The following is a 59,664-nucleotide window of genomic DNA, read 5'->3' as shown; positions in this document are numbered from 1 at the left end:
GCTGTCGGTTGATCCCAATCTCTGTGCATGTCTTTGTTTGTCTTCCTGTCTGTTTTGTCGCCTTTCCCTCCCGTTTTGGCATGTATCCTTTGACAACAAATCCATGTTTAATTTTAATCTCATCACTGTATACCGTAATCAAATGTCCGAAAATTATTCATAATTTTTTCAGATCTTTCTAACTTTCTCACACATACACAAACGAACGAATAATGGATGAACAAAGATTTGTTATTCAAACGAACGTTCAGTTGGTCAAATCAAAGACTCAAGATAAATTCTTTTTGATGGATTTGGTGTCTATGACTCTGGCATAAGAAAAATGTTTCGAAATCATAAAGTTTTGCTTAAGCTTCCCTGATAACCGGAAACATGTATGTTAAATCGAAAATACACTTTGATCCCCTCTATAGTTCGCTCGCTAGGAAGCAAAAGTTAATTAGTCCGCACGACGTAATTATCAATCGTCGTTGAAAAGCAATATTTCATACCACACGCAAGAATTTTCCCAGTGCAGTAATGTCACATATAAACGACGATGCAATGTCAAATAAGTCATATTCGCATAGAACTATTATAAATGTTTTACTTTTAAGATACCTACAGCCATGGCAAAATGAACAATGTCCCTGAATGTCGTGAGAACAGGCGTCACAACTGAGAATACAATATTCCTGACAAATAAAATGTACATGTAATATAAGTATAGCTCTGAATTTCTGAACAAAAATAAGATCGTTTCTGTCAAACTGTCTTCTCTAGATTCATGACAAAATAAACAGCAAACTATTTAACCCATATTGTACAACTTTAATTACATTCTTCTCCACAGATTACAGCTTCTTCAGTTGAATCCAGAATCGAAGCGACAGTGCACTGCTGTACCAGTGTCTTTTTTACCAATGTCTTCTTTGCCTAAACAAGATACCATCTGCCAGTCGATGAATGATATTCCCTGTTTACCTCAGTTCCGTCTGCATACCAGACAAGTTTGCCAAGGTAATTCCATCTCCCATTCTTCAGCTAAGTCTTGCTACTTCTTAGGCCTAGAGGTCAACTGCCAGTTGTTGTCTCGAAACCTATCACCTTTTATCGGCACTGTAACGCGGATAAATACATAATGCGATTTTAATTATCATTCTCAAGTTTGATAAGATATAACTATCGGGAGATAGCCCCGGGTTATCAGACCGCAGGGATAAGGCAAGTTAGTTTTCGAAGCTTCCATAGAAATACTTGTAAAGCGTGAAGAATTACAACTCTTTAATTTGTGTTTAATTTTCAATATTTACGGCATTAGTCATTCTTCATTGCGTTTCTCGACCTATAAGCTTATATTTCTATCCATTTACCTATCACTGTATCCCTCACTGTAAACCTTAGTTGATCTCTGTCTCTGATCATAACTTTGTGTTTGTCTTTTTTCTCATCAGCCTTATTTCTGTCGTCGCATTATGTACATATCCACAGCAAAAAACATATGTTGATCTTTAGTCATACAACATCTGAGCAACTTTAATTGGGCATAAAGATCAATGTAACAAGTATGTATATCAATTTTTTTCTGTTATATTAGATTTAGCAATTGCCATGACGACGAACGAACAAAAATAAGATATACATGTCACAAAATTCATTATGCCATTCCTAACTGATATAAATTAGATACCGTTCAGACACTCTGTGTGATCATCACGCTGAAAAAGCGTAAGCTTATCTTGCATATTTGACCTCATGATTGATGGTGTTCAGGTGTCATTGGGTACTCACAAGATATGTGAAATATCTTTCGCGTTGAAAGAGCAGTTGTCATGAGATACATTCAGGCTGTATGAAAATTGAATATTTGCTGAGAAACGTTAGTGAATCAAGTTTTCAAGTTTTCAACATCAATATGGTCCCTCTTACAGCGGGCAACTGTGCAGCACAATTGCAATAAACAGTCACCGGTCAAACAATATATCCAAGTTTATAATTTTAATTTCCTGTGTGATTGCAGTTTGATTTTATCATCATGATGTCGTTTTTAGTATTTCCGCATGCTTCAAAAGTTAGCATGTTTTGCTATGGCCTATTAAAGGTTATGGTTTAGTGACATTTGTCAACTTGAGCATGTGTACATCTGTATGCCAGATTACATCTGGGTCAACATGAACCAGGTACCTGTAGGATCATCGAGATTAATGACCCATGGCAATGTAATGGAGGGAGCAACCAATTACGAGTTTTGAAAGTGCTCTCTGTTTACCAGTGCGTTCGAATTTCCGTTCGTCGTTTTCATTTTGCAACACATGAATTTTGTCTCTGTCGTACATTTCGCTTTGACAGGACAAATTTTAAGAGACCAAACGCTTATCAAACAGATGTGAGAGTAGGTTTGCGGCTTGAATGTTGTTACAGACATATATTCATGATGATTATGTTGATTGTCTGAAGCATGTTCGAAAACATATGTGTTTCTGATTAAGAGTGTACATATAGGTCTGTATCTTTGTTTATTTTACTTCAATCTCTCTCCTTCGCTTACTCCGTGATTTTTACGTTTCTACATGTTTTCTGTATTTCACTTCCCAATACTGTCGGCATGTGATTTTTCACAGCTTAAGCCAACTCTTGATCATAACACAGCCACGATACCGGAACGACGGGTGATAAAATTAAAGAATATGTGTATGTCAATTTGTTATCTATAAAACAAGATTAATCGTGGCGTTCCCAGCTGACGTGTATTGAACACATATACCGGACATTCGCCGCAATCATTACAGGTTACAGATGAATTCTGGGTGTCTAAATTCGTGGCGAAATTTACTCAGATATCATTAGTTATAATACCAAGGAAGTTAGTCGGAATTTTTCCATCTTGATGTTGCTAAATGTAAATCATAAAATTCCCCTTTTATTTAATTTCGTGTTTACAATTGGTTTAATTTCATTATGTCAGTCACATTATATCCACCCGCATTCAGTATTGGTATATTTGTGCTAAGGTTGTGACATTGCCATGGCTACAGGGAACTTGTCTTATTGAGCAGGTGAACATAAATATAGGATTATTACGTCAAAGCTGACTATTCCACTGCTCTTATACCCTTTCTGTGATACATGATTGAGTTGTGCCATGGCTAAACCAGAAATAAGCTAAGTTTGCCCCTTATCTGTTTATGTCTGTCATTAGATTTTCCGTGCCATCCCTGTGTGACTCGACCATCTATCGCATCCTCGTTGCAACCATTACTCTGTACAGATGTAACTTGATGTGTGAGCTCTGTTGGGTTATCACATGGCCAATGAAATATCACATATCTGTTTGAAATTTGAAAGTTTTACAATCTGATGTAGTACCTCTTACTGCGAGAAATCGCTACGCATAACTTGATTGCAGTGAAAAGTCCAGTGTAGGTCAAACACCTCACACCATTTTTATATTAAATTTGTAATTACATGTGTGATTGTACTTTACATACATTATTATATCGTTATTATTATTCCATATACAAGTGGACCAAAACAAGTGTATATTTCTGGTATGTATCCTTTCTATGGTTACGGATTCATTAGATTTATCATTTTGGGTATGTGTGCATTGGTATCCCAGATCATATCGAGGCCAACATGTGCAACGTACCTGTTGGCGCATCAACATTTATAATGTGAATCAATATGACATAATGGAACAAATGGTTACACTTTTCGAAACTGATCTCTGCTCACCTGTTCATTAATCTTTGTGTGTTCGTCTTTCTTAAACTTTGCCGGGTATAGCATTTGTCTCTATTCTATATGCTGACTTGAAAAGACAAATTATCGAAAAAAAAAGATCAGCAGGTTACCAGATGATTGTAAGATGACCTTTGCGGCTTGAATACCGTCGCCCATGATTATTAATATTTAGCAATTCTCGATTGCAGTTATGACCTCATCCATGTTTGCGAACATCTGTGTTTCTGCAACATTCTGTGCCTGCACACCAGTGCCTTCTTTTAGCCGCGTTCTCTCCTTTGCCTACATACTCAATAGTTATAAATCTTTAACAAGTTTCCACCTTTCACTTCCCCCTGCTGTTTTCATGTCATTCAATTCACAACTTAATCCATCATTTGAAAATAACTTCCCCACAAAGCCTCCCAGTGAAGGACACGTGATAAAATTTAAGAATATGTGTATGAATGTATGTTTGTTTTATTCCTAAAACAAGGTTATTAATTGTGGCATCCCTGGCTCGCATGCATTGAATACATACCAAACATACTTTCCAGTCATTACAGATACCAAATGACTACTAGGTGTCCAAATTTAGGCTGAATTGTAGATATCGTTAGCTTATCACAGGCTGTCTGCGACAGCCGAAGCTAAATTTGAAATGTTCAATCTGGATGCTGTCAATCTTAGAGCAGATAGTTTCGCTTCTTTATGAAGTTGAATGCCTGATTGGCTGTGGTTTGAATTACTCATACCATTCGCATCATTTCCACTCGCATCAATTAGTGTATAGATTTGATAAGGCTGTGTCAGTGCTCTTGCTAAGCAAACTTTGTCTTGTTGAGCATACAGACATTACTCCCCGACTGGGGATCTTATCGAAGCCAACATGTGCAAAGTATTATTTAATCTAATCTCCAGCTACAACCTGTGTCAGTATGATTGAACCGCCGGTTGCACGTACCGAAACTGACCTCCATAGGGCAATATTGACTTACACATGTTGGGATTTATAAACCATGAGATTTTTGTTTGCATCATTCAGTACACGCAGTCCTACTTCTGTCTGTCTGTCTGTCTGTCTCTGTTTGTGTCTCTCTGCACTATATCATTCCCTTCACTGTCTTTAAATCTATAGCTTGTCAAATAAATCCATCGTTTTATTATAAATTCACCACAATACCTGAACGATTTCCCCTCATATGCGCCGGGCCATCTTTTTATGTATTTACTAATGATCGGAACCGAGTCAATTTCTAAAATCATCATAGCAGAAATTCCAAGTGGGGAGTTAGATTTAGTCCGGCTGGTGATGATAATTCCATTGTGACTTTATTCTTTAATATGCAATTAACGATAAAGTAGGTGCCTCGGGAGTGAGAGACATAATTTTTGCTCACTTTTAAAAAAGTTCAGCAACTCATATCTTTCCAAGTCAATAAAAATTGGAGATAAAGGTACAAAGTTTTAAACTACGTCAAATAAACATTTGCCCCTGTGACATGCCCTGTACAGACCCTGAAAAAAGCCCTGTGGTACAGGTTTGTGTCAGCAAAGACGTTCGATTGCTGTGACAGGGGTTGATGTACAGGTCTGTGGTCAGTGCTGTCATGACATAGCTAAATAAAGTGCTGCAGACACAGTGATGTGACAGGGCCTGAAATGTCTGCCTGTTCCATCACTGTATTTACAGGACTGTACACAGCAATGTGAATACCGACCTGTAACAGGGCAAGTAATTGTCTTAATGTGCACACAATTTTGCCTGTACTAATTTCTGTCATCAAAATCGGCTCATTTGTCTGAAAATTTACACCCCTGAAATCTCTGTTTGTACACCAGTATTTCGGTAATGAGGTCACAGCACTGTATACACTCAGAAATTACATCACTGTATACATTCCTGTAATACCAGTCCTGACACGGACTTGTTCATAAATCCCTGATATCTGACCAATTTTGTAGGTCCTGTGACAGAGATTATTTCTCGGGGACTGTTACAGGTACTGATCAGACCCTGTTACAGGCATGTTCCGGATTCTGCCTGTAGTTTTCTTGCTGTGTAAAGAAACAAGTTACCAAACATTTTGCGATATTTGACATTCAAAATGCCCGCCAGTAGATTAAATTAAAGTAATTAAATTTTGGATTTCAGGAAAACAAAGGCAATGATTGTTTTTTTCTTTATCATAAATTTTGAAAGTGAGCGCCCAGAAGTGGTAAAAATTTGAGAGAATTTGTAAAATTTTAATGAATGAATAATTTGTAGAATTTGTAGAAATTTGAGAGTCCAAATATCTCTACCCGAGACGCTTTCTGCCTCACCATCGCCCGTGATTAAACAAATATGATATTTAATTTGTTTGGTGACAGGCTTTACGCAGTTCCTATGGACCTAGTTTATCCGTAAAGGAAATCCTACACCATATTGCACAGAAACTCATTTCACGTGGTGCTATGGTTTTTGTCTTTCGTTAAGGTTCTGATAAGGTAAAACGTGACTACTGTTAACATTATAGTCGATTGAGCCATGTATTCTTAATTACCGACAAAAATTTATTCAAAATACACAAAAATTACATGTGCCAGGGCAAATACTGGCTACAGGGCTCTTTCATACACCTTTGCTACTTCAAAATATCTGTCTTCCCCAACGTTTTGGTCTCTAGGTTGCCAAGAATATCAATATTGATTATTCAGTCAAATTTCTAACTTTATTTTGTATTTCGATATACTTAGGACCAACCCTGGACTGGGGCCTCAGCCCACAATTTAAAAATATAAAGCACCAAGCCATTAAATGTCCAATCTTATATAACATATATACATAAAACAGTGAACCGCTATTTAGCCTCACAAATACACCGATTTTTGTTCTCGCGGAATACATTCGAAAGATATTATTTTAAAAAAGGTTCGTGTCCAAATTCATGGTGCAGTTTTAATAAAAGATGTACAGTAGCTGTATAAAGTTTTACAACCTGATATATCACTCAATTAAAGAACTGCGTCCCATACTCTGATAATTTACCTGTCACGTCATCAGGTCAAGCAAATGCTATTCTCAGTCATTTCATCATTTTAACAGCACTCAATTTTGTACATGATGGCGAATAATTAACTTTGATAAACGAATATAAGTAACATATTTCTATTTCAGACTCTCAGACTCTTTAAGATTGCTCTCTTCACCAATGCTCATTTCTTGGTCTTTATACATAACGAAGCATGTATACCCAATTTAAATGTTAATGCTTACATAAACCATAGATAGACAGTTTGTAAACTCTTTAAACCTCACATAATTCCAATCTATTTATAGCTTCGTACATCGGATTTTCCATGTATCTTACAATCGATTTCCCACTACACTTGACCAAAAAAAAACAAAACAAACAACATGTATTCTTCAATTCGAGCGTCTTACTCCACTGCACTTTTGTTAAAATTCTCGTCCGTTGACTTTGCCGAGCTCTGTGCCTTTTCTGCATTTGCCTGGTTCTTACTGTGGGAAAAGTAAGTGGCGAGTTAAAATTTATCCAAAGATAGATTGACTTTTGTGGGTAAGAAGATGACTCAATATGTGTAATGTTATGGTCCAGGAATGGCCATCGGGCAAACACTGCACACCAATGGCATCTTCGGCATAATCGGGAAAATGCATTGGATAATCGACGACTGTCAAAAAAGTGAAATTTTTAACAAGATTTCTGCACAAACTTATCTGTTTTAATTAGGGGCATCTTTACGCAGACCAAAATGAGGCATAGGTACATGTACAAAAAAAACATTAACATGACAACACGACTGGAACTAATTTTAGATAATTCGATCTTCATTTTTTTTTTCAGATTTCTCTAAACTGTAAGGTATCATATAGCTGAGCACTGCGATATTACAAATTACTCATAAAAACAAGTGTTATCACTTAAAAAGAAAGACAGATTTGCAGATTAAGCCGACTCAATTCACTATCTAATTATCCCAAATTCGCTCAAATCATGTTTAACATTAATTTCTGGTTTTCAAGATGCAGCAACCAGATATTGGAGCCAAGCCTAATAATTTTCAAAGGAACAAAAAAGGCCTTCATTACCTGACTTCCATGTTTTCTTTCCATCTTGTCCTCCGGCGGTAGACATAGATTGCAATGATAATTATAATCACTGCTATTACAATTACCAAGAAAGAAACGGTCCCTGCTACCAGACCGGCGTTCACTCCATCTGCATGGGATAGAATAGCGAAAAGATAACAGCAATGAAATTGATATATGTAAAAGAACAACTTACAGAAATTAAGGGGTTTGGTAAAAATAATGTCATCATTATTATCATTATCGCCATCATCGACATTATCATCATCTTCATCATCATCATCATCATCATCGTCTTCTTCTCCTTCCTCTTCTTCTTCTGGATGGTCGTTATCAACGTCTTCGTTGTCGTTGTCATCTTTGTCGACATCACAGCAATAAGAGCAATAAAGTAATTATGTCCTGCCATCACGACTACAAGTACGACAGTCTCCTACATGTAAATCAACGAAGTCTATGACCACAGCAATATATTTCAGTGGCAGCACTATATCTTCATCGGTCAAATAGACTCATAATGAACAATACACAGATATTTTTTCCCTTGAAGCAAAGTGCATTCTTTTTCCGCCCTTGAAAATCTCTCACAACATTTCAGTGGTCTATCGTCTGACTGATGGGCAGAAACGTTTCAGTTTCATTTGTGTTTAAAGAAGAGTAATAAGGACAATAGTGTGAGTCTAACGTCACCGAAGATTCTTTAAGATGAAAATCGAGGTACGGGCGTACGTTGAGTCCCATGTATAATTCCGGGCTTACCATCAGGCTTTCTGATTTCAAATCCCCGCTGATCTTTTGGTTCGACCCAATTCGACGCTTCGCATGTGTAAGTGCCATAATAGTCGTCGTCGGCGACAGTAACAGACAGTGTACTGGTCGAGCTGGTATCCCTCGTCGTAGTCCCGCTAATCACGAGATTGTCGTCCTCGCCCGTTATTTCCTCATCGTTGACATCTAACCAGATAATATCCGGGGTAGGCAACCCTTCAGCTGTACAGCCAAGGGACTGCGTATCTCCGATACCGACTGTAAATTCAGTGGTGCTTTCTGGCAATATGCTTGCAGAATCTTGAGAGAAAGACCAAGAGAGAGAGAGAGAGAGAGAGAGAGAGAGAGAGAGAGAGAGAGAGAGAGAGAGAGAGAGAGACAGACAGACAGACAGACAGACAGACAGAGACAGAGACATAGACAGAGACAGACAGAGACAGAGACAGAGAGAGACAGACAAGCAGACAGACAGAGAAGGGAGATGGAGTGAGAGACATAGACAGACAGACAGACAGACAGACAGACAGACAGACAGACAGACAGACAGACAGACAGACAGAGTATTAAGTGAAATTGCCCATTGCTGATTGGTTGCTATTGCCTTATTTCGATCTTTGCCAAAATGTGGAATAGTAATGAAACATTAAGTGTCATTTCAATGACAAATGAAAATATCGTAAATGAAGAATGGCATCTACTGTTAACTTTGCCTACATCGAAAAGGACCGAGCCTTGGCTCATTGTTGAAGTCAAGAGTCAAAGTCAAGTAGTGAAAAGCTGATGCGAGGGCTCTCTCTCTCTCTCTCTCTCTCTCTCTCTCTCTCTCTCTCTCTCTCTCTCTCTCTCTCTCTCTCTCTCTCTCTGATATTCTACGTACTTACAATGCACGACTATATTATCCAGATCATGCCTAACGTCTTCGTTGTCATCGTAAAATTTCGTGTAGAAAGTGCATGTATAAACTCCGGCGTCTGATGTACGGATATTGGTTATTTCGTGCGTTAACTTGGTACCAGTATCCTCCTCGATGATTGATTCGCCATAGGTCAAAGTTGACCTGTACGGGTCTGGATTGCCCTCCCCCGCATTGCACTCAATGATGACATCGTCCCCTTCTGCGATATCGGATGGTATTGTCGTTATGGTGACGAGTGAGGAGTCTGAACAAAAGAAGACAGTCGTATGAGAAGTCACTTCCGATATTACTTTTTTTGAATATTATTCATTATAATTACATAACACATACTATAATCTTTTTATTATTGATAAAATATAAGTTTCTATGCTTAAGTATTGCTCCCTGTCCAAATCATAACAAGGTACAAAAATCATACTAACACTGGACGTCAACTTGTGTCGAACCACTATCACTCTCTTCTGTACCGTCATATAACACATTGGTAGCTGTACAGATGTAGTCCCCCGAGTCGGATCGATCCACAGCGGGGATGTTGTAACTAGATTCACTCGAGAGTTCACGTTCGTCTTTTGTCCACGTGTAACTTGACGGTGCTGGGTTAGCATCAACCTCACAGGTCAGGGTAATGCCGTCACCTTCCTTGCACACGATTTGTCCATCTTTGACGCTCGGCGAATCTGGGAACAGAAAGAAGACGCGATAGCAGCTGGCTGAAATGTTACCAGTGATTAAATTGGACAGAAAGAAATTGCAACACGCCTCATCTAAAAAATCTGTCCCCATTCGTACATTAACTGTTCCTTGGTCTAGACTTATTGTGGGTTGAAACGCCGGAAGAGACAGATGACGGCTGACCGATTAGCAGACTATTCTGTGGCTAATAGTCCAGAATAGCTGTTGACTGGATAAGTTTTAAAGTATTGTCTACGCTCGCACTCGCCCTAGAGCGCACTGAAAAGACGAGCGGTGTGGGCGCCTGAGGAACTCTGTATTTTTTTTGTGAGAAAAGACGATACAGTGCGTTACAATCTGAAAGCATATTTTCTGGCTGTATTTAGGTAACATAATGCGTTCTCAGGCTTGAGAGTAAACATAACACTGTTTCCCATAGTGTATGATATAGTAAGGAGACGGGTCGGCTAACCTCAGGCTGTAGGACAAGTAACGTATGCCTTTACCCTAATTACCAGTCATTATATATTGATGTCATTACACAAAATGAAAGCATTCGTCTATGTATATTGATTTCTGTGAAACAGGGCTTCGTGTATATTGTATAATCCGACACCTTTTTAACCCGAAGATATACAACAACGACTCCATACATTTGCCAAAAGTGTTAAATAAAACAAGAAACTCGATATTGTTATTTCAAAAGCGATCAATTTATTCAACAGTTACAGTCGGGAAGAATTTCGTGTGAATATAGTTTTTTTTTTATCTTGTTATGTTTAACATTCATTTCTACATTTTTGCTGATCTAAAGCTTTACGATTCCAGAAGTGATTAATTCGTTGTTTACAAACGTTGTTTTGCCAGGCTGCATACTGGCGCCGCTGAGATAAGGTCTTGTCTCAGAGCAAACATAATTATGCTATCCCACACTGGGCGCACAAGCGATAAGTCAGTTGCTAGGGGCAGTGAGTCCTTGTTAAATCATTTCAATAAACTCTGACTTCTGTTTTTATTAAGTCTTTTTGTCACTCACGGCTCTCACGTTGCTATGTTTATACGTATGGCGTAGCTGATCACAGTTACCTAGGTCGAAACTTCATAATCAAGCTTTCATTTCTTGAGCAAGGCTTTTAAGCTGCATTTTTTCCGAGCGCGACAATAATGTCAACCTGAATGATGTTCACTGAACGCAGAAAGCTTCAGGTTTTTCCATGAATCTAAAATATATTATGTCTGCTTTTATGTAGGCACAACCCATGGTGTCGTTCATCCGTAATCTGAGTTCGTGTCTTGAATAGAGACCACAAGGCGGAAGACCATTCTTGCGAGATCGTATTGTAGAGGTCCAAAGCACATATGCCCTGCAATGTTCCTTCATCACTTCTTCTTTCGATGGGATCGCCAGTTACCTCAAAGTTTATTATTGTGGGACTACTCCAACGTGTGTCAGATGCTTTTGATTATCATCTGGGCGTATGAGGTACCTGCCTACCGCCATGTTGTGCTCTTTTGAGCGACGTTCGGTTTAACCTTTTGTCAAAGCCAACTTGTGTTCTATAACTTGCACGTGGCTCTTAGTTGTGTAACACCATAGGTCAGTGGCATGGGTACAGTCTTAGAATATATTGGTGGCAAAACAAGTGTAGTTCCCGGTGTCGGCTGGATTAACCTTGTCGATGTGGTAAGTGCGTCTGTTTGACAACACGATGCCACATTATGACCTACAGTGAAACACTCGAAACACAATTCAGAGTAGAAGATTCGTCTTCCTTCTGTATGACGTCAGTATTTTCCACAGTAGGGGTATCTGAAATGAGAGGACAATAGTTACTGTCTTTTTGTTGAGTTTCAGTCCTGGACCGGGTCGAGTAATTCGACAGCCTGCTAAAGCAAAGTTTTACGTGTGACTCAGTGTTTCTAAACGTCCGTACAGATACCAAAAGTGCCAATTTTCATTTTTGTCACGGCAGGGGCACTAAACTTGGTCTTGCAATAAAGGTTTTCATACCCAAAGGGCATACAGTACTTTTTTTTCCCTCACATTTTTGCCCTGAGTAGAAAACGTCCATCGAATGAGAAATGGACAGAGAATGAAAACCAGAATGTCATGGTGATTGCAGTAGAATGCAAAGTAAATCACAGAAGGCTTATACTCACCCTGAAGTTAAAACACAGGATAACACCACCAAGCTAATATAAAATGTGTTCTTTTTTGCTCTGCCACCGTGTCGACAGGTTAGCTTTTGAAATCTGCATTATTTACAATAACGGTGTCTTCATCTGCAACGTATCAAGGGTTAACCATCACTGCCGGCCGGGGTCTCCTGAGTTTTGCGTGCCAGGTCAGAGTAACATTTTTGGCGGTCTTGCACAGAACTGTCTGGAGTACTTCGACTTCTGAGGGGAACTGCGGAGTAAAATGCAGAGCACATTTTTATTCTAGGCAATGATTAGTAAAGCGTGTTGAATTAACGAGAAATAAAATAAGATATAGAAATGTATGCACTTACGCTTTACGTCAAGATAAAATTATACATTTGAGGATACGAGGTAGTCGTCCAAAACGTGTTTTTCGTAAAGCAAAGGTAGACACCGGCTTCAGTTCTCAAGATGTCGTGAGCTGTTTCAATGCCGTCCAATATGTTTACACTGTAAGTCCGGCAGGTCTTGTCGGAAGACTAAATTCTTTGTAACATGCGATCTTTCTACGAGCAATCATGCAAAGCTGAAAGGACTTAACACAATTTTAGAGCTGACAACCCATCGTTACTGTAAATAATGCAGATTTTAAAAACTAACGTGTCACTGTGTCGACACGGTGGCAGAGCAAAAAGAACACATTTTATATTAGCCTGGTGATGTTATCTTGTGTTTTAACTCCAGGGTGAGTATAAGCCTACTGTAATGTACTTTGCATTCTACTGCAATCACCATGACATTCCGTCTGTTATTATCTGTCCCTTTCTCATTCGCTGGACGTTTTCTATTCACTGCAAAAATTTTGGGGAAAAGTGTTGTATGTCGTCGTCGTTGTTATCGTCGTCGTCGTCGTCGTCGTCGCCCGCCGCCGATGCTGTTGTCGTTGTGGTTTAATACGGCCGTTGAATTATGCCGACTGTATACAATTCACATTTATGGCGAGATTTTCTTTCATTGTGAGTTCAAACAGTAGCACCAGACTGAAATATAATCTTATTTTCAGGGTCAAATGAAAACCGATGGCTGTAACAAATCCAACATTCATTAGCCGTATACAATAAGCGAAGTCACCGGTACCAGCTGTATTTTGCGCTTTTGCAAGATGCCGGGCCCTCCACCACCCTACACCATGAAATATATATTGATGTGTGATCCCACGGAAATATGATTCCTTCATCGCTTAAACTATTGAAAAAAATTCAACCACCGAAACTTGGGTATCAATATCAGCAACATCGTAGTATCAAAGGTCGGACTCAAGCTATTTATTTAAAAATTTATCTTATCACGTTTAAGTCACATTTCGACCCTCGGTGGAAGACCTACCAAAGTATTTGATAACATTTCAATTACTCAACGTCATATTCCATTCACCTAAGTAACTGTGACATATGACAAGACCAGAGTTCACGGTTTTGTTTCGTCTTCTTTCTTTCTATAGGTTTCAGCGAATGTCGCAGCAAGTGTATAAGCCCTTATTTTTGTCATGTGATCCCCTCCACAATCAGTGTAAATATACAAAAAATTAAATCAAATTCTGCATGGGGTTAAATTTGAGACCCCCTGGTAATGTATTTGCGAGCTTTAAAGTGCATGATTACAATATCTTTAAAAAGGCATTGTTCATTACACCTACGTAAAGATGGTTATATGATTTACTAAGTGTGACGCACACCGCACCGTAAATATATGAAATTCCTCGGAGTTATAAGATCAGAAGGAATTTTAAATAGCATACAATGACAGCATTTACATCCGGGGAACACAACACTTCGTACGTAGGAACCTTACGCTGATAGAAACAAGAAGATTGGCAGACAGGAATTCAACAGAGTACCCTAATCATACGATGTCATCTATTCGTAAACTTATCGACTTAATAGCAAATTGGGATATATCTACTTGTCTATCTCTTAATCAATCAGTCAATCAATCAATCAATTATCTATCTATCTATCTATCTATCTATCTATCTATCTATCTATCTATCTATCTATCTATCTATCTATCTATCTATCTATCTATCTATCTATCTATCTATCTATCTATCTATCTATCTATCTATCTATCTATCTATCTATCTATCTATCTATCTATCTATCTATCTATCTATCTATCTATCTATCTATCTATCTATCTATCTATCTATCTATCTATTTATCTATCTTTGTATCTATGTATGCATGTATCTATCTAGCTAGCTAGCTATCTACCTACCTACCTACCTATCTAGTCACCAAGTCACCTACCCACCTACCTACATACATACCTACCTATCTATCTGCTTGCCTACCTACCTACCTATCTACCTACCTACCTACTGAGCCATTTAAACAGCGTCAGAGACAATCTAAGGACATCAAAGCCCTTTGAGAATGCGTCTCTAAGTAAGCAAGACTTGGCGACACAAAAATACTGGTTATCGCAGATATCAAAAATAACACATGGTGTAAACACTTAGTCATTCGGTAAAATACTTACACTGAACGTCAAGGTAGGCAACGTCATGGCCAGAACCATTTGTGTTATCGTAGAATTCATTGGTAGCTGTACAGTTGTATTCTCCTGAATCCAATCGATTCACATTCTCTATGAAGTGAGTAGATTCATCAGAGACAACTTCATCGTTTCTATACCACTCGTATAGCGAAGGCATTGGGTTGGCGTCAGCATGACACTGCAAAGTAACCGACTCGGTTTCCTTACAAACTGCGTCATCACTTGTGACAACAGGAGGATCTGCAATGGAATGGTAAATTATTGAAGTGGCGATTTAGGTGTTTTATGTAGCCTGACTTCTTCTGAACGATCGGGTGCATTACTAACAGAATGACCTGAGGCCAAAGGCCTGAGTGTTTTACTCAATCACATGACAAGCGTATTCAGCATATACAGCATGTTAGATTAATTCCAAAAAAAAAAAAATATAGAAAGATCTTCAAAATAGTGAAAAGAAAGATAAACTCACACTGTACGTCTAGGAACAGCGTCTCGCTGTCAATTCCTCTTGACTGGTCGTAAAAAGTGTTAATAGCTGTACAATTTTGTTCGCCATGTAAATCTAATGTCACGTCAGGTATATCTACTATGTAATCGTTAATGATGTCTCCGTTGACAAGATACCAAGTGTAGTCAACTTCTTCCGGGTTTGCATCAGTGACCCCGCAGGTCAGTGTGACCTCTTCGCCAACCTTGCGTGTCACAGTGTCATCTAATACCACTTCCGGAGGAACTGTAGTGTACAATATAATACAATATCATTTCCACAAATTACAATAGTTTGGGTATCAAAAGATTAGACAGAAATATGCTAACAAGGTATTATCCGCCTCTGAAATAGAAGACTTAAACTTTTGCTCAAACTTTTCAGAAGGAATCTTTCAATAATTCTTTTTCACAATCAATAATAAAAATCGGCAACAAATTTGCAACTCGAGAAATAAATCATCCAAAATGTACCCGTACTTTAAATTCAAAATGGCCACCATCCGCCATGGTATTTTCGTTTTTCGAAAAACAAAGCCGTTGAAATGTTGTTGTTGTTTTTTTTTCGCCAGAAGCTTTAAAATGAGTCCCTACAAGAGCAAGATCAGAAAAGATAATAACTTTTGAGAGTCCAAAATTTTGTCTCCGAGGCTAGTTGTACCTCTTATATTTAAGCAAGACGTTTAAAGAGTCAATATGAATTTTTTGAACTTACATTGCACGTCAAGATAAAATGAATCAATGGATGATCCAACCGAACCGTCCCAAAAGGTGTTATTCGCAAAACAACTGTAGTTACCAGCGTCGCTCCTGAGTACATTTACGAGCAAAAGATCACGTCCAATAACCGTGTCACCGTTCGGGTATTCCCAATGTACAAACGCTTCAGGGTTCGCGTCAACTTCACAAGAGGCTCGGTATGTCCTGAACTCGACCGTGGTATACTCCGTGTCGTCGACTATTGTAATGTCTGGTCCGTCTTTTTGAAGAAAACACATGCAATACCATAATAACTTTTTGACATGTTACCAAAACGTCTCCGGATGGATGCATCGAAATGAACTAAAAGCTGTTTTGAGAAAGCCCGCTCACACCTCTGTGAATAGATATCTCGAATAGATTGTTTCATTTAAAAATCTCACATGGTATGAACGGCATGTACGTTTCATCTTTTAAGGTATGTAAACATGTAATTCGTGCGTCGAGATTGCCTTATGACATTAATTTTTGCTCAAAGTCTAAGAGACAATTCTTTTTTTCCCAAAAATCAAAGAATTAAATAATAGTGGCAACTGTGTTAAATTAACACTAGAGAAAAAAAACTGATTGAAATTCGAAAACGCCGCCATTCATTTGTTAACTCTATTGAGAAAAAATTGTTTGTAGCAAAATAAATCACTGAACGTTTTGTTATTTCTTGGTACTTCGGCTCATATGCAATGTTATACTTATCTACGGCATAAGTCATTTATCATCACCACTCCATAACACTTACATTGGACATCAAGCTGTGTGACACCGTAGCCAGTGGCGCGTGAGCCGTCAAAGAACACAGTGGTAGCTGCGCACGTGTAGTTCCCTGAATCAGAGCGACCGAGGCTGTCGACGACATAGGTAGATTCAGTCCCAATGACGTCACCATTTTTAGTCCAACTGTACTCCGATGGTGTCGGATTAGAATCCGTTTCACAAGTTAAAGTGACGGATTCGCTTTCTTTTTCTACTATATCTGTGCTTTGGACCAAAGGCGGATCTATGATTGAAAGAGATAAGTATACATACCATTATTGATGACTGCCAAAAATAGCACAAAGCTTGCTGTACAACTTATATGACAAAATTTCGTTCCTCCCGGGCCAACCAGGCTAATAAAGGAATATACTGTTTGTTCCCCGCGCAGACAACTTCACATTTTAGTTGTTCTACCTAATTTCTACATATATGAAATCATTTTAAAAGGGTCAATTTTGTCAAATACTGGTAGAGTACTATAAGTGAGGCTTCTAGTCAGCGGTACGTGTTCTGGGACCTAACTAGAAAATAGGATGGCGGTTGTCTTACAACATTGTGGACAGTTATTTGTATTGTTAAAGTCAAAAATTCCTTAAATTCAGAAACTTTAAGAGACAGGAGGTAAAAAATAATTGACTGATGAACACAAAATTAAAGATCAACTTACACTGCACGTCTAGGTAAAATGATTCGTTTGAAGATCCCTCAAATCCGTCCCAAAGTGTGTTATTAGCGAAACACGTATACACTCCACTTTCGATGCGAGTTACTTCTTCAAGTAGAACTTCACTGCTGACAACGATGGAATCATCCGGGTACTCCCAGTACACGGAAGCTTCCGGATTCGCGTCTACGTCACAGGAAGCTCGGTAGTTCATTCCTTCGATTGTGAAATGATCTGTCTCGTCAACGATGGTTATGTCAGGCCCATCTTTGTAATAGACGAACAGAGGCAACCATGTGTAAGATGGAATACTCCTAAACGATTCTCACCATCAACAAAGACGCCCTCATTCGACATCTTTTTTTCTTATTCAACATATTTACTATAGGAAAATATTGGAGCTGGAGCGAGAAAGAGACGCTTTCTCGCAATTGGTGAGAGTCACTTGTTATTCTCATCGCTATCAGTGAGAATTCATTGCTCACTGGTAACAAGTGAAAAGATACCGTGACTCCTTGGTGAGAATCAATAGATTCTCACCGGGTAGACTGGAAATTCTCACAAGGCACAGTGAGAATGGTAATTTTCACAGTTAGAATATATCATACTCATCATTGACTGGTGACAATCAACCAGATTCGCCGTTCATTGGTGAGAATCAGCCATACTTGTACTTCGCTGGTGAGAATCGGTCTGCTCACCCCATTGAGCGCCAAAGTCAATTTTTGTTGCCTATATCAAAATATACACCTGTCGATGTTTTTTTCTAATTTTTGTTAACATTTTGATAAAAATCTGAAACAATTAAAATGTGATGTTCATTTGGTCCAAAATTGTCAAAAAATTACAAATACATTAACAAAACTGGTAAAATGTTGCACATTATAATTTTGGCGGGAAAAATTGCAGCTCTTAAAGCGTTAATTCTCACCAGTGAACAACAAGGCTACCTGATTCTCACCAATGAACGGCTAGTCTGGTTGGTTCTCACCTCTAACTGAGGAGTATGCTACATTCTCCTCGTGAAAATGCGCTTGGTTAGAATTTCCAGTCTCACCTGTGAGAATCTGTTATCATACATGATTCTCACCAAGGAGTACATTTCTCTCAATGTACCAGTGAGAATTAAAAAAAACAAATCTCTCTGATAGCTGTGAGAATAACAAGATGTCCTCAAATTCTCAATCCAGTCTCGCAATTTGTTTTACCCGTAGTGATTACATACCTGCCTTCTTGATCTGTATTTCCTACCATTGACTGCATAGAAGCAAGGCTCCAAGCATTGCCTCAAATACAACCCTATGCTAAGTTTAATTGCACCTTCGTACACGAAAAGTCACTTACACTGAACGTCAAGATGCACGACACCATATTCAGTGGCATTTGTACCATCATAGAAGATATTGGTAGCTTCACAGACGTAATCCCCCATATGAGAACGATCGACGTTTTCGATGACAAAACTAGACTCGCTAGATACCGTGTCGCCATCTTTTGTCCATGTGTACTCGCTCGGTGCGGGGTTAGAATCCACCACGCAACTCAGCGTCACAGGTTCACCCTCCTTGTGTATGAGCTGACCATCCTTAACGATTGGTGGATCTTAGAATTATCAAAACCCATGCAAAAAGGTAGAACAATAAATAAAGTGCAGTGCCTTTTGAGCGATACTGTATTATTTGAATTTCATGGTTTGAATTTGTCGAGCATTTTGCAAGATTTTGCACGATTTCCATGATTAATATTTTTAGGAAAATGCGAATGCTAAAAAAACAAGCACAATTAGGACATTATAACGAAAATTTCGAAAGTTAGACATACTTATGCTCGAAAAAGGACAGTTTAGAAAAATGCAGCTAGGGGTGCTTGAAACTTACACTGCACATCCAAGAAAGTGGCGTTTCCTCCGATGCCTGCCGATCCGTCATAGAATGTATTATTTGCCGTGCAGTTATGTTCCCCGTGCAAGGTTACTGTCACGTTGTCAATCACAACTATGTTACTGTGAAAAACGTCTCCGTCCGCCAGGTACCAGGTGTAATCGACTTCCTCCGGGTTCGCGTCCGCGACCTCGCACAGCAGCGTCACAGACTCGCCTACTATGCATGGGAGCGTCTCAATCGTATCCACTTCCGGCCGATCTGTAATTTAAAATTCTTTTTTTTTTTTCAAATTCACGCCATCGCAGAAATAATGAAATTGAAAAATCATTAAATAAAAAAAAAACAAACAAACAAAACCAAAAAGCAGCACTTACACTGTACATCGAAATAAAATGAGCACTCGAAGACTTGACTCGAGTCATCTAAAAGCGTATTGTTTGCGAAGCACGTGTAGTTGCCATTCTGGTTTCTGTGTACGTCGTCGAGGTGAAGATCATTTCCGATGGCAATCACGTCACCTTGGTACTCCCAGTGTACGAATGCTTCCGGGTTAGCGTCGGCAATGCAGTTGGCCCGGTAGAATTCGCCCTCGACAGCGACGTGTCCGGAGTCGTCTTGGATGGTAATGATGGGACCATCTTTGTAATAGATAGACACAAGTTTGAACTTTGCTACTGCCCTTACTTTATTAATAAAGCCTGTGGTCGCAACTAAAAGGCAATCGGGCAAACGTAATTCGAGCAACTCTGTATATGGTTTATTTTTTGCTTGATTCGGACATACGTAAGAGTGACAACTTTTCCTAAAAGGCAGACAGTGCCTCGGGGACAAACATCTAACACCCTCTTATGTACTTTTGGTTTCGCTCATTTAGTTTCGTTGAGTGGGATCATCACCGTCAAAAATCGGAGGAAAGAAAAATACATTGCAGTACGGGTGCATATACTTATAAGTCAAGCAAATATACCGTTGAAATGTTAATTTCCATTGTTTTTTGTGTTTAATCAAACTTTAACGTTAAATGGCTTTGGAAAATCTAAGTGAGCGAAACCAAAAATACTCTCAAATGAATACAGTAACCTTCCGGTCTGCAACTGTTAAGGGGAGGGGGTCATTTTGAAACTCGTGAAGTACACGTATATAAAGTTTTCTCCGAATTAGTTTTGTGAAAATCGAAAATTCCTTTTTCACGCTAAGTAAACAGGGGATGGCCGCACTTTTGAATTCCTAATGTCAGTAAACATAGGGTACATTGTTTTCCTTGCACAAAATTTCCATGGGAACCTCGATTTTTCATTCTTGACATCGACAGGTAGTGATTTACAATTTCTATGCAAACAGATTCAGTAAAATGTAAGTTTAAGTATGTTAATATCGATGCACGTACAACCGTCAGTTTACTATTGTTGTGCTTGGAACTCGAAGGTACAACGGTTAGAAGCTTAAATCGCCGATCTTATAAACAAATCGGCTAAGTCGCAGTGAGAGAGAGAGAAAGACAGACAGACAGAGAGAGAGAGAGAGAGAGAGAGAGAGAGAGAGAGAGAGAGAGAGAGAGAGAGAGAGAGAGGAGAGAGAGAGAGAGAGAGAGAGGGGGGACAGACAGGAAGACAGATAGACAGATAGACAGTGAGAGAGAGAGAAAGACAGACAGACAGACAGAGAGCTCAATTAGGTCCTGCATCGAAAGCGATCAAGTTTTAGTTTGGAACATTTTGGGTACTTACAGTGGACACTGATGATGATTGATTCTTCACAGGCGAGTTCAGGCCACTTCCACGGAGGGAGAGTGTGGTGTTCCAGTCGACAGTGGAAAAAGGCGTCGTTGTCATCGCTGTACAGTGTAGTCGTCCACGTGTTCACGTGTCCGTCGATTCGGGAACCTTCCAGACCGTCGTTGTACCAAACCAGTTCACCGGGGACGTTGTCGTCCAACAATATGGTACAGTTGAAGACGACTTCGTCGCCGGTAATGACAGTGAAATTTGTCGTCCCGTCGACGGAGCACTCTGGTATAGTATCTGCAAAGAATGCGATTTTTTAGGGTCACCAGACTAACAAAACAATCGACCACAATGTACGTAGCCATTTACGGTACTAAAAACCTAAACGATGGACCTGCTTGCAATATATCGAGTCTCATATTTTATTAGAAGGCTCACATTTACCGACCCCGCTGACATACTACAATTCTTTAATTTTAGAGCACAATGCTCCTATTACAGTAGGCAACAGCCCGCACCAGGCGTGTCATGATTGCACTCTTGATCTTCTGAGGCAATATCCAATGGGCAACATGTTAATTTGTCTCATATTCAATGTCTAAGGTTAGAGTTTACGTTTTCTGATCCAAATATCAGATTGCTTTTCCTAAATTCAATGCACCATTACAGTCAGCAACGACCGGCACCAGGACGTGTCACTGCATATTAAATCAACGGACCGCAAGATCCATAGGTTATGGCCTCTACCATTTGCATACAGCACCTGCTGTACTCACCTATCACAAAGACTTGAGCAGTATCACTGAAGAATGGTCGACTAACTCCATACACTCGTACATGTCTTCCGATTCCTCTGTTGTGTTTAGAATTCCTGAGGTGATATTTCATGGCTATCTATGTCACCGATAACTTCATAGTCAGGCGTCAGGGACTCTCTCCCGTCCGTTATCAGCACTTTGCTCTCTTCATCTCCTACATACCACGATGTGCGTGGTCTTTCCTCCGAAAAACTACAGTTCAGCTGAGTGCTATCTCCCAGGATGACTAGTGTGTCGTTCGGTTTCGTAACCCAATTCCCGTTCGCTGTAGCCATTGAAAGGCGCCGGTATGAGAAGAGGAGAGAGAGAGAGAGAGAGAGAGAGAGGAGAGAGAGAGAGAGAGAGAGAGAGAGAGAGAGAGAGAGAGAGAGAGAGAGAGAGAGAGAGAGAGAGAGAGAGAGAGAGAGAGAGAGAGAGAGAGTATTTAACAGATATTTTACATTGTTATGCTTGTGTGTGTAAGAAATAGACTATACGAACCCTACTTAAACTTTACCGTGTAAGTCATAAATCAGTGGCTCCCACACAAGTTATGAAGTTGTATCTAGTATTATTTTAGTACATGAAGTCCTTAAACAACATCAAACTATAGTGTTAACATTTTGATATGTGATAAAATGGAATAATATTATCATATTCTATACTCAAGTACAGTTTTCGCCTTTTCATGTACAGAACCTTGTGGCTTACATGTCTTTTCCCGTCAATAAAGGTACAGAGGCAGCAAAGCTAAACTCGCGTCCATGTTATTTGAGGAATGTCTTTAAAAGTTTCAACCTAGCGTACCGATAAAGTAAGGATATTACTGACATGAAAAAGTCTGTCTGACCAAAAACACACTCATACTAATGCGCGACACCAACGACACTTTGCAACAGGTTCGAGTACGCCATTCGGCAACGAGCAAGCTATTTTAATTTTTTCGTGTCTACATCGTCGGTATTTTCAATGGCAACTCACCCGTATGCACAGCCAACAAAAGCAGTAGTAGTTCAAACATGCAAGACAGTAACATCATGGCATCCGAGTCAGCTTTTCTTGAACAGCGTTTTTGGCGACAACACCCCTCTTAGCCGATTTTATGTCCTTACAGCGACCTGAGAGACTCCCAACACAGCTGCTTATTGCGTGCCCTCCACACGCTGAATGGAGCGCTTTGGATATTATAGAGGCAGGTGATATGTTTTCTAGAATTTGCAATATTTTATTAAAGATGAGATAACCTTAAGGTTACATGATAACATGGTAATGCGGCGGCGGTAGCTGCAATTCCCACCCCCCGTACTGGAAACACGGCAACTTCTGACCAGGTTCCAGGTACTCGTCACATGATCCCATTGACGTCTGTAGTGAAATAGCAGTTTCGGGGCTACGGAACGGGACTGACGTTATGCAGTTCTGAAGCTCTTAGCCAATGGGATTGCTGAAACTCATCGATGTCGTTCTGTTGAATGATTTCCAAAATCAGGAAGGGAACAGCTTCGGATTCAGACTCTTTAGGATCCCGTACAATGGTAATTTGCCAAATAGTTATAACCCTTCACAGCCAACGCACATTGCAGAACGAAATAAACGCACCAACGACTTCATAACAAAATTGCGATTTGAGTGCATGTTGAATTGATTTACATGAACTTGTAATGCATATTAACCAACTCAACGCCACTGTAAGATGTCGGCAAAAGGCAAGATGCTACCCTTGGATGTCGATGAAGATTACAAGGCCAGTAGAACAAAATTAGGTTGGGGAATTCAAGGAGTTTCGGTAAGGTTAATCAACAACAATGCAATAGTGATATCACCATTGATAAAGAATGTAAGAGCGAGAATTTGAAACCATTCTGCAATATGTTACCCAAACTGCCGTTATATTTTAAACAAATTGCAGATCATTTTATAACAAAGGATTTGCTTTTTACGATTCTGTGTTTTTACTACTTTGACAGAACCATTTATTTGTCCCTTAATAAACTTCATCTCGAATCACTTCATTGCCAATTAAAGAGTGTGTATGTGTTACAGGTTCAGACAGTTAATTTTGGCAAAAGGAATAAAATAATATTATTTTGCTAATCGAGTTTGGCTTAGCGGAGGTTGATTAAGTCATTTTCGTCGGGCATCTGTTCAAATGCACTCAGAATCTATAGAACCAAAATTTATAAAGATTTAGCGATGTATTGAACTTCATGCGTGACCTCATTTTAAGCAGAGATTGTCGACTTTTGTGGGGGGTCTCTCGTTCTTTTTATATACAGTGATAGGCATACCAGAAATTAGAATACCTCGCACTCACATGCTGTGTCTATCTGCAGAGGGCTAAAGGTGTCTAGGTGACAATGCAACCATCATGTTTGAACATGAAGAAAGTAACAATGAGTACATTTGATAAGAATATACAATACTAATTTATATCTATCACTGGCGGTAGCACACACTCGGATCACCTCTACAGTCACCTTTTCTTCCGATGGGGTGACAAGGGGGCAGAGTTCTGTCGATTGCCGGTACATCTCATTTAGCATGTGAAAAGATAAAAACAAATATCTGTTAATATTTAAATATTTAACAAAAAATAATACATACATACATACATATTGCAAGCGCATCTAAGGTTGTTTATCTTCGTTTTATTCGCTTTCACTACTGAACAGAGAGAGAGAGAGAGAGAGAGAGAGAGAGAGAGAGAGAGAGAGGAGAGAGAGAGAGAGAGAGAGAGAGAGAGAGAGAGAGAGAGAGAGAGAGAGAGAGAGAGGGGGGGAGATAGAGAGAGACAGAGAGAGAGCATGTATATTTGTTTGTTTGAAACTCCAATGACTGGGGGCCCTTGTTTGCTTACAAGTCAAATAGTGATCATTAGGTCTGAAAATGTATCACATTTTAATTTGTTTTCTTCTTTGATCTACACTGTATGATCTGTCGGCGAATCTTTGCAAATGCATGTCACTAGGACAGCGCATATATGTGAAACTATTTCATTAATTTGGATGCCCGTTTCCGTGCCTTTGACACCGTGTTACCGTGAACCCTTATCTCGATAAGGTAGAATGCGCACTCGGGGACAGACATTCGGACGCTCAAACCTTTACAATTTGCTTAAGGTCTACCACTTGTGTGGGTTCATTTTAGAGCTCTTTGTATAAGTATTTTATTCGATAGAATTAACAAAGGGATGGCGACCATTTTTATTTTCAAATATCGGTAAAGCCTAGGGAATTTTTTCTCCAGTATCAAAAATGCACGGTGACCACCCCATTTTTATTCATGATTTTGAAAGAGAAGGGTTAAAATATTCTTAAGAAAGTTTGGGCAAAAAATTAAGTCTTCCACCTTTGAGGTGCATACTACATTTACACGAAGTGTGGTTGTAATTAATACGCTGGGAGAATCATTTGTACATATAGGTAGGTATGCATAAAATGTTGAGTCTGGTAGCGGCCATTTCAAAATTGGATATGGTCCAAACTCGATGAAAGCATGGAAGGAGTTCAAAGAGTTGCCTGCGACCCTTTTTTACACCGAATATTATCCCAACCAAAGTAACAAGACTCCTGATTGAGTAACCGATCAGTTATTGCTACACCGAGGATTAAATTTACATCACAAATAGATTGATAAAATACCAATCTCGGCATGACCAATGAATCGCATGTTTTGAGGTTATCTTTTTTTTACAGTATTGGACCTTTTCACCCATAATCGCTAACTAATTATTCGCTGATAGGTTATTTTATCTTAGTTAATTGGAAATTTTTGTAACACTGTGTGGTGAGAGAGAGAGAGAGAGGGAGGGACGGAGGGACGGAGAGAGGATGTTATTTCATATCAAAGCTCATAAATTATACTTATCTTACAAATAAAAAAGTTTTGTGAGTACAGCACACAATAAATAACCGTCGACAAAATAGTTAACATGGTGCTGACTGACAAAGAAATTCGTTATTAAAAATCCTTTAACGGTTTTAAAACACCGCACAAAAGATGTAAGGTGTCTACATATATGACTTCGACTCGGATGAAAGGAGTGACAGATAGACAGGCCGTTAGAGAGGGAAACATACTGAAAATATTAGGTGAGCTGTAATAGTTCTTGTGAATCGTGTCATTTTATGAAATTTTTCGGTCTCCAAGTAAGAACACTACCAATATAAAATAGAATACTTAAACAAAATTCAGATTAGAGTGAATCAACAGCTTGAAACTGGTATCATTGTTATTGAGTAACGTGAACTACGGAGGTATGTAACAACAACTAATTAGTGTACGATTCTCTACAATATATTAACAGATGCCATTCCAACGGTCGTTTTACTGACCAGAATTTGTGAATGTCACGCAATCTGCAGGTTTCGACTTTTTGAGAATCTCAGCACATAAGCCGGATGTGCAATAACTGCCATGCAGTTGCACTTGTGACGATTGTGTGACATCAAACAGCAAGTGAAGTCTTCGGAGGTCAGTTAATAACCACACAAGATTAATGAAGCGATAGGTTTTGGCTAGCGAGTAAGTCTGTAAAATTAACAGCAAAGGGCTCCAGGCGTATATTGTATTAACTTCGAATCTAATGGAATGTCTTAAATAAGATATGAAACACTACTTCAACTTTTTCAGGGATATTTTTAGCAGACTACCAGATTTCGAAATAAAAAAATCTTGGAAAAAGACCTAGCCTTGAAAAGTATGAGAACCTTTGATTGTAACCGTGTCAACGTAACTAGCTATCAGCTATGTCCCAGGAACCGGGTTACTGCTGGCAACAAGCCTGGGGCTTGATTTGGTATCCCATGGAATTCCCGATATCGGTCAAAAAGTCAGATAAAAGTCTAATCAAAATGTTTGAGGATGTGCTGTACAACATATAATTAATAACCTTAAAGGACAGAATGGCCGAGGCCGACTGTACCTTGGTAAATATTCGAGTATAAAGGCCACTTTGCTTGCTTTTAAACATATTAATAGATCTCAGCAATACCAAACGTTTCATCTTTGGAGTACTTTCCATCCTTGTCAATGGAATGCTTTATTTGACTTGATTTAGTATGGTTTGAATAGTTTTCTATAAGAGGCTGTAAGCAGGGTAACCAAGGAAATGAGATGTGCTACGTCGTTTAGATTTTGACACATGCGCTGTTTATGTATACGTTGGGAGGTCGCAGAATACGGTTTCCCAATACCGATGAATAAAGCGGCACATTTTCAAAGGTAATCCATATGGGTCATCTAAAGAGTTGATTATTTTAACAGTTTGCGTTTGCCATAGTGACCTTTCGCTCTTGTTACCTAATGGTATAGTTAAACATTATTGAATAGTTACTGGGGTTTCTTACCTGAGAAAAGAAGACATGACCATAGGGTTCTTCCTCTGTTCTTCTGCCATTGGAGAGATGGTCAAGGACAATAGGAATCCCCTGACGATTCAATGCTGTCGTGCGAACCCTACAGTGTGTTAGCATTGGATCTGAAAAGTAAATACAATATTACCTGTAGGGGAGAAAAGTGTACTGACTGTATAACGCTGTCTTCTGTCCATTTTCCGGGAATAATTCATCAAGACATTATACTAATTTGTAAATGACAGTGATTTGCATTATTATTCATTACTGAGCCCCATGTTCAAATTGAAAAAAAAAAGATGGAGGAAGAGGAAAAAAGGTCACGTTCTAAATATATCATTGTCGTCGACACAACAAGCAAGGTAACGGGGATCCAGAAGTCGCCGCATAGGTTTTAGCTATCATTTGACCCGTAACGGTGTCCCAGAGCCATGTCGTCGGCTCTGTGGACATATTTCATTATTGAAGAAACGTATACGTAACGTGGCTGAGATCCGGGGATTCTCACTGCAGGAAAATGTATCGTTTCAGTGGTACCATTGCCCTCCATGGCTAAGTTATAATGACACTTCAGGTATCGTGCAGTGAAAAATGTCAATCAGACTCATATCGATCGGAGAGTATCCTAACCTTGCCATTGACCATGGCCCTCAATGATGATCGACGTTGGTTGGTAAAGGGAATTTTAGGTTTGGGAAGTAAGCACAGCGTATGTATGTTTTTAACGTAGGTCTATATATGCTTAAAATAAATAAAATGTCTTTAAAATGGTTGAATTTGAAAAGAATGCATACGCTTATTATTGCAAATGAATATTTAAGTTTTCGAGTACACGTGCTTGTTGTTTACTTGTACACGCGTACAGGGACGTCGAAGCCGAATGTTGATTGACACACACTCGATGGCAAAGCTTATGAAGTGTCAGGGGTTACCGTGCATTGAGACTTCAGCGGTTCATTAAGTTCATGTTGTACAGATGTTGCGACTTCAATGTGTGAGTACAATTTCTGTCGACCATATACCGTTAAATAAGTGATTCATTCATTCTGTGGATTTTGTTAAATTGAATTAACGATAGGGTATTCTATTCTCAGTGATTTTCATTGGGCAGGCATCTTGATACATTCCAATCTCGTCAGATTGCTTCTGCATCCTCAGGGACAGAGAGTCGAGCTCTCAAACTTATACCATATTTTTGACCTAACACATGTTAGGGCTCATTATCTCCTTATGGGATAAATACAAATTTCACCAGCTTAGATTTACAAAAATAAGGAATTTCACCCCTTCCCCCTACCAAGCGATAACACAGAGATGACGGCCATTTTGAATTTCAAATATCGGTAAATATTGGGTAATGTTTCTCTAGTGCCGAAATTGGAACCGTGACCCCCGATTTGCATTCTTGATTTTTAAGAGGATGGATAAAGCTTTGCTTCCGGAAAGTTTGAGTAAAGTTTTGAGTCTGTCAAATTCGAGGCGTGAACTACCTGAAATTTCTAAATATCGAATACCACCCAGCACGATTAAACGCCCTTGTAACATGATCTCTTGGTCACGAAGTCTCACCCTGTAGCATACACAAATAAAATGATACATTGTTGGTGACTCTAAATTTAAGGAACAATTCACCATGACGACGCTGAGATTTTCTGAATCTTTAAGTGCTGGTATTGTGTAATTATGGTACGACGTTTGCCTCTGTGGACTCATTTTAAGTTCCTGGAGAAAATGGAATGTTCACCGTTTGTGAAACTCTAAATTTCACTTGTTCCTCAATGCACTTACACGGATGCGGGAAAATGTTAGGTATATATTGTCATAATGGAATTTTGCATGAATTCCCCGATTTTTACGGGTTTTTTTGAAAAAGAAATAAGATTTAAATATACCATGAGGAACGTCAAACCACTTTGTGAAACGCTCCGTATAAGGAGAGCTATGGTAGAATATATTTCAATGGATTCTTACAATATACAGTAGAATACAAAACGTATCAATATGCATCCAGCATTTTGGATACAGGACTATGTTATATAATATAATCCCTCAGTATCAAGCAAAACTACATATTATTATCAGTTTGGTAGAACTCAAAATTGAAGCAAGCATAAGCCTTTGTGGGTTCAAATCTCTTTGGCATAGTGAACGTGTTAAGTCTTTCGGTTTGAAGGGGCATTTTACATTCAATCGCACATTTGTCCCGAGACACCTTTCTTCGTCAATTATCAAAAAGGTTTAGGTTGCTTATATATCAGGTCTCGCGTACAGCGAGAGTTTTGAAATATTTTCGCCGTGACGTGCGCCGATCAACACTAACAAGTTTATATTTTTGCTGCGTTCTCAACATCAGATTTTGAGAATGTTCTACGGATTTCATCAACCAAAGGACATAAAACAGTGACCATTTCTTAATTACCTTCTTCGGATGTCATTGCCCGGCAGTCCTAGCGACAGATTGACATATAAAGGTGCTGCGGTTGTAAATACTCATCGGTACACCGAGGAGAGTTTTTGGGCAACGGGGTCATTCTGTGGTAAGCATCTGAATGGACGGCATCGGAAGTTTCCTTTTATGCAGATCAGAAACATCGTTAGCTTTGAAAAGAAAACACAACTCTAAAACTTAAGCCATATTTGTCGGCCTAACACTTCTTCGGGCTAATTATGAAGCTTATCGGGTAACAAAAATTTCACCATCTTAGATTTGCTGATGTCGGGAATTTCCCTCATGGAGATACACAGGGATGGCGGCCATTGAATTTCAAATATCAGTAAATATTGGCTAAATGTTTGTCCAGTTCCAAAATTTGCGAGGTAACCTCCGATCTTCAATCTTGAGAAAGTGGTTAAAATTTTGCGTTCGGAAAATATTAGCAAAGTTTAAGTCCTTCAATTCGAGGTGCAAACTGACCTGAAATTTTAAGAATATGGACTCGAATCAAGCACGGTTGAACGAACTTGTAACATCCTCTATTGCAAACAAAGTGCATCCTGTAGCATACACACAAAATGAGAATTTCTTATGACTCTCAATTTTAGGAAGAATGCACCACGGGGACATATTTTGTGATTCCGAAAATAAATGTGGAGTATATATGTTTATGACACGATACTTGTCTGAGTTCATTTTAATTTCTTCGGGAAAATATTATCAAGAGTGCTATGGCAGAATCCATTTTGATAGATTCTTATGATATAACAGTAGAATCCATGAGTGTATCCAGCACCATCCAGCATTGGGAATCCAGAACAAGGATACATGATATATTCCCTCAGTATCCGGAAAAACTGACAAGTATTCTCACTTTGGTAGACTCCAAAATTGAAGCAGACGTAATTCTTCGTGGGTTCAAATATTTTGCATAGTGAACGTTTCAAGTCCTTCGGTTTGAAGAGGCAGTTTAATTAAATCAAACTTTCGACCAGAGACACCTTTCTCTGTCGATTATAACAATCTCCGGATTGATCACATATCAGGAGTCGTGTCCACGGAGGGTTTTGAAATATTACACCGTGCACCGATCGACACGACGAACAGATTTGTATGTTTGCCATGTTATCAGCATCAGACATTGCGTATATCCCTGATGATTTGACCCGTAAAAGGATATAAAACAGTGACTATTCCTTAATAACCTTCTTCGGATGTTTTCTGCTCAGTTAGTACTAACGGCAGGTTGACTTATGGAGGCGATTGTGGCTGTACTGAACGCGTTGATACACCAAGAAGGGTTTGGGGGCAACGGGGTCATTCTGTGGTCAGCATCTGTACGGACCGCATCGGAAGTTACAGTTCACGCAGATCAGTATTATCATTAGCTTGGTTGAACTCTCGAACTTATGCCATATTTGAGGACAAACACTTGTATGGGCTCATAATGCAGCTTATAGAGAGAGTAAATAAAACGTTTACCATCCTAACAAAGTTATGACGACCATTTTGAATTTCAAATATCGGTAAATGCTGGGTAATTATATGCCTAATTCTGAAAATTTGCCAGGTCAACCCCGATTTTTATTCTGAATCTGAATCTGATCTGAATTTTAAAGAGGATGGGTAGAAGTTTGCTTTCAGAAAATGTTAGCAGAGTTTAAGTCTTTCGATTCGACGTGCAAACGCTCCCGAAATTTCAAAAAATATGGACTCCAATCCAGCAGGGTTGAACGCTCTTGCTAATATGTTCGTCTCTTGTTAACAATCGCATCTTTTGAACACACATATAAAAGGAGACATTTCTGATTACTCAATTTAAGAAAAAATCACCACGGGTCATATTTTGTAAATCTCAAAATGTTAAGGATATGTTTATGGTACGACGCTTGCCTAGGTTCATTTTTAATTTCCTGGAGAAAATGAAATGTTCACTAGTTGTATCCAACACAATTCGATTTTCAAATATTTTTCAGGAAATGCTCTGGAAATATTTTTTATAAGAATGGGATTTTGCACCATTGTCCCTGAGTTTCACTCTTTTTTGAAAAAAAAAAGCAGATTCAAATATTCCCTGAGGAAAATCAAACCACCATGTGAAATGTTCCGTATCAAGAGAGCCATTGTAGAATCCGTATTCATAGATTCTTACCATATAACAGTAAAATCAACGCGAGTATCCATTACAATTCAGCACTAGGAATCCAGTACTAGGATACAATATATACTTCCTCAGTATCCGGCAAAAGTGACAAGTGTTTTCGGTTTGGTAGACTCCAAAGTAGAAGCAAGTATAATTCTTTGTGGGTTCAACTCTTTGGCATAGTGAACGTTTGAAGTCTTTCGGTTTGTAAGGGTATGACCCGAGATACCTTTCTCTGCTGTTTATAAAAAAAATGTTTGTATATGTCTTGATTATATATCAGGGCTCGTGTCCCAAAAGAATTTTGAAATATTGCGCCGAGACGTGCACCGATCAACACGAACAGATTCATGTGCTTTAATTTGCTGTGGTCTCAACATCAGGCGACGAGAAAGTTCCTCGGATTTGGCCCTTGAAAGAAGATACAACTATGACTGTTTATTGACTATCTCCTTCGAAAGTTTTTTCTCGGTTAGTCATAACGACTGGTCATTATATGAAGGCGCTGTGGTTATAAATACGAATCAGTACGCCGAGAAGTGGTTTAGGGGCAACGGGGGTCAATCTGTGGTCAGCATCTGGACGGACCGCATCGGAAGTTTCCGTTCACGCAGATCAGTATCACCACTGAGCTTTGTAGAAAAAAATGAAAACGTCTCAAGAGTTAATTCAGACTTGTGATCTTTCATCTTTGTACACGAATTTACTTATCTCGGGGCGTGTTTCCCAGGCATATATGTCATATCTTCACATAACTATATTTTTATATGTTGTTCCCGCTTAAAAAAACAAACAAACAAACAAACAAATATACAGACACCACCAGCTTTGCTTATTGCATGTGTCAATTATATCCCTATGATACGAGATCGTATATGACTTTTAGTCTAACGGTCCGACTTCATTGCTCCCTTGAAGCAACAGGCGAGAAGTCACCATGTGTTACGATACTCAGAACGTTCTGTTGGAGCTAATCCTTTAAAACTAATCAAATATTAACATTCCAAGTTGTTATAAAGCAACATAAAGCTGGAGTGGTCTGGGGGTCGTTACAAACAGGGTCAAGATTGGGTCATACGCAAGGTTTCGCGTGCTTGACTGTTTTCATGTTACATGCGTATCACTGAAAACAGTAATCAGAACAGAAACGTCTCTTTCACTTCCATAATTAACACGAGTGTGAAATTCTGCAATGATGCAGTCTTTTTATGTATTTTTTTTTCAAAAATAGTAAACAGACATGTGTAAGCTAGAAGGCTTCGCGTTGAAGTCTATTCAATTGCGTATTATTATATGTGGTTTTTTTTAATGAAAGCGGTCAAGTAATTGGAAAACTTGCATATGTAAAACTACTTTTTGAACCGCTCACTACTTATATCTTTGAAAATTTTGAGTGGGCGCGAAACCAAGGATTGAATTTTTATGGCCAGGCCTGACGAGTCATGGGCCAATGATGTCAGTACAGTTTACAACACCGTATTTGAATGGTTTATGGTCCCGCGGGCATAATTTCTAGCAGTAGATATACCTCATCAGCCGAAAGGTTCTGCGCGCCTCTGCGGTTATTGCTTGTCTTTGAAATCGAAAAAATAAAACGCTTGGAACGTCTTGGTCTGCTAATTATAGTTTTCAACCATTAAAACAGCTCCATGGGCAAAGCAAAGCTATGTTCATTGGAGTAAACTATGTAGTTCATTACATTGTGTTGGTCTTTCTGAAGTATGTCCAAGGTGCTGAATACCGACACAAAGGACCTAGGATATCATGATAAAGATGCTACCCAAGTCGGATTTTCCTTGATGGTGTCGCGTAACGAACATTCTCTCATGAATTGTCAGGCATGACACCAAAGTGTTTTCCTTAGAGTGTTTGCCTCAATCGTTTAACACCAATATAATATTGGCATGTATTGTTATTTAAAAGCAATATACATGTCCTGGCTGAAAAGTGTTTAAGGGCTTCACTAGAATCGGGGTCATGACTGGGTCACGCTGGATCCTATAATAAACATTTAAACTGTTCCCGATTAAATGAATGGCGAAGTCGATCTCTGTCAAACTTAATACCCAACTTTAACAAGGGGGTATGGATGGGGGAGTTTTATCGCATCGAAGGTGTTGAATGACTGGCCGCAATACACATAATTCCTCAAACAAAAACCACACGTTCTGCAACACAATATACAAATATGTTGACCGATAACGTTAATAGCTCATAATTGCTAGCACTTTAAAAATCCGTGGGAAGACGATAAATATTTTACGATCAATCAGTCAACGGCTACGGCTCACAGCCAATATCTACACTCATTGTTTAGTAAAAGAGATGTCATATGACTCAGCAGGCATGCCCTGGTCCGCGATCACGGTCCCAGCGGTGTTGTTTATAATGGGGCTAGGTCTAGGGTTGAACACGTTTTTGCACATGTTCATGACGACACTATTTTCATGCATCGCCAAGTTGAGGGCCTCCACAGGCGTCAGTGGGCTAGGTAGTTTGCCAGATCGACCGATTTTCTGCCCGTCCTATCGATCCCATACTCGATCTGCCCGCCACTGAAACCTAAATACTCTAAGGTGTGGAACAGAATCACTCAATTTACACATAACCCTGGTTTTCATTAATCCGCCCTCTCACACAAAACATTCAGAAATAGATTCTCGTATACCTTGTTGAATCACAAATTTAAATATTTTAGAAAATCACGCCAATGAAAGTGTTGCTTGCATCGTCTTCAAGAAATCGGTAGTATTTTAAGGCCAAACGTAGTGAACCTTGGCATGAAGAACAATTCTACAATAATAACGTTATTTTATATACTTATTCGGTCACGTCGCGTAAGATTGGTTCAATTATACTGCACCAGTGACCTACTGCAATGACCTTCCTTTTTATCGACAGAGTCGCTACCCGTATTACATAATTAACCAATCAGCAGAAGCATAAATTACGTCATAATTGTAGAATCGTATGGTAGAATTCCTGAGCAGCATGCAATGTCGTCAATTCCCCCCTGGAGCAAAGATTTGCTCGCACTGTGTACGCTTTGCAGTGACCATATTTCTTTATAGAAATTCTAATGCCCGATGGAAATGGACTTTCCATAGAAATATGCTCTCCGCTGCTGTATAAATTGACGGTCATAGGTCAAACGTCTGAATTGAAATTTATTGTTTTGAACGACCCCAAACCATAACCAATCGGCAGCTTGCCATCGAACAGTTTACACTTCAAAACATCGATTTTTGATGAATCTGTACAATGACAAGGTGGGTTTTGGGATGGAGTGATGTCGGTTGAAGTGGCAAGCGGGGCGATGTGGTTTGAGAAGAGAAGGTATAGGGAAGTAATGGTTAGGTTTGGCATGAAGAGGGCTCGAGAGTATGAGTCCCAGCCTCCAAAAGCAGTTACAAGCAACTAGTACTGCCTGAACCTAAATGTATTCCCCACTATTATAAAGGCATAGCGAGGATAAGATTTTTTTTCAGTGGGTTTCTGGATTTAACGCTTTTATTCGAGATAACTTGGAAATTAGTTCATTCGAGATTGTGTCCTTAATCACATTTCTTGTCTGCGAAAGGTCACTTGAGGTCTTAAAAACATCACGTGAAAGACCTGGTAATCGATACCACTGTTTATGAGATTCGTTCAAGAACCTTCTAAGAACATAGCCGTATTGCGCAATTTCAAAGCGAGTCCAAGAAAACAACTGGCTTGAATTCAAAATGGACATAGCATTTGCACAAAGGGGCGCCTTTACATTTCTTTGACTTTTCTTTTTTCTCATTTGTTTCAGGTTATTCTTCACTGCTATGTAAAACGTTGGATTTCTCACAAATTCCAATCAAATTTCAACTGCCCAAAAAGTGATACATGCATGAAAAAGAAAAACACTGTGTACTAACACTTTATCAATCAAATTACTCGATAAAAATCAGGCACAAACATGTCATTTTTGTATTTTTTCAATCATAGTCGATGAAGAGTACTCATCCATCCATTCATCAACCAACCTACATACCCGCACTCCCACCTACCTGGCTGCCTGCCTGCATGTACTAGACCATGTCAGGGAAGAAAAAAAATAAAGAAATCCAAGCAAACACCATGACCACCGCGGCAGCAAACTGGGCGATATATGAACGTTGACAGTGTCGTGATATTTTTAAGATCTTCGCATCCTCGACCTTTATATTTCAACAACTGAACTTGATCCTCGCATTCCCTCTCGACTTAGTGAAAACAAATATTTTCAGCTAGTTTTTCCTTTCCGATCCAACCAAAGAGTAAATACTCACTGGCATATTCCATTTGACAAAGAAGTCTAACGTTCTACGTTTCTAACGCTATATCAACTCTGTGTTGAGTCACAGAAAAACTTAAAAAGAATCAAAACTCTCGTCCAACACTCGATTTTTTCATGATGAGACCTACATAACGTTACTAAGCCTTCTTATGATGACAAAATGCCCATTTTTCAACAGACACCTATCAGTTATTTTAAAGATGATAAAATTCATTCATATCTACGGTAGACGACGTGACACTCAGTAAATATATTAAAATTGTTTATTTTTTAAAACAATGATGGAGTAAATGTCGATAGTAAATTAGTCATAGTAGGTACAAATCTTGTAAAGTACTTTAGCTATATACTTGGGTACCCTAATTTCATGTGCAATTTTATATTTTGTTCATCATGATATGACGTCATGAAACTTCTGTCATGGTAGTAATTATATATTGGCTGCGCCGTCTCAGGGAGTCACGGCATCTATAAACTGTAAGATGCATATGTGTACCGCTTTCAGCCTAAGAATCAAACATAGCAAACCACTGTTCTTTTGAGCAAAGGTAAAATCGTAAACCTTCCAAATATCAAGCCGTTGAGTGAGCATAGCCTCTGAAGTTGTTATTTTCGTTAGAAGGATTAAGTAGCTGTCAACAGCTTGCCTATTAGGCATGGTCATGGTAACCGGAAGGTAGTTTGACATATCTGAGATAAAAATATGGCAATCCAATAATAAACCTGTACAACGAAAGAAACATTTTATCAGCGGCATTATAGAAGGAGCAATAAATAGTATCCACGGAATTGCGATAAGAATGGGATGCCCCTTCTCCCTTCCGACACTGATAACCTCTGTGTGACATAAGTAATCTTTAGACTGACATAGCACACCTCATCAGTAACACTGTGTTCTGTGAAGTGATTTCTTCACATGATATCGACAAAGTTCTAAGAAGTGTCCGACTGCCTGGTACGATGACATATTGGCAATCGGTAGCATGGTTTTGTTCACCTTGTGCTATTGCATTTATTCACACTATCATGACTGAGACACATTACTTCAAAGACTATTGAAATATTTGACTTGCCTAAATATCACGGCTCTAGTCACAAGAGAGTTTTGATATATTGCGCCGTGACTTGCACTGATCGAACACACTCAGGTGCCTCCTGTGTTATCAGCATTAGATATTCAGTATGTTCCGCTGATTTGACTTGTGCAAGAGCACAGAATGATTTTACTGGACTATTTTTTCGTTTTTTTGTTACTCGGTTAATCCTAACGAGAGATTAACATATTAGGGCACTGCAGTTGTAAAACACCATCGCGACGCCGGCAAGGGTTCGGGGGCAACGGGGTCATTCTGGGGTCATACAATAATGATAGACCAGTGCCTCAGCTGGACCTTATCGCAAGCTTCTGTTCCCGCAGATCGGTATCATGTTTATCGCTGTGAATAAAGTTGCAAAAGTTAATCCAGATACGTGATGTTTTCTCTTTTTACACCAATTTGCTTTTAAGACGTGTTTGCTATACATATTTGCCATAAATTCATGTTGCCACATTTGTTATATGTTGATCCCGCTGAACAACTGCAAGACGATTAGCTTCTTTTGTTACCTCTCTAATTATATTCCTGGTGTAGGAGATCAACTACTATTTTAAGTCTCACAGTCTGAGTTGCTTTGTCACGTGACGACCGGCATGCTCTCTTGAATCGACAGGCGAGAAGTCACCATGTGTTACGATACTCAGAATGTTCTGTTTGATCTAATCTATAAAACTGATCAAATATTAAATTTCAAGTAGTTAAGCAATGTAAAGCCTAGGAATGTTCTCGGCATCGTTACAAACTGGGTCAAGATGAGGTCATATGCAAGCTTTACATTTACATAACTGTTTCTATGTTACATGCCTACCCATGAGGAATGAAGGCAGATTTGAGGCATATCGGCCATACTTACCAGATCTATTAAAATTCTTTGTTCTCTATTCTTGTTTACGCACACGCTTATATCGATTGGAAATCAAGAAAATGGCCATTACCTCGGGTTGACAACCGATTACGTGTACATTCTTTGTAAGACAGTTACGACTACGAATAAAGCAAAGCACATTTCTTGGTCACGCAAATTTCTCTACATATACAACTCTAGCGTTCATCAAAGAGAAATAAAAAAACTTATGCAGACTACTAAAGCCGTTTGTAACAACATTCCAAACACAGTAAGCATGTAATGACCAAGATATTCCACAAAGATTGCTCATATTGCATGGAGGTATTCGCTTTGGTTCCATGATCGTAGCGAGCGACTAACCATGGAGGTAGAAGAGAACTTGTTTATCTCCATGGACGACTAACGCTCGCGTGACTGAAAAAAATAAAACTGAGGAGTTTACTACTAGGATTAACTGAAAGTATGTGTGATGGTCAGCTATTAGCCCCACGGCCGGTATGAGTCAAGAGTGCTGGCCTATGACTACGCCGTAGCTGTATTGTAACCTGCGACGCGGAGCGGTCTAGCGCGCGTGTAGACGCCAGAGTAATAGCCGAGGCCCACCTGCTCTTGTCCGCGATCACGGTTTCAAGTCCCAACGGTTTATAGATCTAGGGTTAAATCAGGAGTTGAGCAAAGTGGGCGTATGTGTATATTTTGGCAAGCCTTCCTCAGAAATAGTTTACTGTCATAGCCAAGGTGAGATTCTCCCGAAGGAAAAAGTAAACATCAGAGTTGATCTACATCTAATTACCATGGCACTTCATCCAAGGAATAGACTCGCCGAACTTTTGTCACTGTGGCACGTACCAGATTTCGGGTTAATTTGGTTGATTACAACTGTCGGAAATCGGGTCACTTATTTTTCAGTCATGTGAAAAAGTTTACATTGTAATTTTTCACATATGAAATGCAGTACAGACAAAAAAAGGGAAAATGCTCGGACATTGGCATGTTTAATGACGAACACGCTACATTGAATAGGGTAAGGGTAAAGTTATACTTGATTGAAGTCGAGTCACCTAAAGATAATTTGTCTCGCACGTAAATTTTTCGTCTCGACAATGATGGCAGGAGCTCTGCTGTTTGTGTATAGGTGAAACATTATTCTCTATTCTTTATATGTCAATAAACTGCGTTACGTCACAAAAAGCACAAAATCAATAACATAATTTTTACGACTTGAAGTAAAATAACAGTTTTGATAAAATGCCCCTCCCCCTACGCAAAACGCGTGCTGTGTAGTAAATCATATTCATGTAGATTATATTGTCATTAACCATTGTTCTCGGTTGGTACAATAATTTGCTATAGAACGTCCACCTGTGTGCAAATTGCCCTAGGAAAACGTTTAGCTGCACTCGTGGGACAGCGAACGACTGGAATCAGTGGCCAACAGTGAAAGTCACCTCGTCGGAATACTACCGATATCGTTTAATGCTAAATTCACTCTGTCCGTGAAGGCTCACCCTCCCCAAAAACAGTGTCACCAGTAATTTAGTTCGTCCTACAAATTACTGTGAACTGTAGGGGTTAAATGATTAACACTTAATCATAAATTACCATTCATTTTTTTTTATTCTGAAACTAATTCTAAAGTAAGTTGAAAATAGACTTTCATAAAGAACCATGGTAACTGCAAAGCGTACACAGAGTATGCACATCTTGAATATGAATTGAAGGTCAAAGGTCAAACGATTGAACTAAAACTTATCGAAGGGAAAGACCCGTGACCAAAACCATTATCCTATCTGCGGTTTTTTTTCATTAAACAGTTTGCACATCGAAACAATTGTTTGAGTATTGGATGGATCAGATGTTGAACATGATGTTAAAAATGAGGTGGGTTTGACGTAAAGTGATGTCGAATGAAGTGGCACGCGGAGAGATGTGTTTTTGGAATAGAAAACAGAGGGAGTGGTTGTTTTAAGTGGTCTGGGGACTAAGAATCCGAGCCTCCAGCAGCAGTTGCAAGCAACTGGTATTGTCTGAACCTATACGTATTGCTCACTTGCATAGCGAGGGTAGGCTTGATTTATTTCAATGGGTCTCTGGCATTTGACCGAGTTAAAGTTGAAAAGTAATGCATCAGAGATTGTGTCTTAAATCATATTTCTTGTCGGTGAAAGGTCAGTGGAAGTCTTAAAAACATCACGTGGGAGACCTAATAAAATTGTACCACCCTAATGTTAATGTTATTGCATAATAAAGTTTCAAGGCATCGCCCATATTGCACAGTTGTAAATTAAGTCGGACAAAACAGCTGGCTCGCGTTCAAAATGAACATAACATTTGCAGAAATTACAGCTTTATGTTTCTGAATTTACATTATAATTACTTTTCTTTATTTTCTAATTTGCTTCAGCCTATTGTTCACTGCTATGTAAAACGCTAAATTCCTCACCAATTCGAGAATTAAACCTAATTCTACAGCTTGAACATTACTGAAATGTATAAAAATAATACTTTGAACTCATATTTGACAGCTGATCACTACTTCAGCAAAAATATTTACTGGAAAGAGTTTAACACGTCTTGATTCTCAGCAACTTATGTCAGTAAAACTCTACTTGAACAATTTTAAGCTGAAATTTATAATCTACTTTTCATGTTTCCCTATCACAGATGATGAAGTGTCTGACCAATGTTTTAAATATGTAAAAGAAAAGCAAATTATAATCATTTTTGAGCGGCTTGATACTTAAGACAGAACATACGAACATTCTACTTTTAAACATGCATGTGATTGTTGCTGAACAAAATAAGGGAATAAAAATAAAAGTATCCAACAAGCAATCTAAATAAACAGCATGACCTCTGTGGCAGTAAACGGGCTGATACAAAGAAAGGAGAAATGTGACGGTTTTTAAACTCCGAACATACTTGTATTCGATATTTTAACAGCATCGATATTGACCGTTCCCTGCAATTTCGGTTTCATAAAAAAGATCTTATTTTCCCTTTTTTCTCTCCCTAACACAACCAGTGAGAGGCCCAAGTGACACCTTTTCTGACAAAAAACTCATACATGTTATATCTTGACAATTACGAAAAACTCAAACAAATCAACTTACTGTCCAACACTCAGGTAAAACCTTTATCGGCCCACTTTATTTATGACAAAACTCCAATGAGTACGCAAATAGTAAAGGTGTGTTATAGTAGGTAAAGCGTTTGTCATTTACCTCATCTGCAAACATTTTTTCATTACTATTATCTGCAAATTTGACATTTTTGCATTATAATTATTGTCTAAAAATTACAAAGTTCAATTACCACAAGCGTACATCCTGTAGGACAGTCTTTGTAACTCTCGCTTCTTCATGATGTCACGCAAGTAGTCACGGTGTTAATCCTCTACATAGCTGCGTTACAAGGTTGGAGTCACTACAATTATCAGATGTCTACAGCTTTCATCCCTGATAAACACAAAACACTCGATGTCCCTTTCAGAAAAGGTGAATTCCTGTACATTTCTAACGGCAAGCTTTTGAGTAAGCATTGCCTCTGATGTTGCTATTTTAATTTGTTGGAAGGATTATGGAGCTGTCAATAACTTTGCCCGTTAAACATATTAAAGGTAACCGGAAGGTAGTTTGGCATGTTTGAAATGAAATATTGCAGTACAATAATAAACCCATGTAACGAATGAAAAATTATATTGGCGTCATTATAAAAGGGGCATCAAATATTGCCCTCGAAATTTCGATAAGAATTGATGCTCCACCTCTGCCCCCACCCCCAACTCGATACTGATACACTCTGTGTGACATAAGTCATCTTCAGACTGACATAGCACTACTCATCAGCAACCCTGTGACCTGCCCAAGCGATATCTTCACATGATATCGATACCGTTCCTAGAAGTGTCCCACTACGTGTGTGCGATGACAGTTTTTGATTACGGCTATTCTGATGGTACGATGTTTCAGTCCACTTGACGGGGTCAGTTACACTCCTTAATCATTTAATCTTATCATGGCATTTTCGCGGCAGGTGGACCTGTCAATAAAAAGGAAAAAAAACCAAATAAAACCATCAAAAAAACCCCAAAACAATAATTTGATAAAGTTTATTCCTCGAGCAAACCATTGAGCTTGGTCCTTATAAGCCAACTCTTCAGAACACGCCAGTTGACACACATTCATGCAGTATACATCAATTTATCCAATCGGTTAATCGTATTTGCTATTGACTTGCTTTATCTACAAAACCCTGTGAATCCTTGGGGTTAATCCCCACTTGATGCTATTGGTCAACTAGGGGTGAATGTCCATCTGGACCTTATTTAAAATTCCAAATGATCATGGTGTATGAGAGACGTTTCTTGAATGAATAGTAAAGTTTCGTTCGGGTTCGAAATCACATTCAGTCACCTAGCGAAGACGCCACAGTCAAAACCACTCGAACAAACCCCCTGCCTCAAAAAGATTGGTTTCAGTAACCGAGCTAAGTTCTTACAATTCTTCTGACTGCGACCCCTCCACAGCCGTGGAGTTCACGAAGCACTCGCACACACTCACTCGCTATCACACATCGCATACAAACTTTAACTTGGAAAAAGACAGCCTCGAGGACAATTCTGTCCCAGAAGAGCTATCAACCCAGGTAAGAAAATACAGTAAATTTTCGATCAGGTTTGAACACACACCGTGCGGCACCTAAAAACCAAGCGAAGACGCCACAGTCAAAACCGCTCGGCCATATCTCCTTCCTTAAAAAAAAGAGAAATTCAATAACCAAGCAAAGTTACAAATTTTGACTGCGACCCTCCAGGCGCCCTGGAGTTCACGAAGCACTCGCACTTACAACAATATTGTTTGCGGCCGATCGTGGAAAAGCGACCATCCATTGTAACTGAAATAAAAGAATCACCGATTTTACTTTGAGCGCTTACAACTATTTTTTTACAAAAGACAATTTATTGATTTTTTTCCTATGTAATAGAAAAGTACAACAAAAAATAGTACTTAAACCGTATGGCGAGATTTAGATCCAAAGTTTTCTGTTGAAGATTGGCCTATGTCATCCGTTATGAATGGAAAGCTTGGCACCCATGGAGTAAATATCTCCACACTTTTGGACAATAAATCTAACAAAATCATTTTTGAGCTTATGGAGAAAATACAAATTTAGCAGGCTTAGTTTTACGGAAATCGAGGTTTTCCCATAGAGATAACATAGGGAAAGCGGCGATATTGAATTTTAAGTATCGCAAAATATTGTGTAAGTGTTTCTCTGGTACTTATATGACTTTCACTCTTACAGTTCGGCTTTCCTTGTAAAGTATTCTCCCTTGAATTGTCAGGTGTGATGCCAACATGTGTTCCTTAGAATGTTTATCTACCTCAATAAAATACCAACATAAAATACTGGCATTAAATGTTGTTAACATTAATATACTTGTATATTCTGACAGGCGTTTTGGCCATAAAAAAGTTTGAAAAGGGGTCACGACTGGGTCATACTAAGCCATGTAAAATACGCTTAAGCTGTTTCTGATTGAATTACTGACCGAAGCCTATCTCTGTCAATCTAAAGACCTAAAGCAGGAGTTGTTGTATCCAAGAGAAGGTATTGACTTCTTCACCGGCAATACAAACAAGAAGCACGCAGTTGCAACTTACATGAAAACAAAATGAAGACCGATATGATTTATAGTTCGTAATAGGCTATTTTTTTAAAATCCCTGGGAATATGACATATAATTATCGACTATTCAATCAACCTTTACGGCTGATGGCTAATATCTTCACTTACTGTGAGAATACATGAAATGTCAGGGTACTTAGCAGGCGAGCCCTTGTCCGCGATCACAGTTTCAGGTCCAAACGGTATATTTATCTGATTTGATCTAAGGTTGAGCCAATTTGGCTGCATGCCCACTTTGTGGCGCGTCTTCATGACAAACCTAGTACTTTTTACATTCACCTTCAAGGTGACGGTCTCCCGAAGAAAACATGCACTTTAAAGTTGAGCTATAAAATCGCTTATGCCATCGACAAAGAATCATTCAAGGACAGAGGAAAGACCTTATATTAAGCTGAAAAACACTTCTTGGTTAACTTTCTTTAAGTTTATTACCATGACGTGTCATAAAGCAAAAAAGACCGACTTTTTGTCGTTGTGGCATGTGTTAAACTTTTTGTTTCTTCGGTTAGTTAAAACTGTTGAAATCGTGTCACCTATGTTTCAGTTGTGAGTAAATGTTTTCATCGTATTTTTTTCAAATATGATATAAAATAGACAATGCTCAAACTTTGGCAGGTTTAGAGAGGAACACGTTCTATCATATTGAATTATAGCTGTTATACTTGATTCTAGTTGAGTAAGAAAAATAATAATCTGTCTCGTACGTATTTGTTTCGTCTGAGCAAGGATGGCTGGAGCTCTGCTGTTTGTGACCAGGTGAAAGGTTATTTTTCCAGGAGGTTTGTTTTACTCTGATATCTATATGTCAATAAAACTACGCAATATCATCATGGTACAAATCAATACTGTAATGTTTTCGACTTAGAGCAAAAAAATAATTTTGATAAATTACCCCTCCTTGCATATTGCTGTATAGTAAATCATATTCGTCTAGATTCTGTACTCATTAACCGAGATACAAATACAAATATACACTTTGGCGTATTGTCTACAGACGTCAAATTTACTGACTTTGCGGATTAGCTCGGCCCCAATGATTCCACACAACAACATCTCCCGCGAAAAATAGACGTTAACTTATGCGTATTTCAGGTCCCCTCCTCTGCATGACGATGGATCGTGACTTCCTCCCCCTCCCCCTCTCCGATGTTCGAAGTAGAAGTCGCTGTCAAGGCAAGAGCGCAAAAGGTCCAGAGGAAACAAGCAAGATTTGTATGCATCCATTTTAGTTATTTGACTGCTGAAGGAAATGAAATTAAATACTGATGAAAATCATAGTTTGATTGATTCTGAACAAATGCAGTTTCGACGGAATCCGATGTAAGTGTACAGGAAAATAAACCTTTTCACAGTGTAAAATCGGTAGGTACAACTATAGTCGAATTTTTATCATGTAAAAATGTGATTTTTAATGTTATGAACGACAGGTTATAATCATTCGTTTGAATGGCCCGATAAATTAACTTACTACATTCATAACATACTAACATTCTACTCTTTGCTGTGTGACGCCATGGACAGTAGCATGTTCACTGTCATAGAACACATGTGTAGGAGTAATCTGCTGAATAAGAAGGAAGCACGTTGTTGATGGTGTATGTAGATTCACGTGATGCGATGCCCAAATCGTTGGTCCAACTGTGCACATGGGTTGTGTATAGTGGGGTGGATGGATGTTACACTTTAAAATGGTAGCATCACGTTATTTCCAAGAAACGGTGACCTGACGAACAGTCGGCTGATCAGAGAAGGAATAAAAACAAGCACGTGGTTGTACAGAACAAAGACAGGGAAAAAAGACAGTCACATGTAGTCGAAGTAAATGCCAAGACCACAGGGCAGCACATTGATCGATGTATTTCAGGTGGTTGTGAAGGTCATGTTTTTAAACAAGCCGCATCCTTGTGTGTGATATCGTAACAAATGTGAAATTGATCATCCTCCTGCCCTCTCAATTTAATAAAAACAATCATTTTTCGCTGTTTTTCCCCTCGCGATCCAACCAGAGAGGGGCTTCAGTGACACCCTCCTTCTGACAAAAAAGTCTTACAAGCTTATTCATGCCATATCGACCCTCTATTGACCCATGGCCGGATGTCTGACAAACTCACACATTGCAAACGAATGAACTTTTAGTCCAATGCTCGACTCAATGTTTATCAACCTGCTAAAGATAAAGAACGCCCACCTGCCTTTTAACCGAGAATCAAAACACATTTTCAACAAGCACATATCAATGTTATGATACACAACGCGAAATTCAGTAAATACATATAGAAAAGCAAACAACATTATTTATTTCATTTACTCATGCGGTAAATCTCGTCAATATACATGTCAATCAACCTGTCTCTTCGCGCAACTCTGGTAAATAATTTATCTGCGAACTTTGGTATACTGAATATAAATATTATCTAAAAAATTACATTTTTTCGTCCTAGGCATTATCTAAAAATTAGATTTTGAATAATCACAAAAGTACACGCTGAAAGATGGTCCTTGTATCTTTCGCTGTTCAATGACGTCAGGCAAGTAGTCATGATGTGCGTCATGTACATGGCTGTGTTACAAGGCTGGAGTCACTGCACTTATCAGATGTCTACCGCTTTGAGCCATAATAAAGAAACAAAAGCAATCAATGTCATTTACAGCAAAAAGGTAGATTTCAACACCATTCCAATTGTAAGCTGCTGTGTAAGCATTGCCTGTGAAGTTGCTATGTTTGTTTGCAAGGACTAACAAGGGGCTGTCAAAAATTTTGTCCGCGAAACATACTGGAGGCAACCGGAAGGTAACTTGGCATGTGTGAGAAAATATAACAGTCCCATACCAAGCTAATGCAACGAAAGAAACACTTTATCAGCGGGATCATAACAAGAGGCGATAAAGAACTGGTGACCAATCTCTCTCCCGATACTGGTACACCTTGAGTGACATAAGTTATCTTCAGAGCGGCATCATAACACACCTCATCAGCTGGAGCCAACGTAATTATTTCTCTATATGATGTCGATAAAGTTCTCAGAGGAGTTCGAAAGTTTGAGTTACGTGGCAGTTTTTGATCACCGCAATTCGGATGGTACAATGTCTCAGTACATTTGACGGGTCAGTTACTGCCTTACTCCGTTTTGATCTTATTGCAACTTTTTTGCACAAGGCAGACCTGTAAGAAAATTGAAAAAAAAATAAAAAATCCCCGGGAAAATCCTGAGCTTGTTCCGCACGATCAACCCTTCAGAACACTCTAGTTGACCAAAACTATTGCAGCATACTTCGATACGTTGTCGCTGTCTGACTTGCTTTATCTACAAAACCCCGTGAACTCTTAGGGTCAGTCCCCCCGTAATGCTATTGGTCAACAGGGTCAATGTTTCCCGTGATGTTATTTTATCTAGATTTCTGATCGAATATGCGTTATTGTAGGCATTCCTTGGAGAATAAAAATAATTACATAAAAATATGTAACAAGAACGAAATAGAGGAAACCTAAAAAATCAGCTTCTTACTTTGTAAGTCCGCTGCAAGCACTTATATTGAACGGCAAGCGAGTATCAAAGTTTATGAGGTCTCTTCAGAACAAGAACCAGGTATTTTACATATCATGGTCCATAATCGAAAAAGCATTGGTTTACTCTAACAAAAGAAAGCAATGTTTACTTTTTTATCAGAAAAGCTACATATAATCGATGCTGATAAATTTACGCCGTCAAAAAGCGCTCTGGAAAAACACGCTCTCAGTTCGTTTTCAAAATGTCATCGACAAAACAAATATTATTATCAAATTTCTGATTAAATCTTTCATTAGTTGCATTTCTTTGGCATGGGACTGTAATATTTTATGTCGAATATGTCAAGTTATTTTCCGGTTACTTCTAGAATGTTTAAAGAGCAAAAGTATCGACAGATTTTGAATTGTGCAAAAGCAACGCAAAAAATGCAACAAAAAAGACAAAAAAATGCGATTTATTATATAATTACACAACAGCTAATTATGAGAACGGTGTAGGAATTAACCTTTTCTGTAGAGGACGTTGGGTTATTTTTGTTTGTTTATTATGGCTGAAGGCGGTACATATCTGATAAATGCAGCGACTCGGGCCTTTTATTGTTACGCCGCCTTGTACATGATTCATACTGTGGCCAATTTCCGATTCCAACTGACCAATCATAAAATGTCAAAGCATCAAAAGGCACTACAGTTATATTCCAACTAACCGTGTTTGCCTGTATTATAGAATGATAGATGTGAATTCATATGAGTCTACACGAAAACAGACTTGCTGATTCCGAATACAAGCATTTGGCTGCATCTATCTCTATATGCAACTTTTCAGCTAAAATAGAGACAACGATACATGGCAGTGCGGTAAGTATACATGGTTTCATGCAGTGATATACATGTGGTGTTTTTTGTTTGTTTGTTTATTTGCTGTACAGCTATTAACTCCTTGACAATATCTCGTAATCTTAGCTGTTACTGTGTCTTTGAGGAGTACAATCTCGGTCTTCATTGTCGCACTATGTGCGCTGAATCTATTTTCCTCGGGTTTGTTGCGGTCACTTTGGTCAAGATGAAATTCACAAATCTTAACTGCAAGTCACAACTTAATGGCGTTCTACTTCCGACACAACTGTAAAACTAGGTCAATGTTCAGAAAAGAGTATTAATTTAAAAACACCAATGAGAAGTACAAAATGTATGTCAGAATAAATGAAACAGATAAAGATTATATTGTACGTCAAGATAAAAAAAATCGTTTACAAATTCCCAAATCCTATTAATATTTTCGAGGATAAACTCATCTCCGTGCGTTAGGTCATCATCTGGATTCTTCCAATATAGATAGGCTTCAGGATTGGCATCTACCATGCAGTATTGTTTGGTATGTTATTTCCTCAATGGTGACATAACCAGAGCCACTCATGATCGTGATATCAGGTCCATGTGGGTGAAAAGAAAAAAAAAAACATAAGAAGTACCTACAGTGTAATTAATTTGGATATTGATTCAAACCATAATAATTGCAGTTGTTAATTACTGTCATTATGATTTGGTTATTAACAATGTTTATTAATTAGCATGTCCCCGCACGCTTTTCTTGAAACCTCGACAGTTACCGCGTTCATAGTTCAGAATTTCCCCCCCCCCTTCCGATCCAGTGTGAGACTCTTTAACAAGAAAAGAAGATACAAAGCAGCCTCAAAGTTCCGAAAATAAGAACGCCACGGCAAACATTCGAATGCGACAAATGGTATTCCTCTCAGTACAGTACGTTTCCATCTAAATGTTAACTTAACTTAAAGGTAGAACGCGCCTCGGCGACATATATTCAGACTCTCAAACCTTGACAGTAATCTTTTTGCCTGCCCCTTGTTTTGAAGTGTAATGAATGAATAAAGTTTTTGATGGCTTAATATTGTGAAAATCGGGAATTGTATACCCCTCTCATATATATAAAACAGAGTTGGCGGCCATATTGAATTTCAGTTTTGGTGATCGTTTCTTTTCTTAAAGATTGGTTTCGGGAAGCAGGCCAACCTGTCCTATTATATGATACGATTTGCTCTGATAAGATATATATCATATAATATATATCCCTGTCATAAATTTAGTTCCCTGACCTGGATAACGAACTTTTCAGCGACTTCGCAGAATCTGGACGAGTAAACACACCTTTCGGCAGTTCAGTAACTACAATTTTACAACAGTGTGACCGTCAGTGAAGTATGTTGTTCTGATTGGCCGAGAGCGTACTAAGCCCGATAGTGTGAGAGATGAAAATTTTCTCAACACTAACACCCGTTTTTTTTTTTTCGGACGTAAGCGCCGACTCAGACCGGAGAAGCTGGTGGTGATGTAACGGAGAAAATGTGGAGAAATAAATACAAATATGAATATCCGTTTGAATTAAATAATATCTGAATTGTATTTTTATTAATTTATAGAGGATACTTCTTTTTTTTCGTCCTTAAAACTGTTTTACTGAAACTGCTCATATGCGTCTTGTATACAAGAGCTGCAACTTTTGGAGTTTCACTTCCACATTCACCTTTTATGTATAACGCTCGGTTACAGATTGACAGCGTGGAAAACAGGTCAACGTTGAAACTTATTGAAGAGAGTGAGACATGTTGCTCTCGAACAAGAAATTTATATAAGTTTTCTGATACATGAATTTCTTGTTTGTTAGGGCCTCGGAGTTCACTAAATGTATATTTGTGTTACACTATTTCCATGGGTCTCAGCGGACATTGTCGGGAATGCTGTAACGTCTTTTTGTTGATGGTATGTACGTCATTAATTGCTTTGATGAAATAAAGCCTATTGCGAGCTCAGTTGTATTAGTCCGATCCCTTATCTACCATTATATGGGCGTAAATTATGTTAATGTATAACTCAAAATAAATATGTCATTATATACAAAACATAGTTTCTCATTTTATGACGTCATTCAGCTACACGGCATACACTGTATTGTATAAGCGATGCACCCTTTTTATTGCCAGTTTCAATGTCATCCCGCTTGCATACTATGCCCATAATTTTCTTGCTATGAATTCCATGGACTGAAGAGTGTAGGCACATACTGATGCCTGTGGAGAAATAAAAACAAATATGAATATCCGTTGGAATAAGTTCATAAGACGTGGCGAGAAATTGGCACATGATGTGTCGTTTTTGGCGTCTTCTATTGGCCAGGTGGTGACAAACAGATTCAAACAATAAGAAGCATTCCAAGACTACTATAAAACAAGAAAATCACAGAGTAGACTTAATCTTACATAAAAGTATCTGCTTAAAGATCGTACTTTTGCATCTACAAGTAGACTTTTACAGAATGGTGTATTTAAAATTATACTAGGTTAAGATTTTATGTGAAAGATTCTGTATATTAAAGAATGCCAAATAACCTTAGATATCGAATGCTCTTGACTTTTCCCAACTTCAAAACTCGTATTATTTATTCTTTTTTCTCCCTGCTATGCTGTATTATTTGTAATCATAGTTAATACGTCTCAGGTAAATAACAATAATGTAGAACAAGACAATAATACAAATATTTTTAAGCAAATGCTCAATCTCCTATACACAATCAACAAACTTCCCTAAAGTATTCACAACCAGTTTCATGTATCTGACCTCTAGAGGGCGCAGGCAACTCTGAGCAGCTAACCTTCACCGGCAGATATAAACTCTGAAATACACTCTTAAATACCCGTATTAATTTCTCACTAGATGTTGAAAATCATAAAAACTGAAAGTTGATATTACAAAAACCACCAACTTTCCCCTGTAATAGACCATGGCGGTACACTCACGAATTTCAGCACAAAGTGTGTACACTATATACTCAAAACGCAGAACTGGAATGTCAAATCTATGGCATGGGGGATTGAATGTCCGTTCAAGTTGCTCAAACACAGCAAAGTTCTCGGCCTCACAGAAGCTCACTACACTCCTTGCAGTAGCCAAGGTAAGTTCCCTAGTTTTTGTAACTGTGACCAGTCGTTGTTTGTTCCCCACTACGTTCCCATTGACATGCGTTGTTGTACCAAGGAGGCGATGATGCCATACGTATGAAAAAAATCCACATCTAACGTGAATCTCGATGCAGATTCCCACCAAGGATGATCATGATAGTGGCGCTTATTTTTGTATTTTCAGCGAACATCTACCAATTTCGCGAGTGTCCGTTCCTACGTATATACAGCACTGTGGCTTGGCCCCGGTACAAGGAATGTGCGAGAAGGAAATCTTATCTTTTACTGCCCCCATGAGTTGATTTCAGCAACTTTTTTCGTTTCATAGCTAATTTGCCAAGCACGTGACCAGTCTCCACTTACTGGTGTAAGGGAGCCTTCAGTAATTACAGGTGGGGGTGGGCCGGGGGAATTGGGGGGAGGGTCACTTTTTAGAAAACAGTTCAAGGGGAGGGTCACGTTTTATAAACCTATCTTGGGGGGGGTCACTTTTGACAGAAGCTGATATTATGGCCAAAACTTTGATTGTCCGTGTGATATTTCCTGAATCATAAGGAAATCACCAACAAAATACGCACACACTTATAGACCGCCATGCATAGTGAATTGACATTGGGCGAGATTCCAAAATCAAATTTCTTACACAACCATAGACTTGTAACCACTCTAGTCTAATCAAGAACAATAATCTTAATAATCAAGCATACATAAATGCACAGATTTATCTAATTTTGTACTGAAAAAAAAATTATTCATAGTTTCATCATAGACCCCAATGCATAGTGTATGAATGACATTTGGTGAAATTCCAAAATCAAATTTCTTACACAACCATAGACTTGTAACCACTCTAGTCTAATCAAGAAAATTAATATCAATAATCAAGAGTACACAAATGCAAAGATTTACCTATTTTTGTATTGGAAAAAAAACTATTCATAATTTCATCATAAACACCATGGATAGTGAACCAACTTTTTAGATGAAATTCAGAAATCAATTTCTTGTACACAAGTGTTCATTTTACTTCTCTATTCAAGCAAAGTACATTTAAATACATTATCAAACATATATAAAATGCAGATATAGCATGTTTTGTGGGGGTAATTGTTAATAATTGCCTGATAGACTCCATGTATTATGATTGATATTTTTGGATGAAGCACTATTAAAATCAGCTACATCTTGCCTTCTTATAGTTGCACAAAATATGGTGAACCTCCCTAAACTGTATGAAATACCATATCTCTTCACAAATTCTTGTGTGATAAATTGTGACTGGCTCTCCAAAAACACCAGCCCTCCCCTCTGTAATTTGTCCCTAACATAACAATTGAACCAATTTTTATGTAAATTAGCTGATACTGTTTTAGTTATTCCCGGGGAGAATACCGCAGTGGTCGGGAGGAGGGTCAAGTTTTAGAATGTCGGACAAGGGGGAGGGTCACATTTTAGACAGGAGGATCGAGGGGCGGTCACATTTTACGGTACAGGTGTTCGCGAAATTCCCCCGGTCCACCCCCCTGTAATTACTGAAGGCTTCCTAAGTGAATTCGTTACCCTGACGGGTGGATTGGATACTTCCTCGTATCGAGTGCATTTGGATTCTGAATTTGACAACATAATTTGCAGAGCAGGCCAATAAAGGTAATGTAAATCTAATCTGTTATCCCAGCCGTCAGTTGTAATGTGCCGTAGGTGGCTTGATCCCTTCCTGGTCCCTTCCGGATCTGTTCAAGTATGCTGCCACGGAAGTGTCTGTCTGAGGCCTTGTATTAAAAACGGCAACAATTAATTCTACTACTAGACACTTTCAAACATCAACGATTTTGCGACAGCATGGTGTCTGTATCTTATGTTAAAATATAACAACGTGGTATATGTGTAAATCCTCGAATACGAATGGATTGTTGATAAACGATCTGTTTGTTGTCCTCAGCATAAGCGTCATGGAAGTCATCCCAGTCAAACCATATGAAAAGAATGCTTGAGCTTGTGATGTTATTAGCAAGCTTCAAGGTGCAAGGAAAAGTTGCACAGCACATTGCGATTTTGCAATCCAGCTTGAAAAAGGGCGATTAAAAACCAGTACGATCGCACAATTGGCCATCTGAGCGTAATAGAAACGCGGTGATGAGTATTTATAAGCCACACAGTGTAACATCATAGACAGAGTGGCAGCAGCTATTGTTTAAGGCGTGAAGCGGTTACGTAAGCTATCCATGTTTGCCTCGCCTCACGAAGCCCTTGGCTCTCTTTTCCGAAGAGTGCCGACCATGCACCCTTCGGTAATTTTCGGATTTCACCAATTGTTAAGCGAAAGTATGTTCGACAAAGTTTGTGTTGTTGTTGTCGTGTGGTGCTGATCGGAATTGATGTGCTGGCAAAAACGTGAGTGTTTTTTTTAGCTTCAGGAAAGTGGGTTTTACCGTTTTAAAAATTCCTCTCATATCTTTATGAATATATAATGAGTGTGTTTGAACCAAATTTGAAAGTCTTTTATCGATACTGTCTGGTTTTACTCAATGGTTTACGGTCAGTCATACCGTCTTTTAACACGTGCGTCGAGAAAGGACATGTTATGAAACTGCTGGCGTGTTATGTTTTGATTGGCGTGAAGCAGTATTTCTGGCCTGAGAGCTCACAAAGTAACTATGGTTTCTACGCGACTGGCAGTACGATGCCATCTCGTCGTAGTGTCGCATAATCTCGTGTAATTATCAACCACAAACAAAGCCTCCAAAAAGTTTAACACCTTTAAAGCTCATTTTAATATGAAAAGCCAATAGTCTACCGAGACGACCGTGGAACAAAAGGCATGCAAGTGTTGCCACTCTGTTTATGTTACTCTGTGTAAGCCATGAAACTCGCGATTTCCCAAAGAGGTGGGCGTATACTTTGCTACCCGTTCAAATAAAATTAAACTCTTGGAGCAAATGTCTTAGATTAATGACTAGATTGTCCAAAATTCATCAAAACATCAAAGTTAAGTGATCTTACAGGGATCAACAAAAGTGTATTGGATTTACATTCAAAAAAGTCAGGACGGTAAAGGTAAAGTTCATAATTCTCTACTCTTTTTGTTAATGCAACAACTGTAAGAGCTGACCATTGGGACAGCTGTCCTTGCCGAGCAATCACCCTGTAATTAATATCACATAATCATACTGATATTGCCTGAATGCAGAAAAACGTATTGGGAATAAAGCTGTATTTTGAGATACATGATGTAATTTATGGTCAATTGACCACAGCAAATTTCTACAATGGAAGCAACATCCTTTCTTCATTCCGAGCTCAAAAACACTGAAGACTTTAACCATTTACTTCACTTAGGATCACTTTGGATGTTTAAAATTACAAAATTGAAATCCATGGAAAAAATTTGTTTGACCTTTATGTAATTTTACTTGATTTTACAAACAAATGTAAAATGAAAGAAAAACACCTACGCTTATCAACCGTCAGCACGACTAAGTGGTATTACCCTCCATTGGGTAATATATTGTTCACGCTTTCCCTGACCTTTGTTCGACTTCCACAAAATGGTCAATAATACACGGAAGTACATTAATATATTTCCGCTGACGGTAGTATTAATATGTGACGTTTCTGGATGTGTAAACGTCTTTGTAATAGTTTCTTAATTTGGTAAGTGTCTTTTAATTCATGAGGGGATTGACCGGCAGAAACCATGTAGGTAGACTAATCCCCTGAGAGCGGAAAAATTTTGCATTGCCGAATTAACGGCTTATGACTCCCCAGAGAGTAAATTAACTATCGATCAAGTAGAACAAAAGAACACAATCTTTATGAATATGACATCACCCGTGATATTTGTAAGGCAATCACCGATTGACAGTCAGTTCACACCTCAAGTAAGGTATCTTTTCATATGGAAATGATTTCGATCCTACAGCGTTTGTGCCGGGGAATCTTGGCATGAATTGTTGTGTTTACGTTTAATTATAGTAGCGAGTAGAGTACTGTCCTTGGTACATGCACTTAAGAGGTCAGTAGACATATCCGATGACATGACTGGACTGCATTCCAATGCGTCTCTTTGTCTTAGAGTGTGTAGTCATTTATCACTTCTTCTGACAGTTGTTTTGGCCAACGTGGCAGTATTAGTATTAAGATGATATTGAGTAGGGATATTAATATACAGATTAGGCAATCATAACGAGTAAGATATTGTGTGTCATTGGCTTACGGCTTTGTTCGTGTGCAAAGGTAGCTTCTGATTGGCAGAGAAGTCATACTTAAGCCAGTGTTTCGTGTGATTTTGTTGAGTTAGCATCGGGCGCTACTCAACGAACAGGGAAGGATACTGTTATGCCTTGCAGTAGTAGCAGAGATCTCTAAGGTCTGGACTTAGAGTTTTGTAAGCAGATAGAAAGGAGTTGCTGATAGAACGGAATTGCTGTATGTGTACGAGACGTCTCAGACGTCTTGGCGGCAAGGCTAGACTCTCTCACAGCCCCTTCGTTCGCTACGCAGTTATGCGCCCTCAACGGTATTTCTAACAAGCACGCTCACTAAGCAGCCGTGTATAGCGTAGCGGAACTTGCGCTGGCTTAGCCGGCTCGCTAAGCCCGTCTTCTGAGGGCGGTATTATGGTCAGAGGTGAAGCAGGCGAGGGGCTGTGAGAGAGTTTACGGCAAGGCTTGCAGATATCCTGAGCAGCTGCTGACTTAGCCACGAGGGGCTTCAGCATCGATCCTGCGGCCAGTGTGCCGACAGCCATAAAAGTCTTACACATATATAAAACAGAGTTGGCGGCCATTTGAATTTTAGTTTGCGTGATCGGTTCTTTTCTTAAAGATTGATTTCGGGGAGCAGGCCAACCTGTCCTATTATATGATACGATTTGCTCTGATAAGATATATATCATATAATATATATCACTGTCCTAAATTTAGTTCCCTGACCTGGATAACGAACACATTTTCTGCGACTTTGCAGAATCTGGACGAGTATATTATATATTATATCCGTGAGACAGTCAGTGAAGCATATTGTTCTGATTGGCCGATAGCGTACTCAGCCCGATAGTGCCAGAGATGAAAAGTTTCTCAACACTAGCACCGGTCGTAAATAATGACTAAGACAGGAGGAGCTGGTGGTGATGTGACAGGGAAAATGAGGGTTTTGAATAAAATAATAACTGGATTGTATTTTAATAGAGGATAATTATTTTCTTTCCGTCCTTAAAACTGTTTGACTGAAACTGCCCATATGCGTCTTGCAAGAGTTGCAACTTTTGGAGTTTCACTTCCACAGTCACCTTTTTGTGGTTAACGCTCGGTCACAGATTCACAGCGTAAACAAACAGGTCAACCTTGCAACTTATTGGAGAGAGTAATACATGTTGCTATCAAACTGGAAATCTATGTAAGTTTTATGATACATGATTTCCTATTGGTCAGGGCCTTAGAGTAAACTACATGTATATTCTGTGTTAATCTATTTCCGTAGGTTTCAGCGGATATTGTCAGGAATGTTCTAACGCCTTTTTGTTGATAGTATGTAAGGCATTAATTGTTTTGGTGAAATAAAACCCATCGAGAGTTGTATTGCTCGACCCTTTATCTACCATCATATGGGCATAAATTATGTTTATGTATAACTCAAATTAAAAATATCATTACATCCAAAACATAGTTCTCGTTTTTATTACGTCCTTCAACTATACGGCATACACTGTATTGTGATTTAGTTTAAGAGTTGCAGATAAGTTATGTATCCTTTTCTTTGCCAGATTCAATGTCCTTACATACTATGCCCATAATTTTTCGCAATGAATTCCATGGACTGTGGCGCGTAGGAACATAAATGCAAATATGCATATCGGTCTGAATAAGTTCATAAGACGTGGCGGGAAATTTGCACATAATATATATCGTTGTTGGCGTCTTCTATTGGTCAGATGGTGACACATCCATTAAAACAATATGGAGCATTCCAAGACTACTAGTTTATTAAAAAAGAAAATCACAGAGTAGACTGAATCTTACATTAAAAGTATCTGCCTAAAGATCGTACTTTTGAATCTACAAGTAGACTGTTACAGAATGACGTATTTATAATTATACTAGGTTGAAGATTTTATGTGAAATATTCTGTATATTAAAGAACGCCAAATAGCCTTAGATATTGAATGCTTTTGAGTTTGCCCAACTTCCAAACTCGTATTATTTATTCTTATTTTCTCCCTGCTATGCTGTATTATTTGTAAGCATAGTTAATACTGTCTCAGGTAAATTACAATACTGTAGAACAAGACAATAATAAAAATATTTTTAAGCAGATGCTCAATCTCCTATACACAATCAACAAACTTCCCTATGGTATTCACAACCAGTTTCATGTATCTTACCTCTAGAGGGCGCATGTAACTCTGAGCAGCTAACCTTCATCGGCAGATATAAACTCTGAAATACACTCTTAAATACCCGTATTAATTTCTCACTAGATGTTGAAAATCATAAAAACTGAAAGTTGTTATTACAAAACCACCAACAAAGTTCTCGGATTCACAGAAGCCCACTACATTCTTTGCAGTAGTGGTGGTTAGAGTTCCCTAGTTTTGGCAACTGTTACCAGATCCGATCCAACGTGAATCTGTTGATGCAAGTTCTCACAAAAGATGATCATGATCGTCGCACGCACTTGATTTTCAGCGAACATATACCAATTTCACGAGTGTCAATTACTACAGCACCGTGGCCTGGGCTACAAATGTGCGAGAAGAAAATCTTATCTAATGCTGCCCCCATGAGTTGATTTCAGCAAACTTGTCCTGCACGTGACCTGTCTCCAGTGTCAACAACACTGACGTTAGTGATTTCGTTACCCTGACGAGTGTTTTGGATACTTCCTCCTATCGAGTGCATTCGGATTCTGAATTTGACAAAATAATTTGCAGGGCAGGCTTATAAGGTAATGTAAATCTTATCTGTTACCCCAGCCCCCTGTTGCAATGTGTCGTTGGTGGCTTGAACTTCCAGTTTCGAACAAAGGATTTAGGCCATAGAGTGACATTTAAGCACTTTCGACCAATAAGGCCAGAGAAAAAAAAATCTTGTTCATCGGATTTTTTGGAACAAGTCCCTGGAGCGGCGAGCGAAATTTTTTTTTTTTTTTTTTTAGGCCGAAGGTAAACGCAGTTCTCTGGCATTTTTGCACAGATGCAGACAAGGCAAGATAATTGTTTCCCTTTTTACCAGAAATATCTCAGACAAGAAACACTGATACTGGTAACTGAATTCAATACTATATTTCCCAACAATAACATAGGCCATTACATTCACAGTTAGTGTTTGCACAACATATTCTGAGTGTTCTTGACCGCGGACATCCGGGAACTTGCGAAATTTTTACGTCATTTTTGCATCACACTGCCGTGAGAACAAAATATTGAAGTGTGAATTTTTCAACCTTTACACCAGTATTCAAAGTTTCAACATTATGTCAATGATAAACACTAAGTTCTGTCCTTTGTCTCATAATTTCTGAATTGTTCACTGTCCTGTATAGTCAAATCCCAATTCACCTCACTCGCTAGCAATAGGTGAAAGTGACGTCACTCCGCCGTCAAGAATTTCAACATTCTCTCAGAATAAAACTGAAATGTACAGCAAATTACTGAAATCCAACAATTCAGTATTGTCCTTTAATATTGTCCTGGTGGGACCTACCATCTCAGTTTTTTCATTTTACTTTGGCCCCATGTTTTGGCCTCTTAACCACTGTCTCTACACATTTTACACAATGGTCTAACAACACTGTACTGTGATCGGAGTGAAGTTACATAGTCATCATTCAGATCGTACTTTAACATCGACGCAACCATGTGTTTTGTCATTACCGTAAATTTTTATACTTTCGATGCAATTTTCATTCAATCGGACGCACCGTCCATCTGCTGTCACGATCTTGTTGAATAAAACGCCAAACGTAATATCAGGACAAACACTGAATAGCGTCTTTGGAACTAACTGTTGGCCATCACGTCGAATGTTGGCGATCAAATTAATACTCACGATGTGACATGTACTAACCTTTACAAAACGAGGAAATTTCTGGCCAAATCGACCCACTTTGCGTCGTGATTCGCCAAATTCAGACGTCACAACAACGTGTTGGCGGTCAACTACGTCGGAAGTCTCATTCAAAATCCCGTGCCCGCGAAAACCCGACAAAGTGTAGGGCGCCACCAGCGGCAGTACTAAAAATATTTGTAATGCGGAAGTAAGAATTTGCCGCGATCAAAAAAAAAAAAAATTCCAAAAACGCCAAAGTAGAAGCGGCGATTCCGATGAACAATTTATTTTTTCTTCCTGGCCTAACCTCAAAACACTTGTCTACAACACCGCAGCTGTTT

General features: G+C 38.8%; 1 protein-coding gene across 1 annotated transcript; it reads right to left on the bottom strand.

The window, feature by feature from the left end:
• Positions 1–6,237: 6,237 nt before the first annotated feature.
• LOC139128955 (hemicentin-2-like) lies at positions 6,238–22,015 on the bottom strand. The gene is made up of 15 exons (XM_070694640.1): positions 21,904–22,015; positions 21,131–21,424; positions 19,778–20,041; positions 19,398–19,661; positions 18,865–19,122; positions 17,524–17,787; positions 16,840–17,097; positions 16,060–16,323; positions 15,328–15,591; positions 14,841–15,098; positions 9,905–10,162; positions 9,448–9,726; positions 8,558–8,866; positions 7,799–7,928; positions 6,238–7,207 (listed from the first exon to the last, which is right to left on the bottom strand). Exons 1-15 carry the CDS (start codon positions 22,013–22,015, stop codon positions 7,126–7,128), a joined length of 3,558 nt encoding a protein of 1,185 aa, XP_070550741.1. The 3' UTR covers positions 6,238–7,125.
• Positions 22,016–59,664: the final 37,649 nt, after the last annotated feature.

The sequence above is a fragment of the Ptychodera flava genome, chromosome 3 (assembly GCF_041260155.1).
Source record: "Ptychodera flava strain L36383 chromosome 3, AS_Pfla_20210202, whole genome shotgun sequence".
NCBI classification, from domain to species: Eukaryota; Metazoa; Hemichordata; class Enteropneusta; family Ptychoderidae; genus Ptychodera; species Ptychodera flava.
The sequence above is the reverse complement of the archived record's forward strand: the minus strand, read 5'-3'. Positions and strand labels throughout refer to the sequence as shown.

Excerpts from the sequence above, each read along its gene's own strand:
- LOC139128955 (XM_070694640.1), bottom strand. The coding sequence starts at position 22,015 with ATGAAATATCACCTCAGGAATTCTAAACACAACAGAGGAATCGGAAGA. Across the intron at positions 15,592-16,059 it reads ATTTTATCTTGACGTGCAAT|TTCCTCCGGAAGTGGTATTA; the intron begins GTAAGTTCAAAA and ends TGTACACTACAG. Across the intron at positions 8,867-9,447 it reads GGATAATATAGTCGTGCATT|ATTCTGCAAGCATATTGCCA; the intron begins GTAAGTACGTAG and ends CTTTCTCTCAAG.